This window comes from Carassius carassius, chromosome 45, assembly GCF_963082965.1.
Source record: "Carassius carassius chromosome 45, fCarCar2.1, whole genome shotgun sequence".
Classification (NCBI taxonomy): domain Eukaryota; kingdom Metazoa; phylum Chordata; class Actinopteri; order Cypriniformes; family Cyprinidae; genus Carassius; species Carassius carassius.
The window spans coordinates 26,377,520-26,449,608 of record NC_081799.1 but is presented as its reverse complement, the minus strand read 5'-3'; the positions used below and the strand labels follow the sequence as shown (position 1 = coordinate 26,449,608).

At 37.8% G+C, this 72,089-nt stretch overlaps 4 protein-coding genes across 7 annotated transcripts in view; 3 read left to right on the top strand and 1 right to left on the bottom strand.

Annotated features, from left to right (window-relative positions):
• The window catches only part of LOC132127489 (uncharacterized), a 1,674-nt gene extending 1,632 nt beyond the window's left edge, over nucleotides 1-42 (top strand). The window contains exon 2 of the mRNA XM_059539390.1: nucleotides 1-42. This exon is cut by the window's left edge and continues 782 nt beyond it. Coding sequence (XP_059395373.1) covers nucleotides 1-42 — 42 coding nt within the window.
• Nucleotides 43-13,916: 13,874 nt separating this feature from the next.
• LOC132127765 (neuropeptide FF receptor 1-like) lies at nucleotides 13,917-24,985 on the top strand. Its single transcript, XM_059539845.1, has 4 exons — nucleotides 13,917-14,059; nucleotides 22,856-23,213; nucleotides 23,404-23,503; nucleotides 23,995-24,985. Exons 2-4 carry the CDS (start codon nucleotides 22,871-22,873, stop codon nucleotides 24,914-24,916), a joined length of 1,365 nt encoding a protein of 454 aa, XP_059395828.1. The 5' UTR covers nucleotides 13,917-14,059; nucleotides 22,856-22,870; the 3' UTR covers nucleotides 24,917-24,985.
• On the top strand, nucleotides 23,488-44,105 carry LOC132127763 (mothers against decapentaplegic homolog 4-like). Of its 4 annotated transcripts, none has more exons than XM_059539842.1 (12): nucleotides 23,488-23,503; nucleotides 36,936-37,273; nucleotides 37,658-37,832; nucleotides 37,916-37,945; nucleotides 38,675-38,884; nucleotides 39,252-39,377; nucleotides 39,520-39,627; nucleotides 40,110-40,160; nucleotides 40,234-40,417; nucleotides 40,493-40,661; nucleotides 40,876-41,014; nucleotides 42,181-44,105. In XM_059539842.1, exons 2-12 carry the CDS (start codon nucleotides 37,034-37,036, stop codon nucleotides 42,390-42,392), a joined length of 1,644 nt encoding a protein of 547 aa, XP_059395825.1. In that variant the 5' UTR covers nucleotides 23,488-23,503; nucleotides 36,936-37,033; the 3' UTR covers nucleotides 42,393-44,105. The 4 variants fall into 4 exon arrangements, with proteins under 4 accessions (XP_059395825.1, XP_059395826.1, XP_059395824.1 ...); XM_059539843.1 differs by lacking the exon at nucleotides 23,488-23,503 and adding an exon at nucleotides 36,165-36,471 and having other exon boundaries at nucleotides 40,240-40,417; XM_059539841.1 differs by lacking the exon at nucleotides 23,488-23,503 and adding an exon at nucleotides 36,166-36,471.
• A 26,309-nt stretch (nucleotides 44,106-70,414) lies between these two features.
• LOC132127427 (transcription factor RFX3-like) overlaps nucleotides 70,415-72,089 on the bottom strand; it is a 21,270-nt gene continuing 19,595 nt past the window's right edge. The window contains exon 17 of the mRNA XM_059539288.1: nucleotides 70,415-70,770. Within this exon, the coding sequence (XP_059395271.1) occupies nucleotides 70,526-70,770 (245 nt within the window). The 3' untranslated portion in view covers nucleotides 70,415-70,525. The remainder of the gene's footprint in view (nucleotides 70,771-72,089) is intronic.

Genomic DNA, 72,089 nt, shown 5'->3' with positions numbered 1-72,089 from the left:
GGAGACGCTTGCATACCACAGGTGCTTATAACTACAGGATAGTCTATATTATATTCATCACGTTATTAAGGAATAGTTCACCCAAACAAGAAAATGTGCTCACTCTCAGATCATCAGAGATCAGGATGAGTTTGATTCTCCATCAGGTTTGTAGAAATGTAGCATTGCATCAGTATTTACTCAAAGGATGCTCTGCAGTGAATGGGTGCCGTCAGAATGAGAGTCTAATAAAAACATCACAATAATCCACAGCACTCCAGTCCATCAGTGAACATCTGGAGAAGACAAAAGATGAAACACATCCAGCATTAAGATGATTTTAACTCAAACACATAGAGTCTATAATCCATAATAACACTTCCTCCAGTGAAAAAGTGCATCTGCTGTTGTCTCTCACAGATTTGTTTAGAGCTGTTTAAACGCTGCTTGATCTGTGCAGATTTCTCTCCTGATTCAGACCAGAACACTTCTTCACTGGAGGAAGTGTTATTATGGATTATAGACTCTATGTGTTTGAGTTAAAATCATCTTAATGCTGGATGTGTTTCATCTTTTGTCTTCTCCAGATGTTCACTGATGGACTGGAGTGCTGTGGATTATTGTGATGTTTTATCAGACTCTCGTTCTGACGGCACCCATTCACTGCAGAGCATCCATTGATGAGACACTGATGCAGTGCTACATTTCTACAAACCTGATGAAGACACAAACTCATCCTGATCTCAGATGACCTGAGGGTTTTGGACATTTTCAGCACATTTTAATTTTTAGTTGAACTATTCCTTTGAGAGCAGGTGAATATGTGTCTTGTGTACATGTTCTTTTGTCTGGATAAGAAAGTGTTCTTTGAATATTTTAAAATTTCTGCAGATTTTTTGCCTGTATGTTTCTAAACTGAAGATGTTTATGTCCATGTCTCCTACAGTCTGAATCTAGTCAATTCAAATGAAGACGAGAAGCATCACAAGGGATGAATGTTGAATAGAAGGACCCATTTTTATAAGCTTTATATATGGTTTTATATTAGTCGTACAGTGAACTGACATTTTTTTAGCATTGACATCTGTGTGAATGAATTAAAAAAATATATATATTTCATGTAATTGTAACAAGTGACCACACGATGGCACTGTTACACTGTCACAAATCTTTCACTTTTTCACTCATGTGACCTGAAAACAGACATAATAAATATGAGCATTATTCACATTTGTTGCATCGGTTTAACTTTAATATCATATATATATATATATGTGTGTGTGTGTGTGTGTGTGTGTGTGTGTGTGTCACAAAAAGTATTTGTATGTTTACTTCACTGCAGGAAAACAAAGGTTGTTTTATTTATGGTGAATTATTAAATTAAGTGTTTTACTTTGTTTTTCATGCGTCTGCATCTTACCTATAATATATTTGTTAATTAATTAATCATTAATTTAGATTTTAATATGGTAACATTGAGTAAAAACAGAATACTAGAGACTAAACTAATTAAGTGAAGCTGTTAATCAGGGTTTCAGGACACTGAACGGATTCTTGTTCATGAATTATCCATGATGCACCGCAGAAACTATGTTTTCCAGTCTAGACATCACACAGGAGTTTCTGCATCCTCTTATGAATGAAAATACATGTTAACTCATTTGGACAACCGCTGTGATGCTGATTTGTTTGATGTTTATCAAGGGAAGTCCGTTTTGGTTGCTAAGTAACTCGAACAGCTAAAATGATGATTATCTCCACTATGAGGAATAATGACTTAGATGCATGAACCACTTCAAACTAATTGAGATTTTTTTGCAGAGAATTGTGGGTAACGTAAATATAAAGAGTTTAAATTAAAGCTGATTAATAGTGCAACCCAAGGTCTGTAATGATTGCATCTTCTCACAGGAAGTGGAAAGGCTATTTTAGCTCACAAGTGATAGCTTTAGTGGCCTGTGTTTGTTCAGAGGGATTCTGTTGTAGGGGAATTTACAGCTAAAACCCAAGGACCAGATATGTCGGACACACACACATAATATGTGGACATTAATCTTGAGGAAAAGAAATACAGGGTAGAACAGGATTCTTTAATATCTCATAAGCGCACATAAGGTTACACATTTCACTCTTGCCATAACTTGATTAATAGTCAAACAAGAAATCATGTAATAATATAATTAATGAAGGATATGGCAACTCGGCATCCACTCCTTCAGTCCCCCGTTTTAGATCAATGTGGGTCCACATCTGATCTAATAAATGAGGTCAGGTGTAGTTGTGATGCATGCTAATAATGCAGGCCATTGCAGGTGCATATACTTAACATCTCTGGTACTGTCTGACATTTCTAGTAAGAAACACATTATTTTGTACAAAATATTTCCCTTATACATTCATCTACTTACTTAATCCCACAATATCTGCACTTGCACTAGTCTTTCTTCACATAAAACCACTGTTATTGCATTCCTGACATATGTCAGACCCTCAGTCACCTCACAGATACCAAATACAGACATTGCTTATAACCTAAACCCCAGTAAAGATACCCTTATTTTATGAAAATCTATCATTTTCCCGATCAATGGTGCAATTAGAGGGATTGAATATCCATTATACCCTTTCACTCCAAACTTGGTGTTAAAAACACAAAAATAAACAAACCAAAAATAAGTAAGATCAATATTGAGCCATCTTTCAAAATAAAAATAATCATGATTTCCTTGAAAACCTAGAGCAGTTCCTAGTTTGTTACTTAATAGCCCTTTTATTAAGTTTTACTTGCACCACGAATCCATTTGCAGTCATCATAGTTCACATGCTGTTTAAACACATGACCCATAAACCTAAACTTGTCATTGTTAACAACATTTGGTCAAAATTACATTTTAAGTATCGAAGTGTCTAACTTCAAAAATACAACTAACCTGTCCACTTATTGTCATGCATGTATATGGTACATGCTCGTATAAAGTCAGTTTAGTTCTCAGTGTTTTGTCAGTGAGAAATGCTTACAGGTCAGCTCCCTGATCAATGTCTTAAAAACCCTTCGTCCATGTTTCTCATTTGGCAGTGATATTTATTTACTCAAAATTATTATAAACTGAAAAAGAGCAGACAGATTTCCCAATACTATTACTAAATGAACAATACTATTACTTAGTTCTAAATGGCCAAATATTTATTAAAGAGACATCCTCAGTTTCTGTAAATCTGTATTGAAACAGTACACATTATCAAAAAGCCCTGTCAGTGTTCACAATATTAATTTGATTTGACTTGACAGGTGTTCATAAGCAGCTCCATAGAGCCTATTACAATTGTTTTGTTTAAACATTATTTTTGCTGTGCTATTTCAATTAATTCAAATTATTAAATTATACCCGCTCCGAACTCCCGAACTGACTCAAATGATTCGCGATCCCGCTCCGAACCAGGGGGGCAGGGTTTCATATTTTATTGAAGCACCCCTGGCCATTGGCTAGCGGATAGTGATGGGATTTATGGCTCTTTGAGGGGATCCGGATCTTCGCGATCCGTTCCTTTCAAAGAGCCGTTCAAAAGAACGGCTCTTTTGGCTCTTTTAAATATTTCTAGCGGACCCCCACCTGATGTTAGCATCCCATTGACTCCCATTCATTTTGGCGTCACTTTGACAGCGAATAACTTTACATCCGAGGCGTTTAAAGACTCCATTTGTCCATTAATTATTTCTAAAGAAACACGAAAATGTATAAAAGGCTCCATTACCTTGTATCTTACGTTATGGTCCCGTAGAAGCAGTTTTTGTAAAAAAATAGGCTAACGATTGCGTCATTACCGTAACGATTGCACAGTAATTACCGTACGGACAGGAGGAGAAGCTCGCAGGCAATCTTTTACTGTCTATGAGGCAATCGGGGGGACGTGGAGGTATAAAGTCAAGAGAGATAATTAATCAGAATACTTACCAAAATTTGCTCCTGTTCACGCTCGCCTTCTCTGGAAGATTCGGTGGGTGATTCAGATTTCTCTTGGCACAGCGATTAGAAGACTTAAAGGTTGCTCACGTGACATCTACGTCATCAAGCTCAGTTTGAGTCTGCGCAGTACACCCGACCCCCAGGAAGTGCGTGCTTCTAATTGACTTCATTTTTCTCCGTAGAATCCAATGGGGTCGCTGTGTCCATTTCTTTTAATGTCTATGCTCCGAGCTCCCAAACTGAGGAACGGGCGGCGTTAGGGGTGGGCTAAGGGGGCTGGAGCCCCGAATGTTTTCAGTAAAGCCCCGAATGTTTTTATTACCACCATGCCATCAATGAGTTTTCATGCCCAATAAAATAATTTATATTAGAATTTAAATAAATAAATAAATAAATATCTTTCGACTCTCACGTCTACATTGTCTGTCAATTTACGCGTTGTCACCCGACAAAACCGCCCACTGAGTCTAGTGCTTCTGACTGACATGTAAACTAGCCAACCATCGATGAGCGTCTGTACGATCCAGCCAATGAAATTAGATCTGTTGGAGCCAGGCGGTTTGTTGGCGTGTAGTATTTTACTAGATCAATTTATTTTAAATAAAATTAAAATGGATATTTCAACATTTTTCAAAAAACAAAAAAAACACAAAAGGAAGTAAAACACCCCCAGCCAACACTTGAACACCAAGATACAACAGCTTCAGGTATCTGTAACTTTTAATCATAGTATTATATTTCTTTTTCGGTTTTAAATTGTGTCTGATTTAACGTTACATTTTGAACATCTAACACTTAACGGTTGCGCAGCCCACTTTAGGACACACACACACACACACACACACACACACACACACAGAGCGGTTATAATGTTTGGTTAGCACCTTTTCGTGTCAGGGCAACAATTCAATAAACAAGATAATAAAAAAAGACATGTTTCGCAAAGGAAATGGTTCCAAACAAAGCAGGTTGTTGTGCTCTGCAGCAACACACAACGGTGTTTACTGACCCATTCATAAAAACAGTTGCTTACTTTTTTTCTGAGTGAATCATCGGTTTCAAATGAATCCATTGATTAAATGATGACCGACTCACTCATTAAAACCCTCTGGGCTTCTTCGCCCGAAAACGGGCGAAAACGAAGTGAAGTGACATTCAGCCAAGTATGGTGACCCATACTCAGAATTTGTGCTCTGCATTTAACCCATCCGAAGTGCACACACACAGAGCAGTGAACACACACACACACTGTGAACACACACCCGGAGCAGTGGGCAGCCATTTATGCTGCGGCGCCCGGGGAGCAGTTGGGGGTTCGATGCCTTGCTCAAGGGCACCTAAGTCGTGATATTTTTTCACTTCGTTAAAAAAAAAAAAAAAAAAAAAACTTGAACGTTTTGAAATGTTTAATTTTTTTGCTTCATCGGATGGGGATGAAACTTGGTGACTTTTGTTGTATTACCTATATGAACACACAAAAAAATCAAGGAGATGATTCTGATATGTTAAAGGGTCGTAAAAAAAAGTCACACTTAGCTTCCTCCCGCCCGAAAACGGGCGACATAGGAAATGAATGGGAAATACGAAAAAATAGGAAAACTCAGAGAAACTTTTGGTGGTACAAGCTACAGATCAGCAACTGTGCTGAAAAAAGTGTACAGCAATGAAGGGGTGACACTCTAGAACATCAAGAGTGCAAATAAGATCCCCCCCCCCCACACACACACACCCACGCACACAAACACACACACACATACACAGATAAACTGTGTAGAGACTCTCGCTCAAATGCAACACACACACACACACACACACACACACACACACACACACATTCTCACACACACACACACACACACACATTGTGTTCCCTTTCTAACCAAATGCTATAGTTTGATTGTAATCATAATGCAAAACCTGATACTTATCTAAACATTTTTGTTAAGAAAATAAAGTAATCATCTTTTAGAATATCTAAATGTATATCTAAATAAAAAAAACGAATAAGATAGAGAAATCATGTCTAAAACAACAAAAGGAATCAAATAGCCTTTCTACATAGGATATATAGGAAGCTATAGACAGCCTACAGGCTGGTACAGGACATTACACAAAAGTGGCTATTTTTTAAAGCCACTAGATGAAGTTCTTCTCCTGGAACATTTTTTTTTTAGGCTGGCACTCTATTTTGATGTGAAATGCTGCATTTATTGAATTTAAAAAAATAAATAAATATAAAATAAAAAATGATATATTAATTCTAATGGAAAAAATAGCTCATAAAAATTATATAATTAATGCAAAGTATCATAAAAAAATCTAAAAATTCTAAATAATAATCAGAAAACATTATAGAACAAAAATATATTTGATTGGTTATCCTGGGAAAAAGTAAAGTACAATTTTAAGGCTTCGCCCTTTTCGGGCGGGAGGAAGCTAAGTGTGACTCATTTACGAAGAAGCCCAGAGGGTTAAGGCAGTGACATGCCGCCACCTAGTGGCAAAGTACAATTCTAATTTTTTTAATAATCTCATATTTCTGTATTCCAAATTTTATATTTGATACATTAGCCTCATACGATTATTTATGCAATTTCTAAGTGCTGTGTAAGTGCTCCTTCAAAAATATAAGTGTATAGAGCCCTGCGTTTATAATTCTACTTGGCTTTAAGTGTTTGTATGTGTATTATGTATGTATAAAGTAAGAATAAGGTAGCATATAAAATGTAATATGTGCAGGAAGAATGGGTGAAGTTTTTTTTGTTGTTGTTGTTGTTGTTATAGATTCTTTATTCACCTTTTTTTATCTATTCTCACAAATATCATGCCATTAAGTGAAGACTATTAAAACAATAATAAAGGGATGGGATAAGAAAGGGATGATGAACCCTACAGACAGGCCCAAAACACGCGAAGCTTCAGCAGTATCCCTTTACCCAATTTGGAACACAGCATGTCAGTGAACTGCTTAATATTTGCTTCTTATCGCTGTTCTACCAGGACGAGTGTAGCCAGTCAGGCTTGATTGGAAAAGAAAAGAAAACTGAGAGACAGAGACAAAAAATAAGTGAGATAGAGACACAACATCAGCATATTACATTTACATTTACATTTAATCATTTAGCAGACGCTTTTATCCAAAGCGACTTACAAATGAGAACAATAGAAGCAGTCAGGTCAACAAGAGAACAACAACAGTATACAAGTGACATGACAAGTCTCAGTTAGTCTAGTATAGAACGCATAGGTAGGATTTTTTTTTTTTTTTAATAAATTAAAAAGACAAGAAAAGGAAAAGTGCTAGGTTAAGTGCAGGTGAAAAAGATGAGTCTTTAGCTGTTTCTTGAAAATGAGTAAAGACTCAGCTGTACGAATTGAGATTGGGAGGTCATTCCACCAGCTGGGCACAGTCCAGGAAAAGGTCCGTGAGAGTGATTTTGAACTTCTTTGGGATGGTACCACAAGGCGTCGATCACTTGCAGAGCGCAAACTTCTGGAGGGCACATAAGATTTAACCAGTGAGTTTAGGTATCTTGGTGCCGTGCCAGTGGTCGTCTTGTAGGCTAGCATCAGTACCTTGAATTTTATGCAAGCAACTACTGGTAGCCAGTGTAACCTGATGAGGAGAGGAGTAACGTGAGCTGTTTTTGGCTCATTGAAGACAACCCTCGCTGCTGCATTCTGAACCAGTTGCAGAGGCTTGACAGTACATGCAGGAAGAGCCAGGAGAGCATTACAATAGTCCAGTCTGGAGAGAACAAGAGCTTGTACAAGAAGTTGGGTTGCTTGCTCTGACAGGAAGGGTCTAATCTTCCTAATGTTGTATAAGGCAAACCTGCAGGACCGGGTAGTTGTAGCAATGTGGTCTGTGAAGCTTAACTGATGATCCATCACAACTCCTAGGTTTCTAGCTGTCCTCGAAGGAGTAATGGTTGATGAGCCCAGCTGTATAGAGAAGTTGTGATGAAGCAATGGGTTAACTGGAATCACCAGGAGTTCTGTCTTCGTAAGGTTGAGCTGAAGGTGATGGTCATTCATCCAGCTAGAGATGTCACTCAGACAGGCTGAAATGCGAGCAGCTACCGTCGGGTCATCTGGCTGGAATGAGAAGTAGAGTTGGGTGTCATCAGCGTAGCAGTGATAGGAAAAGCCATGCTTCTGAATGACAGATCCTAATGATGTCATGTAGATGGAGAAAAGAAATGGTCCAAGTACTGAGCCTTGAGGAACCCCAGTAGCAAGACACCCTCCAAGACACACTGAAGGATCTGTCAGAGAGGTAGGACTTAACCCACAGGAGTGCGGTTCCAGAGATCCCCATCTTTCTGAGGGTGGACAGGAGAATCTGGTGATTAACAGTGTCAAAAGCAGCAGAAAGGTCCAGTAAGATGAGTAATGAGGATTTTGAAGCTGCTCTTGCTAGTCGCATGGCTTCAGTAACCGAGAGCAGAGCAGTCTCAGTTGAGTGGCCACTTTGTGATATGTGATATGTGATATGTGTCAGGATACAAGGGATAAACTTTAAATAAAATGTTTTAAATTTGTTTTTTTGTTTTTGTTTATTTTAAACAAGGTAAATCTTTCTTATTTATTAAAATAAAAAGTAACGGATAATGCACCATATGACTGACTCAAATGATTCGCGAACCCGCTCCGAACTCCCAAACTGACTCAAATGATTCGCGATCCCGCTCCGAACTCCCAAACTGACTCAAATGATTCGCGATCCCCAAACTGACTCAAATGATTCACGAACCCGCTCCGAACTCCCGAACTTACTCAAATAATTCGCGATCCCGCTCCGAACTCCCAAACTGACTCAAATGATTCGCGATCCCACTCCGAGCTCCCGAACTGATTAAAATGATTCACCCTCCAAACTCCCGAACTGATTAAAATGATTCACGCTCCGAACTCCCAAACTGACTCAAATGATTCATGCTCCGAACTCCCAAACTGACTCAAATGATTCGCGAACCCGCTCCGAACTCCTGAACTGACTCAAATGATTCGCGATCCCGCTCCGAACTCCCGAAGTGACTCAAATGATTCGCGATCCCGCTCCGAACTGACTCAAATGATTCGCGATCCCGCTCCGAACTCGCAAACTGACTCAAATGATTAACGACCCCAAAAAGACTCAAATGATTCGCAAACCCGCTCTGAACTGATTAAAATGATTCACGCTCTGAGCTCCAGAAGTGACTCAAATGATTCGCGATCCCGCTCCGAACTGATTAAAATGATTCACGCTCCGAACTCCCAAACTGACTCAAATGATTCATGCTCCGAGCTCCCGAACTGACTCAAATGATTCGCGATCCCCAAACTTACTCAAATGATTCGTGAAAAATTTTCCTTTCACAGCTTAAGTATGAAAACTATCAACAATGGACAACATAACACAAAACATTTTGAAATAAATAAATGAAAGCAATCTGAAACTGACTCAAATGATTCACGAACCCCAAACTGGCTAGGCTGCACTTCAGTCAAAATTTATTAATTTTTTTAAAAAGTAACGGACAATGCACCATATGGTAACGGTATCAGAGTTAATTTACTTAATTTAACTTGTAGTTGCTCGTCATTGGAAAAACACAGAAATTCCTAATATTACACAATGATTACAGGAATTGTCTGCTTGTTTGGCTCTGGAGAAACTCACATATATTGTTAAAGGAAAACCTGGAAAATTTTTCCAAGTATGGAACCCCTTTATAGAATCTTTGAAGGAAGTTGAACCAAATAGTTTATTTTCTGTGTAACCAGATATAACATTCACCATGTTATGATTAATGTACCATTGTCTTGACGCTTGTATAGTATAGATGTTGTCGTTTATTTAATTTATTATTTATTTTCTATTATTTTATTATTATTTTTGCTGTAATTATGTATTTTATTTATATATTTTCCTGTGTTTGTTTTTTATGTAAATGCTTCAAAAATCAATAAATACAATGTTAAAAAAAACTAAATTTATTTAAAAAGTAATGCGTTACAGTATTAGTTACTGTCAAAAGTAACTGTGTTACAGTAACGCATTACTTGTCACAGTGTCTGGGTTGTGTCCCTGGGTTTCCACTAGATGTCCCCTTTTCTCACGGTGTCTGTCACCTTATCACTTCCTGTTCCCTTATTTGGTCACCTTCCTCCTTGTTAGTAATTGCTTGTTCCCCACCTGTCTCCTGTTCCCTCATTATCCTTCTGTGTATTTATACCCTGTCTGTCTGAGTCTGTGTGACGGAGTCCTTGTTTAATGTCATATGTTAAAGTTAATCCGTAGTCTTGATCTTTTGCTGTGTGTTCTTGTCTGTTTTCTGGTTTATTTGGATATTCTGGTTTTGACCCTGCCTGGACTGTTTACCCCTTTGGATTACCCTTTGAATAAATAACTTACCTGCAATTGGTTCCCTCTCCTGTGTTATCTGTAACACCCAACGTGACATTACTAATAACCCATTACTGCCCAACACTGGACAAACTGACTCAAATGATTCATGAACCCGCGAATTAAATATATTTAAATGAGATCTTTATATTTCACTGTATGTGGGTGATGGAGAATCACCCACATACAGGTGCTTCATAAGAGTTATTATCTTTGGCTTGAAGGAAAAACAGCTGGTACAATGACATTATGGAGCATAAAGTAACCTTAAGACATGTGTTTTCTCAGAGAATAAAACTGCTGCATTGTGGTCTGAAATTGCTATTTTTGGGTTTAATGCACATCAGATGCAGGGCTTGACATAACATTTATGCATTTAGCAGATGCTTTTATCCAAAGCTACTTATAGTGCATTCAAGCTATACATTTATTTCATTTTTTTAACCAGTAAGTGTGTTCTCTGGGAATTGAACCCATGACCTTTTGTGCTGCTAACACAATGCTCTACCACCAAGCCACAGGAACTACATTACATTAGCTGTTTTGCTTCACCAGCTAATGTAGCTAGTGGTTTTCCCAAAATTTCACTGGCCATAATTTTGTTGCTGGGAAATTATATTTTATATGAATATAAAAGTTCACAACTGCATACTAAAATTTCCTTAAATTGGTTTCCAGATATTTTTTTGCTTATGTCTTCTTACTAACCTTATTAAATGTATTCATCATTTTTCATATTAAATAGTTAGATTTAACTAATAATTACAGTTAATATAATGAGACACTATAGGACTGTTACCAATCAAATGAAATCAGAATCAACAAAACAGATCTTTCCATCAAAAGCAGCTGAAGAGGAATTTAGATGCATTTAGATTACACAGACAAATGTAGTAAAGCTCACATGTAGCCATGAATGCACCTATAGCTGCAAAATTACAGCTGCATGAAAAATGTTTGTTTTTGTTTTAATAAATATACAAATATGAAATAATTTTAATTAAATATAAAAGTAAACCGACAGCAGGTGACAGCAAGTGACTATCTTACTGAGTGAGTCATTGAGTCATTCCTTTAAACGATTTGTTCGACCACTGATTCATTCAGGAACGAACCAAGTGCCTCCTGCAGGTTTACTGAATCATTGATTTGTTCGATACACTGAATCATTTAGTCATGAATGTGTTGCCCAGATTAATGTAATAAACTGAGAAATTAGTCTCCCTCGCAGTAATGTAACTCTAGTACTGTATGTCGACCTAATTATGAATATGTGTGAGTCAATTATAGCTCGAAAAAATTTAATACATGCTCTAATTATATTAGTTTTAGCATTCATAATAAACGCCTTACTTAATTTAATTATTTAGAGTCATTTCTGTTTCAGTGATTATTAATCAGCAGGTCTAATCGTGATTACATTAGATTAATTGCAGCATGTTAAAGAACAAACGGTCGTGACGTGTGAACGCAATTCATTTCAGGGAGTCGGTTCATTTGAGTGGTTCATTTAAATGATTAGATTAGTTCAGGTCAGCCTTCAGAAACGTCCTCTTAATATAAATATATAAAATAGTGCTGGCGAATCATTAATCCCACACAAAATACAAGTTTAATTTATGTGTGTGTTCTGTGTGTATTTAATATGTAGGGGGTGAATTCAGGTTGAGTGGGACACTTAAGCTTTTGGGTACTGTAAAGGGTTAATTTTGTAAGCCAATCACAACAATTATTACTGTGTTGTAGCTGAATGTCTATTGCATATTAAATAAAGGTTGTGATTGGGGTGACATCAGCCATTTCATGAACAAGAAGATAACATTTTAAAGTTATAAGTAATAATAATGTGTCTGAATATAAAATTTGTATAAAATTTTTATTTTTCAATATACACAAGATGGCACCCATACAGAGAGGAGAGGGACAGAGAGAGAGAGAGAAAGGGAGTGACAGGGCAATACAGAAAAGGAAAAGACAGCAAAGTAGGAAAGGAAGAAAACTAAACCAGTGGAGTGAAGAGAGAATGGCAGGGGCTATTGAAGAATATGAGCAGGAGGTGACTGAAGGACACAAACCAAAATTAAGGTTTCTAGCCAGGGCATGGAACATCCCAAAATCAACACTGCAAAGGCGAGTGAAAGGGCTGTTGAGTGGCTACAGCCATGCCTCAGGTAAGAGCCCCCTGCTCTCAGCTCAGGCTGAGAGTGAATTGGCTAGCCTTGTTAAAATGTTAGCTGAAAGGGGGTTCCCCCTGGAATGCAGTGATATATGGCATATTGCGTTCCAGTACGCCAAAATTAATGGCATCCCTGGTTTTTCTGCCGGTCACTACTGGTTTGATGGGTTCATGAAAAGGAATCCAAACCTGAGCCTCCGCAAGCCAGAATCACTCTCAGCTGCAAGGGCCTCTGGGATGAATCTCACAGTAGTTGAGCAATGGTTTGAGACCTACAGGTCACTCCTCCACCGCCTACAGATCCAGGAGATGCCATCTCACCTGTGGAACTGCGATGAATCCGGACTGCAGGACCATTTCATCTCAAAAAAGGTTGTTGGGGTGACTGGCAAGTCCTGCTTCCAGGTAACATCAGAGGAAAAAGGAGAAACGACAACAGTCCTGGGTTCAATGCGGTTGGGACTTATACCCCCACAATGGTAATTTTTAAGGGAAAGAAGCTCAGGGCAGAGTGGCTGGAGGAACTGGTTTTGCATTAATAAGTATTAATTAATTGAAGGTCTCCATTGTTGTATTTTGCGCTTCATAATGCGCCATACATTTTATATGCATGTATTCTGGTTTTATTTACGTTTTACACAATGTCCCAACTTCATTGGAATTGGGGTTGTATTTCTCATGTTCATTTTAACCATAAAATAGTGTCCCACTTTCCCTAACAAAGTATCCCACTCAAACTGATTGCTTCCAATTTGCTGAAGAGGGTGTCAGATGGTGTTTAAAGATGAACAGTTTGTTAATAAATACATAAATTTGGAAAGTTTCACCATAGTGGCCTTCATTACAATCTATTTAAAAAACACATACAATATTAATACATTCTAACTGATTTAGGTTGTTTAAAATACAATTGACCAAAAAGTGTATAAATTATATGAATACAAATATATGTAAACACATGTAAATATTTTTATTAATATATTTATATAAACACATACTTTTAAAAATATTTACATGTGTTTACATATATTTGTATTCATATAATTTATATTATAAATAAATACATTTAATATATATTAAAAAAGAAATCTGAAATATATACATGCATGTGTGTGTGTTTATATATACATGATAAATATACACAGCACACACATAATGTAAACAAAAACTTGTATTTCGGATGTAATTAATCGCGATTAATTGTTTCAAAGCACTAATATAAAATATAATACAAAAACAAAACTGAGATCATTTATATTTTATACTATAATCGATAAATTAATTTTATAAATGCCTGTTGATTTGACTGAAAACAAGATATTTGTGTGAAATATGACTTTTGCATAATAGTCAAGTAATTTATAAACGAGTCGGTTCAAATGAATCAACCGGTTCGTGAATCGAACATCAGTGGCGCGAGACAGGCGCGCGCGCGGGAGTCAGTGCAGAGTTGATCAGAGACGGACACGATTAGAACAGAGCTGTTTTCACTTATTTTATTCAACCACTTCGTTTATTTCACCCTTTGAGCTGAAGGACAGTAAGGTAAGATCTTTGTGACTCGCATTAACCGATAAAACACAAATGTTATTAACTATTTCAGCTGCTTTGATCAGTTTCTGCACCTGAGGTGAAGTTCTCTCAGAATCACCGTTTATACAGAGATCACTGTTAATGTGGAAAAAGGTTCAGATGTAAGGATAATAAACATTTCTTAAACATTCATATTCCTAAACGAACAAAACATGTAAGTGATGTGTTATAAGTCGGTTGGAACGAGCTGGTTTTTCCTCACAGTGCGTATATTTATGTAATTTAAATTACAACATTTCCTGTGTTAACCTTCTTGGCTATTAACGTTTAGTTATTAAACATTTCATATTTGTTGTACATCTACATTCATTGTACAGATTTTGAATGATGTGGGCTAAGTTGTTTATTTATTTTCTTTCTTTTTGTTTTAGCAAATCTAACAGTAAAGCAATTCTGAAATGGAAGAAGGGAAAAATATAACGTAGTATTACATTTTTATTTTTATTTTATTTTTTATCCCAGATAACCCAACAAATATACCCGTTTGATCTTGTTTCAGTTATAATAATAATAATAATGCAATTTAAAAAAATGATACAAATAAAACACAGCCTGTCAGTAAATCGAGTTTTTGGTATTATCATTTTAGTTTTGATGACATGAAACTTCACAAAAGCCACTGTTTTGTGTAATCGCCGAAGCAAACCACTCACGCTGCACAATATGAACGATTTTAAAAGCTGCTGTGAACTGGGTTCAGATGTTTTTAAGAGGGTGTTACGAACCCATCAACATAATTATGGATCAGCATAACATATAAAAGACCACAGAGATTCGATGACAGTGTAAATAAATTATTTTAATTAGGTGATACGCCTTAGCGTACGCAGAGCATGGTGGCAAAAATAAACATAACAAAACAAAAGAAAACCCTGACCCACACTATTCTTCAAAGCGGATGAAACTTGCCTGCCTCCCGTTCAAAACAAAAGACAGAGTTTGTGTGAGTCTTCCGGGTCCTCTTTCTCCTGCTCTCCACTAATCTGTACTAAATACTATGCAAAAAGCCATCACCAGTTACCACCAGCTGTAAATAAATATAATCAACTAAAAATAACAAACAACAATCCCATATCGGGACCGTGCTTGTGAAACCAACATCGAAACAAGCTCTAAACAAATTCAAAGGAAGCAGCATGCCGAGCACGCGTCGGAGCTTGTGCTCCGTCTGCTACCAGGAGCGGATGGGAAGTGAGAGAGAGAGCCCACGTCTTCAGACTGGGCGTCTTTAAAGCAGTTGCCCCGCCCACAATCACAGCCGGCGGGACCTCACGTGATCTGTATAGGAAATTAAAAACAGAAATAACCGCACTCAGCAGCAGGTAACCGTGGCCATTTAGCAACGTAACAGAGGGACTTTCCGTTTTAAATGTGTTTTATTTCAATGTTATTTGATGCTAAATATCAGTAGTATTTATGGAAGCTTGTTGCCACCATGGAATATATATATATATATATATATATATATAACTGTGACTTTTCCCCTCACAATTGTGTTGACTTTTTTTCTTGCAGTTATGAGTTTTCTCTCAGAATTGCAAAAAAACCTCCACACTATTAGATAAAAAATTAAAATTACCTGTTGTTTATTTACCTTTTTTATTTTTTCACCCTGGAGTTGGAAAAGGCTTCCTTGATCGAGCAAATTCCTCTGCCTCGAAGCCTCTTTTATTTTATTTTAAATCTCACGTCAGGTTCTTTCGCAATGATTTTTTTAATGTGACATAACACGTTTACGTCACGCACAAAGCGGAAGGAGACACAAGCGCTGCGTCCGAGACATAGACTGTAAAAAATATGGACAAAGCGTCTGTGACGTCACCCGTAGACTTTCTGAAGAACGGGTTTGAAGCCGTTTATGGGGGGTATGGGCTGCGCCATCTTGGAAAATCTTGGGAAATCCTAACCCCGCCCACCTTCTGACGCAGCGCGCTTCACTCAGCTCGTTCTGCAAATTCGGTTATCTCTGTGTATATTTTAGGCAACGAAATATGTTATAAAACAGTGGTTCCCAAACTTTTCCATTCCACGACCCACCTAGACAAGTGTAATATATTTCACGACCCACCAAAATATTAAAAAAAAAAAAAAAACAACGAGTGAAATTACTTTAAACCTAATCTTACTTAAAATTTTTATGACAGAAATTAAGTATTTAAGAAAAATAACCATTTTATTTTAGAGTACAACTGAAAATTTCACTACAAATTTACAAGTTTTAATTTTTGTTTACTGGCGTTAAAATATGTAGTGTCCATAAAAACGTGAAGCAGGCTCACTCCAGTGAAGTGTGATCTGCGCTGCTGTGTTTTGTTGCATTCATGATCCTTCCGTGTGTGTCGGCGAGAACGGAGCACAATCCAACACTTTTTTAGAAAAGCATAAGAAGCAAAGCAGAACTATCTAAAACAGTTTGGAGATTAAAATAATTGTGAAATAGGTAAAAAAAGACCGATTGAACCTTTTAATGACATTGCTCTGAGACCTTCAAAACACGCAACGCACACGGACTTAATTGCAATTTGAAAATCACACTAAGGATATTGCAGTTCATTATTAATGTTGGTGGGCTATATCGTTGTGATGAGTGGGTTCCCAGTTCCCGCCTCCTTCTTCCTGTGATTGTGAAGATTTTAATGTTTTACACTGGTGCCGAAGCCAGGGAGGAAGGAGGGGCGCGCTGCCGAAGATCCTTCGCCGCTGGGGTGAATCCGCAGTGCCATCGAGCAGGGCGAAGGAGTCTGCCGCCGAGGGTGCTCGATGTGGTGGGCTGGAGTGAGTTGCCGGGGGGGGGGGGGGGGGGGGGCGAACTCACTCCAGCCCACCGCCTCGATGACTCCTTCGTGGAAAGAGGTGGGAACCGGCGGACAATCAAACAAAGTTTTAATAACCAAATAAACACAAAACAGCGCGACAGCCCCTCTCGGATGACTGCCGTGCACAAATAAAAAACAAACACAAAATAAAACCCAGGCCTGGTCCTCTCTCGTCCTTCACTGTCATCGCTCCTCTTTTGTATCTTTCCGATCTCCTCCGTGGTTCTTGAGACCGGTGAGTGTTGCTCATTTCCCAATCACTCCACCGGCCTAGCTCTGTTCCCATGGCACTAGGCCCCGCCCCACTCGTCACATTCGTGCAGCCCTAGACTGAACTGTGTTAGTGTCTGTGTGTCATTGAAACGCAAAATTAGCTGCAGCCAAGTGACTTTGTGCGACCCACCTTGTTCCATTCCGTGACCCACGAGTGGGTCGCGACCCACAGTTTGAAAACCCCTGTTATAAAACACCATACTAACTATTTTCGTTTTCATTAAAAGAAATCTTAAACATTATAGCCACACAAATGTGGTTCAGGCAACGCATATTGATTATATTCAACTACACATAACGTTTGCCTATTTATGAAAAAACAAAATATAAAACACAAACCTGCCTCTTTTCATTTTAAATATAATATAAAAATATTAAACATTTTATGGTCCAGGCAATATGTCCATTTGTACTAAACAACAGATTTTGCAGTAACACAGATCATCTTCGTTGTATTAAAATTTAAAATGACAAAACTCAACCCAGTCTCTTTTGGTTACATTTCAGTTTTATCAATATTAGCCATTATAAAAGTATAAGTAAAAGGTATAAGAAGCTATACAAATAAAGCAAACAATTCAGTTAAACATACAAAGTCAGCGCTCTAGTCTAACCATACATCGGTAAAGTTAAATAGCTTATAAAGTTATGAAACTTCCCCTCAGCCAAAACGATTGCCCAGGGAAAAAATTATAGATTTACGAGACCAAAAATCGCCCATTAGATATACACAAGATGAATTATATCTCATGTTTAACCACTACAGAGACGCCAGAGTCCGCTGCATTGGTGGCAAACTTTAGAAGGTCTAGCCGAGGAAAGACTGCTTCAGGCGGGGTACATGAACGCCGAGCGCCCGGTCATCGCTGGATCAAATTTTCATAAATCTTTAAATAAACCACAGATTTGAGCTTTAAACAACTATATTCTCGCCTGAAAACCTCTTAAAACTACATTTCATGATAAAGAAACAGTAGTATTATATGTCAACTGTATTAAAAAATGGCGCTTCTTGTTGTCATTCTCCGTGGCGCTGCCTTGTCAGCTGTCAATCAAGCTGTCACTCAAAGTTAACCACACCCTTATTGTCATATATTTTATATCTAAATACGATCTAAACTAACGAGTTAGAAAAAAAATTACCCCCTCACAGTTGTCAGACACTCGGAAGCTATCGAAAAATACAATAAAAGTCCATGGGAACAACTTGTAAAAACATGAATTTATGCTGTGAAAACGGACATTTTAACATGGGGGCTATGGACATTTGCTCCCTTTTGGGACCTTCCCCTGGCGGATTTTCGATGTATTGCAGTTTTTCGCACTTCCGGGTAGGCTTCATTTTTCAGATCAGAATGTTGCCGCTTGGTCCGAGATCGCATACTGCAAGGAGTCAGCAGTGTTTTGATTTGAGGGCGCGGGTGTTGTGTAATATTCGAAAAACTGTTCCCGTGGGTGGAGTTCACATGAATATTAATTAGTTCCTTTATTGTGGGCGTGTCCTTGAAACACTGTGCAAACGAACGGAACTGAAAATATCAGTGCACGCTCGTCAAATCACTACTTGTTTAATGGATTATTTTGAACAGGTAACGAAATGTCTATATTAAGCCCTAACGTGCTTAAACCACTTAAGTGTCAAAACAATGCAGTTTGTGCAATATGATAAATCATCTGTAAGCTGATTTGCTTGATTGATTGCAGGCACACAGAAAAACAATAAGCGAATAACCTATGCTAACTTTGGGATATATAGTTTCTTAATCGTATTTTTTGATGTGTTCAGCTTTTTATACATTTCATTTGTGGGGCATTAATTGCTAATTAAAGTATGATTAGCCAAGTTAGGCTACTGGTGACTATTACTGCAATGTATTCACGATAATGCTTGAAACAAATATATCTGCCGCCTAATAAATATAGCTATAGGCTAGCTGTCCTGTGTCGTTTATAAAAAGTTTAGTTTGTATGTAGCCAGTGTTTCTGTTACCCAAATAAGTCACATACATAGGCTACTGAAAACAAATTTCTTGCAGTGAAAATGTTAATATTGTAATCAATCTAATTTGTAATTGGTTATATAAAATGGTGCATCAACCTTAAAGTAGTGTTCTGATGCAGTCTTCTTGGACATAGGTCAGCAGCTACTCCAAGAATATTATTTTTACATTTGGAATAGAAATCATTTGTCTCATCATCACTAATGTTATAATAAGTCTTTGATTTGCTTTTGTGATGTTTCCACATATATTGATCCTCATGTAAAGTCCCTGTCTATTTCAGACTGGATGAGAGAGCTGAGGTCACTGGTCAGTAGCTGATCATTGTATGAACTGGACATACATGGAGGCTGTTCTCAACCAGAGACAATAAATATCTCAGACACTCACCTCATTTTGCATATATATATGCTAATAGTCTTTTCAATTTGAGTTATATTCATATAGCAATTACTTCTGTACTTGTCATAGTAACATTTAATGAATGTAATATTTACGTGATCTACAATATCATTTTTTGAGTATAATTTTAAACAGTAAACATACTTAAAGATAACATGTTATTTGTTAACCTGCATGCCATGTTACTATTAATACACATCAGAGAACTGTCAACATCAAAGAGTGTTGTTAGATTATTGACATATTAACTTTAATGAATCTCAGAGGATATTAATTTCGGTAAGCGACAGGAGAACAGAGTTTGACTGACAAAGAAACATTCGGTTTTCATTTTATGTAATAGTTGTAAAATGTAAAAAACAATTTTGAATAAGATGTTCAAATGTTAAACATTATTTACACAATGGATAACTATTCATAAACATGACATGATGAGGTTGTTTTTAAGTGCCTATGGTCAAAGAACAGACACAATGTATGTTAGACATACAGATACAATGTATGCATATATTCATTATTATTATATTTATTATTAGTAGTTCTTTCTCAGATTGTCTAAACCATTAAGCTCTGTATTTGACTGTTAACTCAATGCAATAAAGAAAAATGTGTCCATTTTAAAAAGACTGTTCATTTAAGTATAATAATTAACTCACATGTTGTTTCAATGTTGCATGACTTTAAAATCTTAGTAATAGGATAAAATATGTGACAGAAGTAAATGTGCATTTATAATAATAAATACACTGATGGGCCAGCCATAAAACTGGTTATTTAAAAAAAATGCTCACACCGATTTTAAGACACAGATACATTTGTAGTGGTTTGTTTCAGGTTTTGTATACAAATTGTACTAGTCTCTCTCCAATGACAACTAGGTAGTCTAATCAAAGCAAACTATTAAAAATAAAGCCCCACAAATGAAATATATAAAAAGTGAAATACACCAAACAGTAAAAACTATATTAGGTAAGATAGGTTAAATTAGCATATTGATTGTTTTTCTGTGTGTCTGTAATCAATCAAGCAATCTATCACATTACACAAACTAGCCATTGTTATGGCACTGTTCCAGTTAATTCTAATTGATGCTTAACATTGACACTTCGTTACCGGTTCAAAATAATCCATTAAACAAGTAGCGATTTGACGAGCGTGCACTGATATTTTCAGTTTCGTTCGTTTGCACAGTGTTTAAAGGTCACGCCCACAATAAGGGAACTAATTAATATTCATGTAAACTCCACCCACGGGAACGGTTTTCACGGGAACCGAATATTACACAACACGGGCAAACGTAAAGAGAACGTCGTGGCGTGCGTCCATTGCAAGATAGAGCTGGCATACCACAACTAGGGCCATGTGATTTCCGTGATGCAGAAAACGCGGAGGGAATCGTGGAATCCAGTCATAAAAACAGAATTTACAGTTTAACGCGGAATGGCACGGAATTTGCCAAATTTTGAATGAATTAATAAAAAAAAAAGTGTCAGGACGGGTGGTGGAGGGATGAACTCAATTGCAGACAGTTATCAAGGCAACACAGTTTAATGAACAAATAACAGGAAAAACAAAACCCACGAGGGGGCAAAACAAGGGCTAGACCGACGAAGGATGACTAAACTAGACTAACACTTGACAAACTAGACTACAACAGAAACAGGAACAAACTATTAACTTGACAAGACTCTCAACAGGCTTACTCACGGACAGCTCAAGGTTAGACAATGTACCGACACAGGACAGAGAACATGAGGAGATTAAATGGGGAGCAAACTAATCAGGAACAGGTGACACAGGTGAAAGCAACAATCAAATGATTACGAGATGATGACAAGGGGGCGGGGTAAGGTGACAAGACAACGTAAGCACATGGCCCAAACAAATGGCCATGTGCTTGCACATAAAACATCGGCCTGTCATGATCCTGCCCCAAGACCAGGAAAATCAGGACACGAAGGCAGAATCATGACAAATAGATCATTGCACTTACATCAAATCACGATATGGACTAATATCTGTAAATATTAAGCCGGAACAGTCTATTTAAATATGAATCCTGCATGTTCTGCGTGTCTCTGTTAATGAATGGAGCAGAAGCGCGTCTTCCTTTATTAACACACACTGAAGCGCGCGTGACGCTCCGGTGATTTCAGCATCTGTCGTTTCTCTAAATAAGACGTGAACACATGAACAGCATCTCCAGAACTGCTCTGACAGTCACTTCATGAGCATTTGACCGTTTGATTTGAATAAAACTAGCTCAACTGTAAAGGTACGTCAACCTGTCAAAATAAAAGTCCGGTTAAAGACTATTGTTCAGCAGAATGTACAGCCTACTACAAAAAAAAAATCAAACATTATATATTTTTTTAAGGTTTAATCACACAACATTTCTTCCATGTTTCATTTTTAATAGTAAATCCCCTTTGTTTACCAAAAAGTTAAGTTAATTTTCAATAATTAAAAGATAAATTAAATTTGTGTTTAATGTTTAATGTGCATCTCAGAAAATGCTTTATTTAAAACCCCAACTGAATGGCACTTAAATGCACTTAATTCATCAACTTTATTGTCATTGTTCACAGTACAAGTAGAGACAGAGAAACAATGGGTAATAAATAAATGTTTATTTTTGATGTATGCATTGCATTCTATGCATTTAAAAAATAAAAATATTTTTTTTCTAAAAAAGGAAACTTAGTTGTTCATTTGTTCGTTTTAAGAGACCAAGGAGTCTTATTTTCTCTTGCATAATTAATATTGCACTTTAATTAAGCAAAAACACATTTTATCCGATTACTCGATTAATCGATGGAATTTTTGGTAGAATACTCGATTACTAAAATATTCGATAGCTACAGCCCTAATATATATATATATATATATATATATATATATATATATATATAAATAGTCAAGTCACCTTTATTTATATAGCGCTTTAAACAAAATACATTGCGTCAAAGCATCTGAACAACATACATTAGGAAAACACTGTGTTAATAATGCAAAAATAATAATATATATAATTATTTTCTTTTTTTATTCAGGGGCAGACACACAAATAAATCTATAGCATGCAGTTCTGATGTTTTTCTGTTTTTGTGTTTTCATAACTGCGAGAAACACAGCCCAAATTGTGAGCTAAAAAAGAAAAAATCACCAAAATGTTTTTATTAACTAGCAGAAACAGGTCTTCAGAGCCGAAACTGAAGAATAGGATTTAGTTTGTTTATTTGTGTGTTGGCTCCCAGTATTGCTTTGTATTCATGGAGGCCTCAGAGGGATTATGGGATGCCTCCTCCATCTACATCATCTCAGATCTGGTCTCCTGCACCAACCAGACCAACAGCACCAACTCCAGCACAGCAGGGGGCGTCGTCCTGTTCCCTTATTACCAGCACTCTCTGCCGACGGCCGCGCTCTTCACGCTGGCGTATCTCTTCATCTTCCTGCTGTGTCTGATGGGAAACGCTCTGGTCTGTGTGATAGTCCTGAGGAACCGGCACATGAGAACCGTCACCAACATCTTCATCCTGAATCTGGCCGTCAGCGACCTGCTGGTCGGGATCTTCTGCATTCCCACGACGCTAGTGGACAACCTCATCACAGGTGTGGAAATCTAGTTTTTGATGCATAACAATATTTACCTGTGCAAAACTCACTGTTGCAGACTCGTGCATGAATCAGTACAAAACAGCGTTCCTGAGCACCTGAGTTGCATACTTTGTGCTTGATAATTCGGTAACGGTAATTATCGCGGTATACCTTTCTTCAATAAAACATTTATTGTCATTGTCAGGTTGGCCTTTCAGCAACACGATATGCAAACTAAGTGGACTTGTGCAAGGGACGTCTGTCTGTGCCTCCGTTTTCACATTGGTTGCCATTGCTGTGGACAGGTAAGTGTTAATCATTTTGAAATGAAACGAAATAAGAATTGAACAAACACATGTTTGTGAAGGAAACAATAGAGCGGTGTTATTTCGTGAGCTGTGGCTCGTATCTGAAGTGTGCAGCTCTGCTGGAAGCACTAATTAACACATTGTTAGAGCAGATTGAGGTTTAGACTCACGAAACGCAGCGGTCATTATTACAGCTACATGATGCTGTTTCTGTTATGTGCTGAAAACACTAGACCAGAACTGTAAAAGCTGAGCTCAGTCAGCAGTGCTTGCAGGTAGATGTGCTGGTATTCGTTAAGAATCCTCAAGATGTGTGAAACATAATAACATATGCTTAAATGTGAGTTAATTTATTTCAGGTCTATTACATGTACGTGTATTTGGCGCACACACACATATATTAGGGGTGAGGGAAAATTAAATTCAGTAGAGAGCAGTAAATCTGGGTTAATGTCCCCGTGTGTGTTTTCTCCTCGTCTGAAACCCAGGTTTCGCTGCATCGTTTACCCGTTCAAGCCCAAACTTACGCTCTTTGTGGCAAAGATGTCTATAGGGATGATATGGGTGCTCGCTCTTATCATAATGTTTCCCTCCGTGTTAATGTTAACCGTCCAGCAAGAGAAAGGGCATGTCATGGTTCACAGTGACAACAGCACATATCCGCTGTACTCCTGCTACGAGACCTGGCCCGACCCAGAGATGAGGAAAGTGTACACCACCGTCCTGTTCCTACACATATACGTCATTCCCCTGGCGCTCATCATGCTCATGTACGGCCGGATCGGAGCAAAGCTGTACGCCACAGCCGTCCTGGCCAGAGCCGAGCAGCCCGATGTCCCCGCGTCTCAAAGAAAGATCCGAGTCATAAAGATGCTGATTGTGGTGGCTCTGCTCTTTATGCTGTCCTGGCTGCCGCTGTGGACGCTCATGCTGCTGACCGATTACGCCCGTCCAGACGAGGACAGTCTAGAGCTCCTCACTAGCTATGTATTCCCTCTCTCTCACTGGCTGGCCTTCTCCAATTCCAGCGTGAACCCTATTATCTACGGCTACTTCAACGAGAACTTCAAGAGAGGCTTCCAGGCCGCGTGTCAGCATCAGGTTTGTTGCTGGAGCCGAGAGAAGACGAGATTCAGCGTCAAACGGCCCAGAGCTGGAAGCCCTTTGAATACGGCTGTTAGCGGCCACCCGCTCAGCTTAGGCTCGAGAACAAACCGGATCTTCACCGAAAGTGACCTGACGGGATGTGTTCGTCTGGAGCTGGAGCACCGCAGGGGCTCGATGGACACCAGGGGCTCTTCAGCCGAAGGGGGAAACAGCAGCACGTCTATGAAAAGAGAAGTTCACTTCAAAGAGATTGAGACGATGTCTTCAGCAGGAGGGAAAATATACAACGCCTGGGAGCTTTGAAACCTCAGTAGACTGATGTATGAGCTATAGACATTTATTGGTGCTTGGTATTTCAGTTCTCAATTTCTTAGTCACTATGTTTCTGTAGCGCTTTATGCAATACAGATTGTTTGGAAACTGCTTCATATACAGCCCTATGATTTCTGCAGTGTGGATGTAATCAGAAAATACAGTCATAAAAACATAATTTACTGTACGACGCGGATTTATCAAACTTCGATGAATTAATCAAAAGTAGGTCATTACACTTAAATCAAATCGCGATATGGACCAGTGTCTGTAAATCTTAAAACTATTTAAATTTTAATATTTAAATTTAAACACATGATAGGTAACAATTGATCGCCTGAATGCACTGTAAGAAGCTTTGGATAAAAGCGTCTGCTAAATGCATAAATTTAATTTAAATTTAATTTATAAATTTAAATTTGATTTTTTATTCTTTCAACCTCTCCAGAACTGTTCTAAAAGAGTCACTTCATGAGCCTTTTGCCGTTTTATTTGAGAGAAACTATATCATGTACATTCAGAAACTTAAAAGGTATTCACAGCAACCTGTCAAAATAAAAGTTGGGTTTAACTTGCAGACATTGTGCCAGAAATATATTAACCTACTATTTTTTAGTGTAATGTACTAATACTAAAATTATTAAAATTTTATTTTTTAAGGAATAATCATGTTTAATTTTTCTGATAACCAGAAATATTTAAATACACTACACATAATTTCCGAGGAAGTTTATTGTAACAATCAATTTGATTTTTGATTTATTTTATTTTTTTATGCATACAAATAATTAGGTATGTTATAACAGAATTTGGTATGGTAAGGAAAAACCATAGGGCCCTAAACATGTGATTAAAAACTTAAATAAAATAATTAAATTAAATAAATTTATGTGAGATTGTATATTTTTTTTTTATGATTTTGATCAATTATACATGTTTTTTGATTAATAACATTTAATTTAACCATTTAGAAAGTAGTCAAGAGAAATTCAAACGGAAAAAACTTAACTGATTTCATAGGGTCATATTCATATTAATAAACAGAAAATTGCATAATTTATGGACACTCAATTATGGAGAAAATATTAATTCTTTTCTGCTCACCAAGGCTGCATTTATTTAATAAAAAATACAGTAAAAATAATGAAATTGTGAAATTTTATTCCAATGTTAAATATCTGTGTTCTGTGTGAATCTGTGTTAAAGTGTAATTTATTTCTGTGATGCTCCGCTGTATTTTCAGCATCATTCCTCCAGTCTTCAGTGTCACATGATCTTCAGAAATCAGAATAATATGAGAAACATTTCTGATTATTATATTATCAGTGTTGAACACAGTTGTGCTGCTCAATATTTTTGTGGAAACTATGATGCATTTAATTTTTTAGGATTCACAGATGAACCCAAAGTTCAAAAGAAACAGCATTTATTTGAAATAGAAATCTACTGTAACATTTTAAATGTCTTTACCGACACGTATGATCACTTAAATGCACACATGCTAATTAAAATGTTATTTAAAAACAAACTTATTTCCACTACACCGTAAATGTGATATCTGACTAATTCATCATAGCTTGCTGTGAAGCATTTAATTTGACATTCATAATCTTATTGCGTGCATACTGTGATTTTCGAAAAATGTAGGTCGTTTTATGAACTAATCATGAATATTAATTAGCGAAGAGTTAAATGCACAAGATGAACGTGATATTCCTCAATATCTAATTTATTGTCTCTGCATCAGATTCTAAGGAACATCTGCCTGGAAACGTTTGTGAGGCATTTTAACATTTAGCCTAATGGAGGAAATGTGTTTGAGCTGACATTTAACGAGTGAAAAGCATAGATCTCGCTCTCTATAGAAAAACAGTAGAGCTATTGACAAACGGAAGCACTTCTGAGAAAATGACAGGAAAACTACATACACCTGCAGCAGATTACAGCACTGTGAGCCTCTCTCACGGCAGAAATCATCATTTCCCATGAGAGATGACCAGCAAGAATACGCTGGAAGATGAAGATTACTCTGTTGTTGTGTCTAGAGTATTGAATGTCCTCCGATGTGTTTAGCTGAAGCTATGTTGCTCTACGTTTACAGCCACCACAAGTTATTAAAGTCAATATGAAATCAACGTTTACTTTCTTAATTAATGTCGCTGGTCTTACTCATGAGGGACATTCTGCTAAAGAACAGATATTTGTCTTTATAAAGTTTCATCAGAATTTAATAGCGTTTCCTTTCCACTGACATCATTTTCATTTGACCCCAAACTTTTAGTAAATAACGGCCACTTTTTCAGTCTAATCAAATCCTGATGGGTAAAATTAAATCCTGCCTGGCTTTTTGTTGTTTTGTTGTGTTTCTGTCCTAAATATATCACATTATAAAACTAAATGAGCTGCTACATACTATTTTCTGTTATGTTCTTTTGCAGAATGAGCTAAAAAAAGTAAGCTCCTGAGTAAGATTGATTTATCTGCAGAGGAATTTCAAATATGAGAATGACTTTGTTTACATTTTCTTTAATATTTATATCACTGTGACTAATGGCACATGGAGTCAGTCATTTATCATGAAACACAATGTGGCATTACTCTGTGTGAAACTGAGGTTTATTAGTGTGAGTCTCTCAGTGCTTGCAGATGTGTAATACTCTGCAGCTCGCTGACGTGAACCACATCACGCTTTTATTTTTAGATGTTGTTTGTCTTGCTGTTGCTGACAGTTTAGATGAGGAATAATCCTGATCCAAGTTCGGGCTTTGATCTTAAAGGAATAGTTCACCCAAAAATGAAAAATTAGCTTAAAATAAGTGTGTTACAAGTTTGTAGAAATGTAGCATTGCATCAGTGTCTCATCAATGGATGCTCTGCAGTGAATGGGTGCCGTCAGAATGAGAGTGATAAAAACATCACAATAATCCACAGCACTCCAGTCCATCAGTGAACATCTGGAGAAGACAAAAGATGAAACACATCCAGCATTAAGATGATTTTAACTCAAACACATAGAGTCTATAATCCATAATAACACTTCCTCCAGTGAAAAAGTGTTCTGGTCTGAATCAGGAGAGAAATCTGCACAGATCAAGCAAGATAATAATAATTCATGAAAAGATTAGACTGTGAAGATGTTGCAAATGAATAAACAAACATTGTTTATAGACACGCTCTTTAACACTGAATTATTTTATGATGGTGGAGGTTCTTTAAATGCACACGCGTAAATCGAAAAATTGTCTGATGCATTGTAAGATGTAATAAATCATTGAAAATGTGTAACCGTTCAGAAACCCGTTTGGTTGTTCAACAATGATTTAGTGTAGTGTCTGGTTTTGTATGGTAATAATCTGTAGGGGATGTTGATGTCCGTGTCATATTTAGTAGATGTGTGTATGAGTGATTGTCATACAGGGGTTAAACATCAGCAAACATCGGCCGACTGTCCCTCATGTAAGTGACTCATTTCCCTGCAGGTGAAGGGAATTATAGTCTGCCTCCATTTACTTCCAACCTTTTCTCTCTGTGTCTCTGCGGCCCACGTCATGTGGAGCATTAGAATAAACCCACGGGGGCCACAACCACGCAAAACAGCCGAGCCTTTAAGATTTAAAACACTGGTAGATGTAATTATGAGTTTTCTTTTATTTCACTGCATCAGTGGGAATTATTTATATGACAGACGTGAGTGTGTGAACCAAATGCACTCTTATTTTCATCCGCTTGATAACAAAAATCAAATACATTTTTTAAAATGTGTAATTTATGCACGAAAACAACATTAGCAACTAGAATTATGGAATGAGAAGAATTTTAATAACCAATAATTTTACTGCCGTTAAGATGACAAAAAAATTAAGAATTCTCAATTAACTCAATTCAATTTCATCCAAGAAATAGTCTCTGAATAAAATTAAGCTGTTTTTTCCCCTCCATATTCTCACAAGCCTGATGCATCAAGCATTATTCTCAACATGTAAAGGTTTTTGTCTTCGAGGTTCAGTGAACATGTCTGTCTCAAGGAACTAGATTTTCTAAAAAAAAAAATATTTCGTAGCTCATCTACTGTAATCATATGATTGCACAAATCAAATCTAATGATTGTATCTTACAGCAGTTGAAGAACGGTCAGTTTGGCTCGGGTCCTGAAAGAGTGTCCCGTAGTTTATGGGTTTTAATTTTATTTATATCAGAGGAGAGGTCACTAAAGTGGTCAAGAGTCAGAAAAACACAATCATCAGCAAATACACTTCAGGATTTCTTCAGTGGTTTGCTCACAATCAAACCTGTCTGCACAGGAGATGTAAAAAAGTTCAATTATGCTTTAAGTCTTCTGAAATCATACCATGTGAACTAAAATCGAATATATTATTCCCTCGTAATCTTTACCTTCTACATTAAATAAATATATAAAATAATTAATAATGTGATTTGGGTACTTGAAATCGCATTTGCAAATTACACAGTAAAAAAAATAATAAAAACTTAAATTCAGTTGCTTCCTTAATTTTTTTTTTTTTTTTTTTTTTTTTTTTTTGAAGTATAATCAACTTGGTCATGCAAATCAAGTTCAACCTAAATTATATTAAACTGATTTTAAAATAGTGTTGAAACTTGTAACTTACATAAAATTGTTATTTGTACGTTATTACACATATCTACTAATATTTGAAATAATATTTTCACCAACTTGCTAATCACGTACTTCTCTGTCATGCAGAATTGAAACAGGTCAGATTTCTGTAATAGTACTAAAATCTGAGCAGAAATCCATAAAGTCATTGCATTAAAAATGTTGCACGCCCTTCCTCAGTATTTGTCTTGTTTTCCAGTGCAAATTTCTGTGAAATTGAACAAAATACAGTGTATTTGATTAAAACAAAAACAAATCTCTGTCAATTTCTTTTTCTCATGAAATGAAGTGCCTTGTGTGCATAGATGAGTCTCTTCAAAGCAAAAAAAGAACGAAAGTGCAGAAGGTCCGGAGTGACATCAGTGCAAATCACTTCAAAAAATGTAATTTTTAGGTGAAATATTTCTACATTTGTTCCCAGCGGTGCTGTCTATCTATAGCCTGATGTTGGTGAATCTGAACAGCACAGCTGGAGTCTGAATGAAGACTTGACTTCACCCTCCCATCACTGTTCGTCGTGATCTTCATGTTGTACATGTGTCACTGGTGCTCTATGTATAGAAAGAATCACAATAAATGCTGCCATCAGCCACCTGCAGGGAAGCTTAATCAAGCATTCAAATCAAGCATCAGGAAAACTGTAGTAATGTTTGAGCCGCTTATGATTTCCCAATCACAGCAATCCAGCCCTTAATTAGCCCTGTTTCAGAGTGATGCTGAACACACATCATCTCATCAAACGAATAATGCTGTTACATTCCTCCTGAATGACTTTACACTGCCACCTAGTGGATGTTCAGTAATACAGCTGCGGTGGTAGTTTGTGAATTGCATGTAAAATTTCCATTCATTTGGATTTGGACACCGTTTTAACTTAAACTAATATTTGTATATAGTATTAAATGTACTAATAATATTTTAATGCATTTATGCATATTTGTCAGTCATATATAGATTTCTGTAATAAAACTAATAAAATGAATGTGTTTTAAATGCACAATAAACAGACTCATATATTTATCAAAATCTAAAAGAACAAGCGAATAAGAAATTAATTTGTGAATATTTAGTATGTTATTAATATCCTTTTTGAATTCGTTTTTATTTTCTGTTTTTATTTTAATTTAAGGTAATAATACCAAAAAAAAAAAAACATGTCTGTATGGTGTTTATTAATTTATTTTTCAGTTTCAGTCTTAGATAAAAGACCAACTAAATGGAAATGAGAAATGTCGGTAATGCAGTTAACTGAAATAAAACATGTTTTTTAATATTAAATTACATTTTAAAATAAATAAAACTAATTTCAAATAACAACATCATCGGGAGCTTCAAGAACGAAGGCGAGGACGCACTGTTTGATTGGTTTGTTTGTGCTGAATATTAATTTAAAAAAAACAAAGGAATCCATTGAAATACCTTTTTTTACTTTTATTTGGTTCATCTTTGGTCAGACAGAAAGTAGCAATAACGTAAATATAGTAACATTATATAAATAATATGATATACACACATCTACATAACATATGAGTCCCTGGAGCACAAAACAGTCATTAGGGTCAATTTTTGGAAATTGAGATTTATACTTTATCTAAAAGCTGAATAAATAATCTTTCCATTGATGTATGGTTTGTTAGGAGGACAATAACTTCGTTCTTCGCAGATTTGTAGTAATTAGAAAAATTTATGAAATTACTATTACAAATAAATTCATATTTTGAATTATTATTATTATTTTAAGAAATTTGATATTACGTGTTTTTTTAGTATTACTATAATTATTTAAATAAAAATACACATTGTTGTTATTTTACTAAATAATATGATTATTATTACTTTTTATATGATATTTAACATATCTTTTTTATAATAATTAAATAGTAAAATAATTGAAATATTATTATTACTACTAAATTATTAAATATGATATGTATTATTATTATTTGAATTATTGAACAGTTCTTTAAAATACTTCAAATTATTATTTTAAATTAAATATTCAATATAATAATAACTAGTTTCTGAATTATTAGAATTATTCAAGAATTCTTGAAATAAAAATAAAATCCAGGATTTCGGCGCCTCTAACAGCAGTTTAATATTTAAGCCTCAAGTATGTTTTAGTGCGGTCTGATGATTTATCCCATCCCAAATAGAAGTTTTAGTTTACATTATATATGTATGTGTACTGTGACCAAAACATAGTATACAAAATAATTTGTAGTAATAGACAACAATACACTCTAAAAAGAAAAGGTGCTAAATAGCACTAAAGGTGGTTCTTTGGCTCGTAATCATAGGGGAACCACTTTAAGTGTCAAATGGTGCTATGTAGAACCATAAAAGGTGCTATAAAGCACCTTGATTTTTTACAATTTCTTCAACAAAAATGGTGCTCAACAGTGGTTCTTTTGCTCGTTATAGGGGAACCTCTTTTGGCATTAATGGCACTTATGCTTCATGACACATTTGGCAAATGGTGCTTTATAGAACCTTTTTTTAGCTAGTAGGCCATTATCATGCCATTTACTACAATGTTTGAGTCAATATGCTTCTAAATGACGCTTTTATACCAAATCGTGGATTGAAAGATTCAAAATCCTGTACTAAAAGCTTACTGATAAACAAAATACATTACACTTTTAAAATAGTTTAATTTATTTATTTTAGTTTCAAATATAATCAGTGCTTTTTAACATTAACACTGACTAAAGGAGTTAGAATAAATAGAAGGAAAAAAAAGAAATTGGAATAGGCCCCAGAAAGAAAAAGAGAGAGAGAGAGAGAGAGAGAGAGAGAGAGACTCTATGCACAGACTGAGTTGTACACTCTTTTAATTGTGACAGGAAGTCCGGCTGCATCCTTCATTTTTAAGACATTGCACTCCAGGAAGGTCAGTGTCTTCTTCAGTCCTTTAAGATATTGGATCCCAAACAGAAAATATATACAAAGGATGAGGCCAAGTGTCATTGAGATGTCCTCACTCTCCTCAGTAATGGACTGGTCATCCAACATGACGACAATGTGGTCGTATTGCATGGGATGACCCTCCCTGCAGCCTTTGAGCACCTTTTTAGTTGTTGGTGTGTCAGGAGGGCAGTTCTGAGCATGGCCCTGGGGGAAAGAGGGGATAATAGCATTAACCATCTTCTCATTTATTTGAAAGGCAAACCTTAAATAGTTGAATAAAACAATAAGCCCATTGAAGCTGTTTTACAGTGAATTTAAAAGGGTTAGTTCACCCAATAATCAAAATTATGTTATTAATAACTCACCCTCATGTCATTCCAAACCCGTGAGATCTCCGTTTATCTTCAGAACACAGTTTAAGATATTTTAGATGTAGTCCGAGAGCTCTCAGTCCCTCCATTGAAGCTGTGTGTACGGTCTACTGTCCATGTCCAGAAAGGGAAGAACAACATCATCAAAGTAGTCCATGTGACATCAGAGGGTCAGGTAGAATATTTTGAAGCATCGAAAATACATTTTGGTCCAAAAATAGCAAAAACTATGACTTTATTCAGCATTGTCTTCTCTTCCGTGTCTGTTGTGAGAGAGAGTTCAAAACAAAGCAGTTTGTGATATCTGGTTCATGAACGAATCATTCGATGTAACCGGATCTTCTTGAACCAGTTCACCAAATCGAACTGAATCGTTTTAAACGGTTCGCATCTCTAATACGCATTAATCCACAAATGGCTTAAGCTGTTAACTTGTTTAATGTGTCTGACACTCCCTCTGAGTTCAAACAAACCAATATCCCGGAGTAATGCATTTACTCAAACAGTACACTGACTGAACTGCTGTGAAGAGAGAACTGAAGATGAACACCGAGCCGAGCCAGATAATCTATAATCAGATAATATTATAATAAAAAATAATATAATAAATATAATAAAAAAATGATATATATATATGTCATGTTTTTTAATTTCTTTTATTGAACTTAATTTTTTTTTGACACATTTTCACATTTTGTCAGTAGAAATTGAAACACGTTTTTAAACATAACTTCTCTCCTCACTCATTTTAGGCTAATTATTTGGGGCCTATATACCTACACAAATAACAAAGAGCAATTGATGAATATGAATATACGTTTTTATTGAAGTTTGTGACATAATTTCGGTATATATCTAAAAATTTCTGTGGTCAAAAAGTCTTGTGTGGAGGCCTTGATTGGATATGTGCCTTTTGTTCAGGAAAATCACAGTAGCCTATTTTAATGTCATTTTTCTAATCCTATCTATTACCAACTAAAGCTAAGACACTTAGGATATTAGAGAACTAATATCACTAAGAATTAGGGGCTTAACAGGTTATTTGCATGGCAGTGGTGCCATATAGCACCATATCCACCACAAAGAACCCCTGAAGAACCGCTGAAGAACCATTATTTTTTAGTGTGTACATTGAATGGGCAAAATTATAGATTTCTCTTTGATGCCAAAAATCATTAGGATATTAAATAAAGATCATGTTCCATGAAGATATTTAGTAAATCTCCTACCGTAAATATATCAAAACTTAATTTTTTATTAGTAATATGCATTGCTATGTAGTAGTAAGTAACAGATCCGCACACCGAATAAGCTCCCATTCAAAAATGTTTTTTTATTAGTAGTGACGTTTCGGGCCTCACATGGCCCTTCCTCAGACTAACAGGAAGTGTACAAACAGTTACCCTTTTAAAGTCTGTATCACGTGACCCCACCATCACACAAATTAGATATATCCATCAACATACATTGATATTTACATATTTATACATCGTGTCCTGCAAGGATTAATATGCATTGCTAAGAACTTCATTTGAACAACTTTAAACATGATTCCTTAATATTTAGATTTATTTTGCTCCCTCAGATTACAGATTTTCAAATAGTCATGATTTTCATGTAGTCAAACATTTAAAAATGTGATGAAGCTTTTTCTGCTACACCCTTGAAAATAAAGTTTCTTCTTTGGCATTGATTCCAATGAAGTCAATGCAGAGTCTTTAGATTATTCACATATTCTTCTCGTTAAGAAAAATGTCATTGAAAGTGGCAAAACTAAATATTTTCAAATAAAATACTTTTAAATATTTTTCAGAATGTACAAAAAAAAAAAAAAATATATATATATATATATATATATATATATATATATATAGTTAATATATTTATTTATTAGCAAATATCTATATAAATCTATATTTTTAAAGCATTTAAAATCATTTCAATCCCAGAAAAGCTTTATTCACTGTCAAACAATTCTACTTACCTAAAGTACTGGCACAAAATTGCAATACATTGTTCAATTTTTCTATGTTATATATATTTTTTCTTGCAGTGTTGAATCTGTCAGGAAATGTATTCATTCTTGATCGACGAGCTTCGCAGAGTTTGTGTGTGATGTGAATAAACCTGTTGATGCTCACTTAAGCAAATGTTCTCTCATGCATGCGTCTAATAAATTAAAATTAATTTTTATAAGCAAATAGTAGGTAACATAGTTAAAAAAATTGATTCTAAGAAATAAAAGTAGCATTAAATAAGAAAAATAAATAAATAAAAAAATTGCACCAAATAAATTAAATTAAAAATGTTCTAATAATTTTTTTTTTGTTAAATTGCCTTATATTTTCAATTTTTGTTTTGCAAAGGACACATTCTAAATCACTTTGAATGAAACTTTTTTTTAATATATATATAAATTTAATTTAAAGCAATGAATAATGAATGATAAATTTATACATGTGAATGAAATAAATATAATAAAAAAGATTTGATTCAAATGCATATTATATAGCCTAAGTAAAATATTGGATTAAATGATTAAATAATATATCTTTATTATCAATGAAATAAAATAAAAATAAACAAATGATTTTAAAAAGCTAAGTGATTTTTTTATATATATATTTTATTGATATTGAGGGGAAAACCATGCGACGCAAAATGACTCACAGTTTCGAAGTCCTCGCTTCAGAGCGCGTGTGGTGAATCATTTGATTCAGATCCGAACATTCGAGCAGGGTCGTGAATCATGATTCAGATCTGGTCATTGAAGCGTGTGTTGTGAATCATTTGATCCAAATCGGAAATCAGGAGCGGATTTGTGAATCTTTTGATTCAGATCGGCAATTTAAAGCGAGTATCGCGAATCATTTGATTCAGTTGGGAACTTCGGAGCGAGTTCGCGAATCTTTTGATTCAGAACTGAAAACAGGTTCGCGAATCAGATCGGAACTTCAAATCTTTTTATTTGGGGAAGGGTTTGTGAATCCTTTGATTCGGATCGGGTCTTCGGAGTGTGTGCGTATGTAATACATTTATTACACTATATATGTTATAAATGTACACATTAGGAGGACACATAGAATGAATATAGAGATGATGTTTTCACTGATTACCAGAATTATGGGTAGTTTCCATACTTGTCTAGATCAACTTTAAATAAAGAAAAGAGAGGTTTAGAGTCAGTACATTTTTGTATATTAATTTTTTTAATTAATTTATATTTTCCTAAATTCTATATTGAGTAATAGACCAATCTAAAGAAAACATATTTTTATTTATTTATTTATTTCTCGGTTTGTCTTGTTTTGATTGAGAGCAGTGCGCATGCGCAGCTCGCCATATTGCGCAGCAGGGCGTGAGGTGCGTCGAGACTCTCGCGGCTAACATTGTTTATTTTTGTTGAGCCCAGTGACCGCTTCTGCCCTCCTTTTAACATATATATTGCGCTAAACTACGTCTAACAGAGGTCTCGCTCAAATGAAGAGCTCTTGACGTCTGTCGTCGGTTTAAATTGTTGTAGAGTCCGGCTCAAGTGTGTTACGCGCGGTTAGCCGCTAACAAGATTCACTTCAAAACCACCGAAGCTGGACTGATAAACACAGACTCGTTTACAGGACACAGAACAGGTATGTCATTTCAATACACATTTTTACATTTAAATGTGTTTAATTTGTTTACATCATAAGTTAAAATCTAAATCAACAGCCGCTTGTGTGCTAGCATTAGCATGTTATGCTCACGTTGTTTACATGCGCCTCAGCTCATTTATACATCACTCTTCACATTCACGAGTTCACGGCTCTTCTACACCTCTATAAGTCTTCACAGCTTATCTGAAATCACTTATCGTGGTGTGAGACGCTTGTTAAACTCTTAGTTTGTGCTGTCAGAGGATTTACCAGATTCACTTCCGCTCTAGAGATTTACTAAAAAAAACTAATTGAGAGATATAAAGTTGCAATTATTATTATTTTTTTCATTGGTTGCACAAACATGTTTCCTTAATATCAACTAAACTCAGATAGTTTTTTTTCTTATAAAAGAATGCAGTATGATTGAGGGAACATTATCAATCTCAATTCTTCCGCAGGTACAGTTTGGATGGACTCTTCACTGGTGGCAGTGTTTTGCTGAAGCGAGTCTGAAGCAGCACACAGGAGTCTCTCTGAGACCTATAACCAGCGCAGGATGTCCATCACAAACCCCCCCACCAGTAACGACGCCTGTCTGAGCATCGTGCACAGTCTGATGTGTCACAGACAGGGCGGCGAGAGCGAGACCTTCGCCAAACGGGCCATTGAGAGTCTGGTGAAGAAACTGAAGGAGAAGAAAGACGAGTTGGATTCGCTCATCACCGCCATCACCACCAACGGTGCTCATCCCAGCAAATGTGTGACCATACAGAGAACACTAGACGGCCGTCTGCAGGTGTATATCAAGTGTATAAAAAAAAAAAAACACTTCTCTGAAATGATTCAGTTAAATTGCAATTAATTAATTTCAAGTATCAGTATTCAGCATTTAATGGTTAATATATCAAACCGTTATTAATGCATTTGTAACTGCAGGTTAAATGCATTCACGTCCTGCATTAAATGGTGTGTAAATGCATCTAAAAGCCTCTTCAGATGCAGCTTCTGTGTTTCCTCTGCAATGCAAAGATGAATTTTGTTGATACTGATTTAATTTGCTTGGTAACAACCCAAATGTCTTATTATTCTAATTGACTGATCAAACGCAAGAACTTCATATGAAGGATATCATGGTATGTCATTGTAAATGGCTGTTTCTGTCATGCTCTTCTGCCTTTAGGTGGCTGGTCGTAAAGGATTCCCACATGTCATCTATGCACGGTTGTGGCGATGGCCAGACCTTCATAAGAACGAGTTGAAACACGTCAAGTACTGCCAGTTTGCCTTTGACCTGAAGTGTGACAGCGTGTGTGTGAACCCTTACCATTACGAGAGAGTCGTGTCTCCAGGAATAGGTACGTTTAATGTTTGTTTAAATAGCTTAAAGCTTGTTCATGATGGCCTTGATTTAATTCAACTATCCTGTGTTTTCTTCTAGATTTATCTGGACTTACACTCTCAGGCTCTGGTCAGTGATACTCTATGAAAAAAAAAAAAGTTTCTCTCTTGTGTGAAACGAAGTTATTTTGAAGAATATTGGTAACTAACAGGTGATGGTCACAATTGACCTCCAAAGTAGTTTTTTCCATACTATGGGAGTCAGTGGGGACAAACAACGGTATCTATGAATATCTATAAAGTCATTCATTCAGGTTTGGAGGGAGAGAAAAAGGTTTCAGATATTTTTATTTTTGGGTGAACTGTCCCTTTAAGGACACATGCTTCAGCAAAGGTATTAGACTGCTGTCACTTTAAGACACAATATTATAAATGATTGTTATAAAACACATGTTGTGTATATATAATACGTATCTATTATGTATTTAAAAGTATTTTTAATTTAAATACAAATACATGTGCACACACGACACAAAACAGCATCGTGTATATATTAAGAATTATCGGTTATCGGTATCAGCCAAAATTTTCATATCGGTTCACCCCTGTTTTTTTATTCAATTGGTTTTGTTTATTGTCTTGCTTTTGTCTCAGAAAAATGTTTTTGTTGAAAACTATGAAATTAATACTGTTGTGAATTCTCAAAAAGGTATAATAACTTGCTTCACCTCTGAAATGACCATCAGCAACCTATTTTTAGCATCCAGTCAAACATGATGCATCATGGAAGTAAACTGTTTTTCAGATGCAGTTTCATGTTGGCATGAAGTAATGTGTGTGTCTATATAACTGTTTTTAGGTCCATCAGGTCTGATGGTGAAGGACGAGTATGATTATGAAGCCCAGCAGTCTCTGCCCAGCACTGAGGGACACATGCAGACGATTCAACACCCTCCCTCTCGCCCGGTGGTCCCGGAGCCCTTCAACACGCCCTCCATGCTCCCGCCAGCAGAGGGCAGCAGCTCGGCCTCCACCTCCGCCTTCTCCAGCATCGCAGTGGGATCCACAAGTACGATATGCATCACAGTCGCTCGCTCATATCCTTAAACGCATAGGCCATGCTGAAAAGCTTTCTCGTTTGTGGAGGTGTCTCATTCTTCATTGGTGTGCAACAGGGCTCGGTGCTGTGACCGTAGAAGTTTTGCCATAGCCTTTAAACTGCTTTGTTGTTTGCACATGAGAACTGCATAGAAACATAAACTAATGCGAAAATACAGAGTGGGACATGTTGAGCACCTCTATATATTAAGATTTGTATTGATGCCATTATATGGAATGGCTCGTACAGTGATGCACGCTTGCGGTCACGCCGTCCAGTCCTGGTGTTTCATTGTTTGTGTGTGTGTTGACGTGTGCATGCCGCCCTCTCTCCCCAGCTCAGCCCAATAGTGTTCTCTCAGGAAGCCACAGCAGCGATGGTCTGCTGCAGATTGCCTCTGGGACGGGGCAGGGCTCACAGCAGAATGGTTTCCCCCCCGGCCAGCCCTCTACGTACCACCACAGTAAGCCCTCAGTGAACCTCCACCCAGCAGCTCCTCCTAGAGTCCGAAAGCTTTTCAGCATCTCCTGCATTCAGTATTCAGAGCATATGAGTAGATCTGATGTCCGGAGTCAGACGTGTGCTCTCTGCTGTTCTGTCCACAGACGCTAGCTCCAGCTGGACGAGGAACAGTAACTTCCCCCCCACCGTGCCTCACCATCAGAACGGTCATCTCCAGCATCATCCGCCCATGGCCCATACAGCACACTTCTGTGAGTGTCTCGCCTCAGATTTTGAAATGTAAAAAACAATTTTGTACTGAAGTATTGTTTCTCATGACATCCCTAGTCTGGAGTTTTTTTTCTCAACAATAACATACAGAAGATTTGGGAAAAGAAACAATAAACATTACTAAATTCTTTGACATTTGTGACCAACTGAAAAAAACGACACAATGTATCGAGTAGCATGACTGCAAAAGCATGGTTACAATGTAACATTTGCCTATTAAATCCATTATTTCTCTTATAAACAAAGCTTTGTACCTCACTTGTGTCTCAACACACTTGTTTCTGAGGAAGGGTTTCATAAAACCAGGAAATCATCAGAAGGGACTGAGCAGAGTAGAATAAAGGTGTAACACATGTTAGACTACACCTCATAAATACAATCAGTCAGCCACCTCTTTAAAGTCTTTGATTTATGACTCCAAAAGATAACCGTCTATGACAAAATCTGTGTTTTTTCTCCTCAGGGCCCGTTCACAACGAAATCGCGTTCCAGCCACCGATATCCAACCACCCTGGTAAGAGTTTGATTCTGTCTCGATCTCATCTCGCTCGTGTTCGGGTGTCTTATGGTCTCCTGCTCTCGGGCAGCTCCAGAGTACTGGTGCTCCATCGCTTACTTCGAGATGGACGTTCAGGTGGGCGAGACCTTTAAAGTTCCCTCGTCCTGTCCCATCGTGACCGTGGACGGGTATGTGGACCCCTCCGGAGGAGACCGCTTCTGTCTCGGTCAGCTCAGCAACGTCCACAGAACGGAGGCCATCGAGAGAGCGAGGTAGAGCTGACGCCGTGCCCCTGGTGAAGCTGATGATTCCTGGGCTTGATCTGCTGTGTTGTGTCCTGTTTTCAGACTGCACATCGGGAAGGGCGTCCAGCTGGAGTGTAAAGGGGAAGGGGACGTTTGGGTTCGCTGTCTGAGCGATCACGCCGTCTTCGTCCAGAGCTACTACTTGGATCGTGAAGCCGGTCGAGCTCCTGGAGACGCTGTGCACAAGATCTACCCCAGCGCTTACATCAAGGTCAGAATGAGAGGGACGTCTGATTACACTATACACAGTATTACACTTATTGTTTTTATTCTTAAACCCTTTTCTAATACTAACTGAATTGGAATGGTCACTTCAAATATAATCGTAACACTACACAAGGCTCAAACATGTAGAATAATGCATATGCAGCCTGTGAGTGGAGCTTGACGCTGTGCTTGATCTGAAGCGGTGTTGTGTCCCGCAGGTGTTTGATCTGCGTCAGTGTCACAGACAGATGCAGCAGCAGGCCGCGACAGCACAAGCAGCAGCAGCCGCTCAAGCAGCAGCGGTGGCCGGAAACATCCCCGGCCCTGGATCTGTGGGAGGAATCGCTCCTGCTATCAGTAAGAGCTGCACTTCGACCTAATTCCAGATAGGACAATCATATGAACTGTGCACAAACTAGAGATCGCAGATTTGAATAGCATAGACATTAGAGTTGTTTCAAAATAAAGTGTAGTTCTGTTGTAATGCATGATTTCTGATGAAGTAGTGTTATGTATGGAAGCTGGTTTCTATCACGGAGAAAAAAAAAGAGGGAATTCTGACTTTAAATGTAAAGTTTATATCTAGCAATTGCTAATTATTCATTTGAATTGAGTTTTTAGCTTGCAATTTTTGCTGTTGTTCAGAATTGTGAACACTTTTTTTTCTCTGAGTTCTAAGTTTTTCTCTCCCAGTTTTTTTTCTATTTACCCTTTGAATTCTGAGTTAACAGCTTGGAATTTTTACTTTTTTCCTGGGAATTTTTATTTTTTATCTAAATATATTTATCAGAATTCTGAGTTAATTCAACATTGAGTTTATATCTTGGAATTTAAAAATGTATTTTTTTATTTTATTTTGATCTTACATCTTGCAGTTGTTGTTTTTTTCTGACACAGAATATAGTTACTGAGCAAAAACATTCTCATTTGTTTAATTGTGAATTTATCTATCAATTATAACTTTTTTTGCTGATAAAAGGGTTTTATTAAAATTTACATCCTGCAATTTTTACTTTATTCTTAGAATTCACAGTTTACATCTAACAATTCTGACTTTTTCTCTCAGAATCATAGAAAAAAAAAAAGTCAGAATTGTAAGACGACACAGGAAAAAAAAAATCAACAATTGTGCAGTTAAAAAGCCGGGATTAGTTTTTACTTTTTTTTATTGCATGCCAGAGAAAAGCTTGCATAGTTCTGAATCCATTTTGGTGTAAAGTGCATCATGTGGTCACTGGGACTGTCAAAATAGAGGAAAAAACAAATGAGAAATTTGTACTTAAATATTATCAATATTTTAATTATAATCGAATTTAAAAGGCATAATTTCAGTCAGGCCACAAGAGGGTGCATCGAGCAAAACCACATCATGCATGTATGCATAGTTTAATACAGTGGACCGAAAACCAACCACAAAGAGTACTTTTTCATTTAAAAACATGAGATACAGTGGTTTGTGGGAAAACCCCGTCATAATGTCTCGAGACCGTTTTTTTAAAGTTGAACTTGCATCGCTCCTGCAGGTTTGTCTGCGGCCGCTGGAATCGGTGTGGATGACCTCCGCCGGCTCTGCATCCTGCGCATGAGCTTCGTCAAGGGCTGGGGTCCGGATTACCCCCGACAGAGCATCAAAGAGACGCCCTGCTGGATCGAGATCCACCTGCACCGCGCGCTGCAGCTGCTGGACGAGGTTCTGCACACCATGCCCATCGCTGACCCCACGCCGCTGGACTGAGACAGAGACCGAGTCAACACCAATCAGATCTACAGCTGCATTTACTCAATTTGATCATTTTGTTTTTACCTGTGTTGCTTTTGTTCTTGAAACATTCAGACCTTTAAGTGCACAGGATTTATTGATTTATATCTATATGCAAAAGTGTTTTTCATGATGATGATGATGCACAGCGGCCAGCTCTGCAGAGGTGCATGCTGGGATTCGGTTTAGTCTGTTTAAATGAATTTGTTCCCAGACATTTGCTTCGTGCGGTTGCTTCACTAGCCAGTAGAGTCTGCCATTATGATGCCATTTTCAGGTCGTCTTATCTTATTTGATCATCATCATCTCTGTAATGCGGTCCAGAGTCTCTCAGGCCAGACGTCTGTGGTCTGGAAGTGCGTTGGGAATCTTGTAGCAGTGCAGTGTTTGGGTTAAAGAGGTTTGGACTCGCAGTCGTATAAACAAGTGTTGCATGTACCGAAGACATGCGGCGGTTTCTTTCATGCTTCTCACTAGCAGCTAATTGGCGCTTTTTTTTTTTTTTGCAAGTTTCTCACTGCATGCTTCTGATGTAATCATAGCTAGACGTATTAGTCTAGACTCATACATGCACAAGCAGTATCAACCGGCTTTTTCTTTTCTTTCAGCCATGTACTACTTCTAGCACTTTATGCATGTGTGTTTTTCTTTCCATTTTTCAGTTTCTCTTCTCTGCAGCCTGTGAATAAAAATGTTCTGCAGCTCTTTTACAGAAAACAAATTGTTTGTGTCTCCATCAGGTTTGTAGAAATGTAGCACTGCATCAGTGTCTCATCAATGGATGCTCTGCAGTGAATGGGTGCCGTCAGAATGAGAGTCTGATAAAAACATCACAATAATCCACAGCACTCCAGTCCATCAGTGAACATCTGGACAAGACAAAACCTGAAACAAATCCAGCATTAAGATGATTTTAACTCAAACACATAGAGTCTATAATCCATGATAACACTTCCTCCAGTGAAAAAGTGTTCTGGTCTGAATCAGGAGAGAAATCTGCACAGATCAAGCAGCGTTTAAACAGATCTAAACTAATCTGTGAGAGACAACAGCAGATGCTCTTTTTACTGACTCTCGTTCTGACGGCACCCATTCACTGCAGAGCATCCATTGATGAGACACTGATGCAGTGCTACATTTCTACAAATCTGATGAAGACACAGACTCATGCTGATCTTGGGTAAACTGAGGAAATTAAAATTTTCAGGTGAACTGCATTACTGGCTTCACTGGTGAAAGGTCACAAGGGCTCCATTTGATCTGTGTCTAAAGGAAACTAATGAAATAATACTTTTATACCACTAATCTCTCTGTTTTTAAGAGCGCCCACACCATCTCCTCTGATGCCGGAGAATATCAGTTATAAATGATGCTCATGTATGGATTTGAGATGAACTGGAACGGTGTGTGTGTTGATGTGAACATTGAAAGCCATACGACATGAACATGATGGAAAATAAGATGTCAGTATTATTCAGAGCTTGTGTTTTCTCTGTGAAATGACAGACTCACTCTTTTAGTAAGTCTTGCATGTCTGGGAGTGAGTTTAGATGACAGATCAATACTTCTGTTAACCCTGATTTCATATTCTGTTCAAAAAGAATTAGTAAAGTTCTGAATGAGGAGAGCGTTTCCTCATATAGTGCATACTTTTAGCAATTTATTAAATACCGTATAATATCACGTTGATTTTGAAGTCTTGTGTGTTTCATATTTATTCATCTTCACTGAAATGTTTTTGCACTTGTGCTTTTCATGTTATGGCAAAATCTAAATTAACAATCATAAAGTAGTAAAACAGGATATGTGTAGGCCAGGAACAAACTAAGAAAATATTTACTAAAATTAGGATTCCATAGATTTTTGATAACAGTTTAGACATTCTTTGGATAATGTTAGACAGTTTATGTAATTAGTAATTCAGTGTGATGATTTGCTTATTCAGTCTGTGCGTAAGTACGTACGCCTAATTAATATTCATGAGGTGGGTGTGGTCTGTTATTTCATCTGGTCGCTCATTAAGAAACGCTTCTCCGCTGAACTACAAACACCGAGGCCTCATTAATTAAGGTAAAACTATACGCATATATGTGTGAATGGCTGTTTTTATACAAAATATTGCAGCAACTGTTTGCGTTGGAGTATTTTGAATTCAAAAGTTGTTTGTGTGTGTATGCATATACATTATTTAATAATAGCAATATTGTGTTGGTTTTATCAACAAATAATTGCATTCAACTTGCATATTTTAAACTGCATTTGACCAATTAGACAAGTTGTCAACAATTCTCTATGTTAACCTAATATATAAATTAATTTAAAGAACTTTATAGCAATAGCTTTTAGTCTCTAATCACCAAAACCCAGATATAATTCAACACTGAAAGAACATGAACATGAAATAAAGATGAACAAACCTCTTTAAATTCGTCTCGCTCAAAAACATTTCGAATGTTCTCGGTAACTTCCCATTCAAAGCATGCTTTTTCAATTTGTATATGTATGTATGTTTCTCGAAATTGATTCTGAATAATTCAGATTGCTTTCATTTATTTATTTCAAAATGTTCTGTGTTATGTTGTCCATTGTTGATAGTTTTCATACTTAAGCTGTGAAAGGAACATTTTTAAGAGCTCAACACAACAGCTTTTATGATGCAGAAGCCACTTTAGTTTTTGATTCTGAATATATTATTCAGGTGTTTTGTTATTTATTTCAGAAATCCTTGTGATATACAATATTCAGTTTGTGCTGGTCTGACTTAATCAAAATAGTTTAAAAATTACTTTCTGTTTTACTTTGTGTTTGTATAGACCATAACGCATAAAAGCGCATTAATGGGAACATTAAAGAAAGTTACTTTTTGAATTAAGTAACTAGTAACTGTAACTAGTTACTATTTCTTAGTAACTAGCACAACACTGGTGTTGTCATAACGTTCACCATGGAGATTGAAAAGGTTTCTTTTTTGAGACCCCAGGAGCCCAAATTCAGAGCCAGAACAATAAAACCCACAGAAGAGGTGGGAGTTCAAAGGAGGAATCTTTATATTACCAAACTGCAGGGAAAGGAAGAGTAAATATAAGTCATAATCTGCAAGATTAACCACAATCTGATGTGATCCAACCACCTCAGAGAAAACCAGTGTTGAGCTGCTGCAAGAGCGTTTGAAGCAGTTTGGAAGATTGAGCAGGTTCGCGAATCATTTGAGTCAGTTTGGGGATCGCGAATCATTTGAATCAGTTCGGGAGTTCAGAGCAGAATCGCGAATCATTTGAATCAGTTCGGGAGTTCAGAGCGGAATCGCGAATCATTTGAGTCAGTTCGAGAGTCCAAAGCGGGTTCGCGGATCATTTGAATCAGTTCGGGAGTTCAGAGCGGAATCGCGAATCATTTGAGTCTGTTCGAGAGTCCAAAGCGGGTTCGCGGATCATTTGAATCAGTTCGGGAGTTCAGAGCGGAATCGCGAATCATTTGAGTCAGTTCGGGAGTTCAGAGCGGAATCGCGAATCATTTGAGTCAGTTTGGGGATCGCGAATCATTTGAATCAGTTCGGGAGTTCAGAGCGGAATCGCGGATCATTTGAGTCAGTTCGGGAGTTTAAAGCGGGTTCGCGGATCATTTGAATCAGTTCGGGAGTTCAGAGCGGAATCGCGAATCATTTAAGTCAGTTCGGGAGTTCAGAGCGGAATCGCGAATCATTTGAGTCAGTTCGGGAGTTCAAAGCAGGTTCACGGATCATTTGAATCAGTTTGGGAGTTCAGAGCGGAATCGCGAATCATTTGAGTCAGATCGAGAGTCCAAAGCGGGTTCGCGGATCATTTGAATCATTTCGGGAGTTGCGAAATCGCGAATCATTTGAGTCAGTTCGGGAGTTCAGAGCGGAATCGCGAATCATTTGATCAGTTCGGGAGTTCAAAGCGGGTTCGCGAATCATTTGAGTCAGTTTGAGAGTCCAAAGCGGGTTCGTGGATCATTTGAATCAGTTCGGGAGTTCAGAGCGGAATCGCGTATCATTTAAGTCAGTTCGGGAGTTTAGAGCGGAATCGCGAATCATTTGAGTCAGTTCGGGAGTTCAGAGCGGAATCGCGAATCATTTAAGTCAGTTCGGGAGTTTAGAGCGGAATCGCGAATCATTTGAGTCAGTTCGGGAGTTCAAAGCAGGTTCACGGATCATTTGAATCAGTTTGGGAGTTCAGAGCGGAATCGCGAATCATTTGAGTCAGATCGAGAGTCCAAAGCGGGTTCGCGGATCATTTGAATCATTTCGGGAGTTGCGAAATCGCGAATCATTTGAGTCAGTTCGGGAGTTCAGAGCGGAATCGCGAATCATTTGATCAGTTCGGGAGTTCAAAGCGGGTTCGCGAATCATTTGAGTCAGTTTGAGAGTCCAAAGCGGGTTCGTGGATCATTTGAATCAATTCGGGAGTTCAGAGCGGAATCGCGAATCATTTGATCAGTTCGGGAGTTCAAAGCGGGTTCGCGAATCATTTGAGTCAGTTTGAGAGTCCAAAGCGGGTTCGTGGATCATTTGAATCAGTTCGGGAGTTCAGAGCGGGTTCGCGGATCATTTGAGTCAGTTCGGGAGTTCAAAGCGGAATCGCGAATCATTTGAGTCAGTTTGAGAGTCCAAAGCGGGTTCGCAGATCATTTGAGTCAGTTCGATAGTGCAAAGCGGGTTCGCGGATCATTTGAGTCAGTTCGGGAGTTCAAAGCGGAATCGCGAATCATTTGAGTCAGTTCGGGAGTTCAAAGCGGGTTCGCGGATCATTTGAGTTTTGTTTCCATAAGAAAGATTTTATTTTCAAGAGGAAATAAAACCGAGAAAGCTCTGCAGAACAGTCTGTCGAGTCTGTGTCGGTTCTCTATTTTATACAGTGCTTCTGAAGACGTACCCATGTTCAATACATTTCATGCCAGAGATGGGACCAAGTCAGAATCAGAATCAGAATGAGCTTTATTGCCAGGTATGTTCACACATACGAGGAATTTGTTTTCGTGACAGAGCTCCGCAGTGCAACATAACAGCGACAGAACAAAAAACACAATAAGGAATAAAAAATACAAAAAAATACAAATAGGTGGGTAAGGATTGACAATATACAAATTGACAATGTATGGCAGGTATATTAAAAAGAGCATTTATGTATGTACATGTATATTATGTGGAAAAATTGTAACTGTACGCTAAGTATGTGTGTTTGGATAAATAAGTGTATGTGTATATAAATATAAGTAGTATAGTGTGTTCCATGTATGTACATGTATATTATGTGCAAAAGATTTACGTGTACGCTAAGTATGTGTGTTGGATAAAAAGTGTAGTGTATATAAATATAAATAGTGTAGTGTGTCCCACAGTTATTATCAGCTGTTCATAAGATGGATTGCCTGAGGGAAGAAACTGTTCCTGTGTTTGGTCGTTCTGGTGCTCAGTGCTCTGTAGCGTCGACCAGATGGCAACAGTTCAAAGAGGGAGTGTGCTGGATGTGAGGGGTCCAGAGTGATTTTAACAGCCCTTTTGCTCACTCTGGATAAGTACAGTTCTTGAATAGATGGGAGGGTTGTACCGATAATTCGCTCAGCAGTCCGGACTACCCTCTGTAGTCTTCTGAGGTCCGATTTAGAAGCTGAGCTGAACCAGACAGTTACTGAAGTGCAGAGGATGGATTCGATGATGGTGGAGTAGAACTGTTTCAGCAGATCCTGTGGCAGGTTAAACTTCCTCAGCTGGCGAAGGAAGTACAACCTCTGCTGGGCCTTTTTCACAATGGAGTCAATGTGAATGTCCCACTTCAGGTCCTGAGAGATGGTGGTGCCCAGGAACCTGAATGACTCCACTGCAGTCACAGTGCTGTTCATGATGGTGAGTGGGGGGAGTGCAGGGGGGTTTCTCCTGAAGTCCACAGTCATCTCCACTGTTTTGAGCGTGTTAAGCTCCAGGTTGTTGAGACTGCACCAGACAGCCAGCTCTTTAACCTCCTGTCTGTAAGCAGACTCGTCACCGTCCTGAATGAGGCCGATGAGTGTGGTGTCATCTGCAAACTTCAGGAGCTTGACAGAGGGGTCCTTAGATGTGCAGTCATTAGTGTACAGGGAGAAGAGCAGTGGGGAGAGAACACAGCCCTGGGGAGCTCCGGTGCTGATTGTACGGGTGCTGGATGTGTATTTTCCCAGCCTCACTAGCTGCTGCCTGTCTGTCAGGAAGCTGTTGATCCACTGACAGACGGAGGTGGGCACGGAGAGCTGAGTTAGTTTGGGCAGGAGGAGGTTTGGGATGATTGTGTTGAAGGCAGAGCTGAAGTCCACAAACAGGATCCTCACATAGGTCCCCGGTCTGTCTAGGTGTTGCAGAACATAATGCAGTCCGATGTTTACTGCATCGTCCACAGACCTGTTAGCTCTGTAGGCAAACTGAAGAGGATCTAGCAAGGGTCCAGTGATGTCCTTCAGGTGGGCCAGCACCAGTTTTTCAAATGACTTCATGACTACAGACGTTAGAGCCACAGGCCTGTAGTCATTTAGTCCTGTAATTTTGGATTTCTTTGGGATGGGGATGATGGTGGAGCGTTTGAAGCATGAAGGGACTTCGCACAGCTCCAGCGATCTGTTGAAGATCTTTGTGAAGATGGGGGCCAGCTGGTCAGCACAGGATTTCAGACAGGCTGGTGTAACACAATCTGGGCCTGGTGCTTTTTTCCTTTTCTGCTTCCTGAAGACCTGGCGCACCGCATCCTCGCTGATCTGTATTGCAGGTGTGGGGGAGAGGGGGGATGCAGGAGGTGTGAATGGTGAGAGCGCTTGATTGGAGAGGTGTTCAGGGTGGGTTGCAGGAGTTGTGAATGGTGTGAACGGTTGTTTGGAGAGGCATTCAGGGTTGGTTGCAGGAGTTGTGAATGGTGTGAACGTTTGTTTGGAGAGGCATTCAGGGTGGGTTGCAGGAGTTGTTATTGGTGTGAACGGTTGTTTGGAGAGGCATTCAGGGTTGGTTGCAGGAGTTGTTATTGGTGTGAACGGTTGATTGGAGAGGTGTTCAGGGCAGGTGATGGGTGTTCTTTCAAACCTGCAGTAAAACTCGTTCAGATCGTCTGCCAGTCGTTGATTTTCCACAGTGCTGGGGGGTGGTGTCTTGTAATTGGTGATCTTCTTTAGGCTTTTCCACACTGATGCGGAGTCGTTCGAAGTGAACTGAGTCCTTATTTTTTCAGAATAATTCCTCTTTGCCACTTTGATCTCCTTTTCCAGTGTGTATTTAGCCTGTTTATACAAGACATTGTCCCCCTTCCTGTAAGCATCTTCTTTGGCCTGACGGAGCTGTCTGAGTTTTGCAGTGAACCACGGTTTGTCATTGTTGTAATTTAGTTGAGTCTTGGTAGGAATACACATATCCTCACAGAAACTGATATATGATGTTACGGTCTCTGTGAGTTCATCCAGATCGGTGGCAGCAGCTTCAAAAACACTCCAATCAGTGAGGTCAAAACAAGATTGTAAATCCTGCTCTGCTTCATTAGTCCATCTTTTTACAGTCCTTAATACAGGTTTAGCTGATTTTAGTTTCTGCCTGTAGGTCGGTATAAGATGAACCAGAAGGTGATCAGAATGTCCCAAAGCTGCTCGTGGAACAGAGTGAAATGCATCCTTTATTGTTGTGTAACAGTGATCCAATATATTACAGTCTCTGGTGGGACAAGTAACATGCTGTCTGTATTTTGGCAGTTCACGGGAGAGATTGGCTTTATTAAAGTCCCCAAGAATGATTAAAACAGAGTCTGGGTGTTGTTGTTCTGTCTCTGTGATCTGCTCAGCGAGTTTCTGTAAAGCTGAGCTCACGTGCGCTTGAGGAGGAATGTAAACACTAACCAGAATGAGCGAGTGAAACTCCCGCGGCGAATAGAACGGCTTGCAGTTAATGAAGAGCGTTTCGAGATTTGAGCAGCACGTCTTCTTTAACACAGTTACATCTGTACACCACCGTTCATTGATGTAAAAGCATGTCCTGCCGCCGCGCGATTTCCCCGTTGATTCTGCGTCGCGATCCGCTCTAAACAGCTGAAAGTCCGGCAGATGGAGCGCGCTGTCCGGTATGGTGTCATTCAGCCAAGTTTCCGTGAAACACAGAGCAGCAGAGTGAGAGAAATCTTTATTTGTCCGAGAGAGCAGAAGCAGTTCGTCCGTTTTGTTGGGTAGAGAGCGGAGATTTGCCAGATGGATGCTAGGCAACGGCGTTCGAAATCCGCGTTTTCTGAGTCTCACGAGCGCGCCCGCTCGCTTTCCCCGTCTGCGCGTCCTCTTGAAGCGTGTGATCAGGGCAGCCGCTCCGCCGACAAGAATGTCCAGCAAAACATCAGAATAGTCGAAAACCGGTGAAATATCGGGAGATGTGTGTTGCCGAATATCCAGCAATTCGTCCCTGGTGAAACTGATTGCAGGAATATAACTAAAGACAGGACAAACTAACAATAACACAAAAACAACTGCAGAGCACGTCACGGAGGCAGCCATCCTGTATCGGCGCCACTGTGACAACCTTGCACACATGTGCAAGTCTCAAGTAAGTCTCAAGTATTTTTTTCTTGGGCAAGTCAAGTCAAGTCACAAGTTATGTCAAGTCAAGTCAAGTCCTGTAGTAAGTCAAGTCAAGTCCAAGTCAAGTCACCTTATTATTGTAATTTTACCTGCAGAATCTGATCTTAATAAAGTTAAAAGACAAGATATAAGTAACAGTAAATTAAAATAATTTGGATTTGCATTGTAAATACTCATGTTCAGTAAAATACATCATGGAATCAAACAAAATTGTAACTTCATAAAATTATTTATTTTTCACTTCTGCCAACAGAAATGTTTTACATTTTCAACATTGAGTCCATAAAACAAATAACAGCTAAACATCCAACAGACTCCTCTCTGAACACCCCCCCCCCTCACTCACTCACTCACTCAAACGACGTGACGTGACATGACATTCGGCCAAGTATGGTGACCCATACTCAGAATTCGTGCTCTGCATTTAACCCATCCGAAGTGCACACACACAGAGCAGTGAACACACACACACTGTGAACACACACCCGGAGCAGTGTTCATCATTTATGCTGCGGCGCCCGGGGAGCAGTTGGGGGTTCGATGCCTTGCTCAAGGGCTCCTCAGTCGTGGTATTGAAGGTGGAGAGAGAACTGTACATGCACTCCCCCCACCCACAATTCCTGCCGGCCCGGGACTCGAACTCACAACCTTTCGATTGGGAGTCTGACTCTCTAACCATTAGGCCACAACTTCCCCTCAAACACAGTTTACATACAACATTAAACTTTCTTACATCTCTCTCTCTCTCTCTCTCAAGTTCAAGTTCAAGTTGCTTTATTGGCATGACATTTGAGTTACAGTATTGCCAAATTTAGCATTTAGATACAGAATAAAATATGATTACAATAAAATACAATAAAAATAGCAGCAGCAGATAATATTTCTAATATTAATAATAGTAATTATATAGAATTAAGAATATAAAATAAAACAGTTGAATACAATAAATTATCCCTTTCGTATGGTGTGTATGGTGTATAAATATTTAGCAGCTATTGTGACTGCCGTCTCATTCTCTCCAAGTATATAGAGTAGTTTCTCTGAGTCATTTAGAGACAAGAATGAAGGATTCAAAGCTTCAAACTGTGAGAAGAATGTTTCTCTTGTAGTGCTGTATTTGGGACAGACAAGAAGGAAGTGTTTCTCATCCTCTGATTCAGCTCACAGTGTTTGCTGCCTCTCTTCTCTCGGTAGCCAGGATCTTTTATGTCTACCAATCTCTATTTCCAAATCATGATCACTGAGTCCATATTTTGAAAGGATTTGTCTTTCTTTTAATTGCTTGAGTGATAAGTAATTTGCCAGTTTTGTGGTTCTGTTTAGGGCCGAATAACACTGGAGTTTGGTTTGGAGCTCAAATTCATTTTTTTCATTTTTCATCATAATTATACTTCAGATTTTTGTCAATTAGTTTCTGAATGTTGGGGTTGTGATTGGAGTCAGACTCAGTTTGGGTTTCCTTCATCAGGTGAAGCACGAGTGTGTTTCTCTCTCACTCACACTCTCTCTCTCTCTCTCTCTCTCTCTCACACACACACATACACACACACACACTCACAATCTCTCTCTCAGATTACATCCGTAAGTCATTACCTCTATTACAAGGTATTGCACTTGCAAAGTATAAGATTCGAGAGTCTTGTCTGCAAGCCGAGCACGATGTGGCCTATCCCACCATGTATGCGCCACCGGTATGCGAGCTCATAATGGAAGCAACGCGGTCGCGACGCGCTCGACGCCTCAGGGGCGCAACTGCCCGAGCGCTTTGGAAACAATGAGAAAGCGGCGCGACTAGCGATTTCCACGCGTTTTTAGGCGCGAATTATTGACGACAAAAGCGATGACCCTCAGTACCCCTCAAGCTGAGATGTTGATGTGGTGTGATATCTGATCTAAGTGGGCGTGGTCTGCGTAAGGTAGAGAGGGCATGACTGATGATGTCATGACATGACAACGCGATTCTCAGCCTGCGCTCCAGCTGAGTAATCAATTTTATTTTTTAAAAATAATTTATATATCTTATATTCAAACTGAAAACATAATGTGATTAACACTCAAGTCATTCAAGTCATCCTGTCTCAAGTCAAGTCAAGTCCCGAGTCTTTAACTTCCAAGTCCGAGTCAAGTCTCAAGTATTTTATTTTTTGTCAAGTCAAGTCACAAGTCTTAAAAATAGCGACTCGAGTCCAAGTCACCAAGTCACAAGTCCCCATGTCTGTTTCATGCATATGGTTCTGTTTATCAACTCTTTTACCTTTTTATGGCGGTCTCTCCAGCTTGCTTTTAGGATGTAGAATTTATTTTAAGTGAAACGAGGAGGCCTAATCATATATTTTGTCTTATGTCAAAATAGGGTGTCCAACTTTACTATATGCTGTATTTTGGTAAAGTCTGCACCAAGGAGGTCTGATCATATATTTTGTCATATGTCCAATTAGGGTGTGCAGCTGCACCATATACTATACCCCTGCACTCTCTGCACATTCCTTTCTCACGCAGGCCTCTACATACAGTCAAATGCATGATTATAACAGTAGAATAACTTGATACATAAATGGGTAGATTCACATTGATTATGCCTGATTAGTTTAAATATTGACCAATAAAAATCTTCCACATCAGTTCGGGAGTTCAAAGCGGAATCGCGAATCATTTGAGTCAGTTTGTCCAGTGTTGGGCAGTAACGGGTTATTAGTAACGCATTACTGTAATGCAGTTACTTTTTACAGTAACTGATACTGTAATGCATTACTTTTTAAATAAATTAACTCCGTTACCATATGGTGCATTGTCCGTTACTTTTTTAAAAATTAATTAATTTTGACTGAAGTGCAGCCTTACCTGTTTGCAGCAGCGACGCATTGTAGGATTGGTGAATGCCAACCACTGTAAACATGAAGACGCACTGTTTCCGTTTATTCAAGAATGGCGAGTTTCTCAAAGTGGAAATATGCTCATTATTTCACTTTATTTGAGCATAAAGACAAAAACCTTTTAGTCAAATGTTAGCTGTGTCTTTCTGGTTCGAATGTCCTATCCTAGTCCACGAATTTCCAATCCATGCACTCAGATTTTGTAAACCGTACCCTCGGTTTTTGAATCTGTACCCACGAATTCATAATCTGTGCGCACACTTTCGCAATTCAATTCAATTCAAGTTTATTTGTATAGCGCTTTTTACAATACAAATCGTTACAAAGCAACTTTACAGAAAATTATGTTTCTACAATATTTAGTAGTAGCTAGTAGTTTGTGCACGTTTGACAGGATTTTAGAAAAAAAAAATTAATAATAATAATACAAGACGTAGTCAGCTAGACGATGAACTATCAATATTATTAATTAATAGTAATTATATGATGCAGTCACACATGTAGCAATAATTGTTAGTTCTGTTGTTGATTCAGGGTCAGCATCATCTGGGGTCCTCTGAGGGTCAGCATCATCTCTTCTCAGGTGTTCTGGATCCAGACTGGAGCTTGTGTAAATCCTAGTTACCACCGGATGAAGATCCCAGCAGAAACAGAGAAACAAATAGAGACATCATTAGCATAGCTGCTGATCCAACAAAGTAAAATTAATTAGTTTAACCCAAGCTAAAGAATAAAAATGCAGATGCAACTACAGTCACAATTTAAGAGATACATTATTCGAATACTTGGCGAAAGAGATGCGTTTTTAATCTAGATTTAAACAGAGAGAGTGTGTCTGAACCCCGAACATTATCAGGAAGGCTATTCCAGAGTTTGGGAGCCAAATGTGAAAAAGCTCTACCTCCTTTAGTGGACTTTGCTATCCTAGGAACTACCAAAAGTCCAGCGTTTTGTGACCTTAGGGTGCGTGATGGGTTGTAGCGTGGTAGAAGGCTAGTTAGGTACGCAGGAGCTAAACCATTTAGGGCCTTATAGGTAAGTAATGATAATTTGTAACTGATACAGAACTTAATAGATAGCCAGTGCAGAGACTGTAAAATTGGGGTAATATGATCATATTTTCTTGACCTCGTAAGGACTCTAGCTGCTGCATTTTGGACGACCTGTAGCTTGTTTATTGAAGTCAAAGTCAAAGTCACCTTTATTTATATAGCACTTTAAACTAAATACATTGGGTCAAAGCAACTGAACAACATTCATTAGGAAAACAGTGTCAATAATGCAAAAATGATAGTTAAAGGCAGTTCATCATGGATTCAGTTATGTCATCTCTGTTCAGTTAAATAGTGTCTGTGCAATTATTTGCAATCAGGTCAACGATATCGCTGTAGATGAAGTGAAGAAGCAGGACAACCACCTAGAAGTGCATTACAATAGTCCAGTCTAGAGGTCATGAAAGCATGAACTAGCTTTTCTGCATCAGAAACAGATAACATGTTTCGTAGCTTGGCAATGTTTCTAAGATGGAAGAATGCTGTTTTTGTAACATTGGAAATATGATTTTCAAAAGACAAATTGCTGTCTAATATAACACCCAGATTTCTGACTGTAGAGGAAGTAACAGTACATCCGTCTAGTTGCAGATTGTAATCTACAAGATTCTGTGTGGTGTTTTTTGGTCCAATAATTAATATCTCTGTCTTATCCGAATTTAATTGGAGAAAATTATTTGTCATCCAATTTTTTACATTTTTAACACACTCTGTTAGCTTAGATAATTGGGAAGTTTCATCTGGTCTCGTTGAGATATATAGCTGAGTATCATAAGCATAACAGTGGAAACTAATTCCGTATTTTCTAATAATATTACCAAGGGGCAACATGTATATTGAAAATAGAAGGGGACCTAGGACGGATCCTTGTGGCACTCCATATTTTACTGATGATAAATGAGATGACACCCCATTTAAGTAAACAAAATGGTAGCGATCGGACAGGTAGGATCTAAACCATCTTAGAGCCTGCCCTTGAATACCTGTATAGTTTTGTAATCGATCTATGAGTATGTCATGATCTATGGTGTCGAACGCAGCACTAAGATCAAGTAAGACTAGAAATGAGATGCAGCCTTGATCTGACGCAAGAAGCAGGTCATTTGTAATTTTAACAAGTGCAGTTTCTGTGCTATGGTGGGGCCTAAAACCTGACTGAAATTCTTCATACAGATCATTTTTATGCAGGAAGGTGCTCAATTGAGCAGACACAACTTTTTCTAAAATTTTAGACACAAATGGAAGATTTGAAATAGGCCTATAATTTGCCAGTACACTAGGATCTAGTTTTGGTTTCTTAATAAGAGGCTTGATAACCGCCAGCTTGAATGGTTTTGGGACGTGACCTAAAGATAACGACGAGTTAATGATATTGAGAAGCGGTTCTTCGGCTACAGGTAACAGCTCTTTTAGTAATTTAGTGGGTACAGGATCTAATAAACATGTTGTTGGTTTAGATACAGTGATAAGTTTATTTAGCTCTTCCTGTCCTATATTTGTAAAGCACTGCAGTTTATTTTTGGGTGCGATGGATGAAACTGAAGTGTTAGACGCTGTAGAATCTACATTCGCTATTGTATTTCTAATGTTATCTATTTTATCAGTGAAGAAATTCATAAAGTCATTACTATTTAACGTTGGTGGAATATTTGAATCAGGTGGCGTCTGGTAATTTGTTAATTTAGCCACTGTGCTAAATAAAAACCTTGGATTGTTTTGGTTATTTTCAATGAGTTTGTGTATGTGCTCTGCCCTAGCAGTTTTTAGAGCCTGTCTATACCTGGACATACTGTTTTTCCATGCAATTTTAAAAACTTCCAAGTTAGTTTTTCTCCATTTGCGTTCAAGACTACGAGTTACTTTCTTGAGAGAGTGAGTATTACTGTTATACCATGGCACAGTACGTTTTTCTCTAACCTTTTTCAATTTGATGGGGGCAACAGCTTCTAATGTATTAGAGAAAATAGTGCCCATGTTGTCAGTAATTTCGTCTAATTCATGTGTATTTTTGGGTACAAATAGCAGTTGAGATAGATCAGGGAGGTTATTTGCGAATCTGTCTTTGGTGGCTGGAACAATAGTTCTGCCCAGACGGTAACGCTGAGACATATAGTTAATATCAGTTATACGCAGCATGCACGATACAAGGAAATGGTCTGTAATATCATCACTTTGGGGTACAATACAATCCGTTCCCATGGATTTGTAAACTGTAGCCTACTCACGGATTCATGCAGCAAGCTCCTACGTGTTAACATACAGTTTTAATGAATATTTTTATGTGGAATGGGTCTACAGCAAAGTGTCTTAAGTGATTCTCTGTATGTTTTTCTCATACAGGTGAAACATTGTTGTAAACATGCAGCCTGTCTCTACTGTGGAGTCACCGGCTTTCAGTCAGCTCCTTAGCATGATAACATAGATTTCATTTTTAAACAGCATTTATATATATATATATATATATATATATATATTAGGGCTGTAGCTATCGAGTATTTTAGTAATCGAGTATTCTACCAAAAATTCCATCGATTAATTGAGTATTCGGATAAAATGTGTTTTTGTTTAAAGTGCAATATTAATTATGCAAGAGAAAATAAGACTCCTGGGTCTCTTAAAATGAACAACTAAGTTTCCTTTTTTAGAAAAAAAATATTTTTATTTTTTAAATGCATAGAATGCAATGCATACATCAAAAATAAACATTTAATTATTACCCATTGTTTCTCTGTCTCTACTTGTACTGTGAACAATGACAATAAAGTTGATGAATTAAGTGCATTTAAGTGCCATTCAGTTGGGGTTTTAAATAAAGCATTTTCTGAGATGCACATTAAACATTAAACACATAAAACATTAATTTAATTTACCTTTTAATTATTGAAAATTAAGTTTTTGGTAAACAAATGGGATTTAGTATTACAAATAAAACATGGAAGAAATGTTGTGTGATTAAACCTTAAAAAATATATAATGTTTGATTTTTTTTTTGTAGTAGGCTATGTACATTCTGCTGAACAATAGTCTTTAACCGGACTTTTATTTTGACAGGTTGACGTACCTTTACAGTTGAGCTAGTTTTACTCAAATCAAACGGTCAAATGCTCATGAAGTGACTGTCAGAGCAGTTCTGGAGATGCTGTTCATGTGTTCACGTCTTATTTAGAGAAACGACAGATGCTGAAATCACCGGAGCGTCACGCGCGCTTCAGTGTGTGTTAATAAAGGAAGACGCGCTTCTGCTCCATTCATTAACACAGACACGCAGAACAGGCAGGATTCATATTTAAATAGACTGTTCCGGCTTAATATTTACAGATATTAGTCCATATCATGATTTGATGTAAGTGCAATGATCTATTTTTGATTAATTCATTAAAAATTTGGCAAATTCTGTGCCATTCCGCGTTAAACTGTAAATTCCGTTTTTATGACTGGATTCCGCGATTCCCTCCGCGTTTTCTGCATCACGGAAATCACATGGCCCTAGTTGTGGTATGCCAGCTCTATCTTGCAATGGACGCACGCCACGACGCTCTCTTTACGTTTGCCCGCGCCCTCAAATCAAACACTGCTGACTCCTTGCAGTATGCGATCTCGGATGCAGCGCTTGTGTCTCCTTGCGCTTTGTGGGTGACGTAAACGCGTTGTGTCACATTAAAAAAATCATTGCGAAACAGGGGCGCCCCCAAGGGGTGGCCACGGCCACCACTGAATAAACTCTGGCCACCCCTAGGATGATTTTCAGTGTGTAACCTACTATAAATTTAAATGCAGAATGTAAATTCGTAATAGTTTAAGAAGTGGGGGAAAAAATCAATAAAAATGCAGCACATGCTGCAGCCACCAAAAAAGATCGCAGATTGGCAGCACCGGAGTAGTCCTCCCCCCGTCGCCCTCCCCCGTCCAAACAAATCACAGAGTGTGCACACACGTCTAGATGGTCTAGACTGGTTCGCATTCGCATTTGTAGTGCGTTCTTTCACTGGAAATTTTGAATTATCACATTTTTCAAGATATGGGGCAGAAAATGTATAGATCTATATAGTTTATATAATTTCATATAGTTATTATCACACGAAGAGTTACATTTTCTCTAAAAGTCAGCATAATTACAAGTGTGACATTGCTTTTATACAACAGTTCAAACAAAAATCATTCCAAACACAGCCACAGTTTTGCGTCTCTGAGCAACATGACAGTGATTCGTTCCTGAATAAATCACCCGTTTAAATGATTCGGTTCAATCGCAATGACTCACTTATTAACAGTGACTCACTGCCACCTACTGCTGGTTTTAATTTCATATTTACGGTACCTTCTTATTTTTTAAATAATTTCGAACATCAGTTTTCAATGTTTTATTTTTAAAATATCAGAACATTATTTATTAATTTATAACTGCAGGCTAAAGTTACCATGTCCCACAGAGCTGCATTAAACAGTGTGTAAAAACATCTCAATGGCACTTCATGCAGCTTCTGTTTTCTCTGCATTGCAGAGATCATTTTTGTTGATACTGATTGCATTTGCTTGGTAACAGCCCAAATGCAAGTATTTGACCTAAAAGATGGTGCACACTTCTAGAAAAAATTGCGTAAAGGTAAAAATAAAAAATTCAGGAGTCATCTGTCAGCACAGTTAGAAATAAGATCAGCACAATTAAAGTGACATTATTGTCTATTTATCGTTATCGATAAAATCCCAGAAATACCAGGGATACCATTTTTGTCAATATTGGAAACCCTTAATTATTTTATCTTTATTTTGGTGTGCCACCCCAAGATTTACTGTGGCCTCATCTGGCCACCCCTGTTAAAATTTTCTGGGGGCGCCACTGTTGCGAAAGAACCTGACGTGAGATTTAAAATAAATTAAAAGAGGCTTCGAGGCAGAGGAATTTGCCTCGATGATTTTTTGTAATCGAGTTATTCGAGGAATCGTTTCAGCCCTAATATATATATATATATATATATACAGTTTTCGAATTTAGGGGGGCCCGGGACCCCCCATAAGCATCAAGGGACCCCCCATAATGCCCAAAAAAAATGACCTTGGGGTTCCCCTGGTTTTTCATTAAAACTAAAATAGAAAGTATTTGACATAGCCTTATCTATTTTTTTTATCAAAGTATTGCGCTGCCGCTCCCATAAAAAGCTACTTCAAATTAGATGTGCATCTGAAAATATGCTCAAGTGCGCCACACGCTGTTTTCTGAAGGAATTTACAGACTGCGGGCGCGACGTCGCTGTGTGATTGGCTGACAGAGTGATCCTTCTTCATTATTTTACCTCACGATGACGGTAAGATAAAATTTATTTGTTTTATGATTGTTTGGTACACCTAATTTACTGCTACTGAATAAGTGTTTATCCTAGAATCGGACAGTCACTTTTATTATAATCTTGGTCTGTCAATAGTTGTTTTTTCTATCTTATAATGCAAGCTCACTATCGGATCGTTAGTTGTAAATTAGCCATCTAACGTAATTCTGAGGAAAAAAAGCTAGCATTGGACCCATTCTGAATTAAACAAATAATTTTAAATCTAGTAACCTTAAGGCCGCGTCCACCAAAGCGTTTTCCCCGCAGCTAGCGTATTTTTTCAGTTGTTCTCAATGGGAGCGCCGCGTTTTTTAAAACGCCAGGAGCGTGCCAAGCGCTGAGCGTCTTATTCGCGCAGAGCGCTGGCCTTTTTTTTCTCGCACCGAGAGTTGAAGAATGTTACACTTTAGATAAAAGCAGGGGGGCAGGGTTTCATATTTTTTGAAGCACCCCTGTGCGCCGCCATTGGCTAGCGGACCCCCACCTGCTGTTAGCATTCCGTTGACTCCCGTTCATTTTGGCGTCACTTTGACAGCGAATAACTTTACATCCAAGGCGTTTAAAGACTCCATTTGTCCATTAATTATTTCTAAAGAAACATGAAAATGTATTAAAGGCTCCATTACCTTGTATCTTACGTTATGGTCCCGTAGAAGCAGTTTATGTAAAAAAAATAGGCTAACGATTGCGTCATAACCAGCGACTCTCTGTCGCACAGTAGAGAAATTACCGTACAGACAGGAGGAGAAGCTCGCAGGTAATCTTTTACTGTCTATGAGGCAATCGGGGGGACGTGGAGGTATAAAGTCAAGGGAGATAATTAATCAGAATACTTACCAAAATTTGCTCCTGTTCACGCTCGCCTTCTCTGGAAGATTCGGTGGGTGGGTGATTCAGATTTCTCTTGGCACAGCGATTAGAAGACTTAAAGGTTGCTCACGTGACATATACGTCATCAAGCTCAGTTTGAGTCTGCGCAGTACACCCGACCCCCAGGAAGTGCGTGCTTCTAATTGACTTCACTTGTCTCCGTTGAATCCAATGGGGTCGCTGTGTCCTTTTCTTTTAATGTCTAATACATAGGTAATAGCCTAATACAATTAGTGTAGTATTTAAGGTTAAATGAAGAAAAGGGTTTTAAATTCCATGAGAAGAGGCATGTTAATTAATGCAAGAAAATACTGAATTTAACCCAAGAAAAGTAAGTACAGTAGGCCTATACATGTGAATTGATAGTGAATCAAGAGATTGAAATTGATTAATGGTCATCAGCATCGTAATCGTATCAAATTCTTTCTATTTTTTACACAGCAAAAATATGTTGTGAGATTTGTCACCATGGGTGTTAAAATTATCACTTTCCGGGTGAACATACAGGTCCATCTTTGCTAGTGTTAAAACAACACTAACGAAAGTGTTTATTATTGAAACACTGCATTAGTGTATCATTTAACACTCAAGGTGTTGAGAAATTATCACTCTTAAGAATACAAATATAACACTTCATGGTGTTTAATCACACAACACCAGTATATATGATATTGTCAACACTATTATGGTGTTAAAATTTAACACTAAATAACAACACTGTAATAAGTGTTTTAAACTCAACAACAAAAACATATATATAGAGAGAGAGAGAGAGAGAGAAAGAGAAATTAATCCACAAAACAATGCATGTTTACACTTTTTTTTATTTCCCTGCACCAAAATGTCTTAACATTCAGTGTTTTCAATACATGTAAAGAACATACTTTACAACAATTAAAACAATTTCAAAGCAAATCAGTGCAAAGGCTCAAAAAACTTATTTTGTCCATATGTATTCTCAATTTAATCAGGTTTATAGTGCTTACATTTATCTGCTTAAACCACGGCATCTCATTCATTACCATCAACCATGAATGCAGGTCCATACTTAGCTGATTTGGGACCCGGTGCGAAGTAGGAAGCGTTCCCGGAGGGTGGGGGGGTCTCTCATTCAGTCCGTTTACCCCTCAAGTGTGGAGTCCGGTTGGACCTCCTTGGAGAAAGTAGTCTCTTTCTTTTTTTCAGGATAAGACGACGTGGTTCTCTGCAGTTTCCAGCTAAGCAAGAAATCCACTCCGACTTGCAGCATCACAAAAGTACTCCTGTAAAATTGGGGGGGGGGGGGGCAGAATAATTTCACATCCATTTATCAAAAATATTATTTAATATTTAATGAAAACTCATTAAATTAATGCTTAGTATAATCACAAAATTTGGTCACGAGACAGAGAAACAGTTAACGTTAATGATATTGCTATTGCCGTTTGGTTTGATTTGACATCCGATTTAATCAGTGAGAAACGTTTCAGATCGTCTAGGCACGCACAGCATACAAATGTTATTATTAAATAATATTATTTTACGAAATACATATAGTAAATGAAGTAAAATACTTACTTTCGGTGTTTTCCTTGTTAAAACAAACTTCCCCGTCTGCTCCGCTTCGAGTGAAAGAAAATATCTCTCTGAGGAGAGTGTAGGAGCGCATATTAGTGTCGCTATAAATTAATATGATGTTATAAAATAGATATTTTAAATGAGGTAAAACCATAAACGCTTACTTCTGGTCTTTCCTGTTTCTAATTAACCCGCGTCTGCACATCAGTTCAAATCTGTGAGGAACCGTTAGGCGCGAGCACAGCATTTAAATATCATCGTAAAATAAAATCATCTTATAAAATACATGTAAACGAGGTAAAACACTTACTTATGGTGTTTTCCTTTGATAAAACCAAATTCACCATCTTCTCCCCATCGTGAGTGAAAGAAAATATCTCGGATTTGGAGAGAAAAGAACATAAATATATATCGTCTGTGAAAAGTATTTCAGATGGGTCAGGCGCGTGCACACGAGCAAATGTCCCGGATGTGACTATTAACACTCAACAGTGTTAATAAAGGTAACTGCGTATTTACACCGCCAGAGGGGACGGTTAACACTAGCTAGTGTTAATCCTCTAAAATTCAACACCACAACTTTAACACTTTACTCTAAAAGTCCCCAACACTAGGATTTCAACACTAGATAATTTGCTGTGAACCCACTTGTAGAAACACAATTGTGACAAAACATATTTAATGTAGTCTCTCATTCACCACTATAGAAGTTTACCCAACTATGACAACTTCCGCTAGAAAATATGAAAGGGTTATGTAACTACTTTCAAGATAAAAAAATTTTTTTCAATTAAATAAAATGCATACATGTGCACTGTTCAAAGTATATAGATTTTTATTTAATTTTACATATAGTAAATGCTCAGCTGCAAAAACATGTTCTGAGACACACAAAGTAAATTCAATTCACAAGTAAAGTAAATGAAATTATATTATTATATGAAATAAATACAAATATATATTATTAGTTTTTGTTGTTGTTGTTTTTTTGGGTGGGGTGGGGGGGGGGGCAAGAGCTTTGACACAATTCGAACACTGTATATATGTATGTATGATTCTCAGATTGCTTTCATTTATTTATTTCAAAATGTTCTGTATTATGTTGTCCATTGTTGATAGTTTTCATCCTTAAGCTGTGAAAGGAACATTATTAAGAGCTCAACACAACAGCTTTTATGATGCAGAAGCCACTTTAGTTTTTGATTCTGAATATATTATTCAGGTGTTTTGTTATTTATTTCAGAAATCCTTGTGATATACAATATTCAGTTTGAAAGTGTGAAAGTGAAGTGACATTCAGCCAAGTATGGTAACCCATACTCAGAATTCGTGCTCTGCTTTTAACCCATCCGAAGTGCACACACACAGAGCAGTGAACACACACACACACTGTGAGCACACACCCGGAGCAGTGGGCAGCCATTTATGCTGCGGCGCCCGGGGAGCAGTTGGGGGTTCAATGCCTTGCTCAAGGGCACCTAAGTCGTGATATTGAAGGTGGAGAGAGAACTGTACATGCACTCCCCCCACCCACAATTCCTGCCGGCCTGAGACTCGAACTCATAACCTTTCGATTGGGAGTCCGACTCTCTAACCATTAGGCCACGACTTCCCCAACGTTTGTGCTGGTCTGACTAAAAGCGCATTAATGGGAACATTAAAGAAAGTTCTTTAAAAAAATAACTAAAAAGTTACTTTTAACAGTAATGCATATTTCTTAGTAACTAGCACAACACTGGTTTTGTCATAACATTCACCATGGAGATTGAAAAGGTTTCTTTTTTGAGACCCCAGGAGCCCAAATTCAGACCCAGAACAATAAAACCCACAGAAGAGGTGGGAGTTCAAAGGAGGAATCTTTATATTACCAAACTGCAGGGAGAGGAAGAGTAGATATAAGTCATGATCTGCAAGATTAACCACAATCTGATGTGATCCGACCACCTCAGAGAAAACCAGTGTTGAGCTGCTGCAAGAGCGTTTGAAGCACAGCAGCTGTGGTCAAAGAGTTCTCGTGTGTTCGGAGTGGGTTCGCGAATTATTTAAGCAGGGGGGCAGGGTTTCATATTTTATTGAAGCACCCCTGGGCGCCGCCATTGGCTAGCTTACCCCCACCTGCTGTTAGCATTCCGTTGACTCCCATTCATTTTGGCGAAACACGAAAATGGCTCCATTAACTTGTATCTTACGTTATGGTCCCGTAGAAGCAGTTTTTGTAAAAAAAATAGGCTAACGATTGCGTCATAACCAGCGACTCTCTGTCGCACAGTAGAGAAATTACCATACGGACAGGAGGAGAAGCTCGCAGGCAATCTTTTACTGTCTATGAGGCAATCGGGGGGACGTGGAGGTATAAAGTCAAGGGAGATAATTAATCAGAATACTTACCAAAATTTGCTCCTGTTCACGCTCGCCTTCTCTGGAAGATTCGGTGGGTGATTCAGATTTCTCTTGGCACAGCGATTAGAAGACTTACAGGTTGCTCACGTGACATCTACGTCATCAAGCTCAGTTTGAGTCTGCGCAGTACACCCCACCCCCAGGAAGTGCGTGCTTCTAATTGACTTCACTTGTCTCCGTTGAATCCAATGGGGTCGCTGTGTCCTTTTCTTTTACTGTCTATGCATTTAAGTCAGCATTTAAGTCGGAGCGTGGATCATTTGAATCAGTTTGGGAGTTCAAAGTGTGTTCGCGAATCATTTGAGTCAGTTTGGGAGATCGGAGCGGCTTCGCGGATCATTTGAGACAGTTCGTGGATCGCAAATCATTTGAGACAGTTCGGGAGTTCGCAGCGGGATCGCGAATCATTTGAGTCAGTTTGTGGATCGCGAATCATTTGAGTCAGTTTGGGGATCGCAAATCATTTGAGTCAGTTTGGGAGTTCGGAGCAGCTTTGCGGATCATTTGAATCAGTTCGAGAGTTTGGAGCGGGATCGCGAAACATTTGAGACAGTTCGGGAGTTCGCAGCGGGATCGCGAATCATTTGAGTCAGTTTGTGGATCGCGAATCATTTGAGTCAGTTTGGGGATCGCAGATCATTTGAGTCAGTTTGGGAGTTCGGAGCAGCTTTGCGGATCATTTGAATCAGTTCGAGAGTTTGGAGCGGGATCGCGAAACATTTGAATCAGTTCGGGAGTTCGTAGCGCATTCGCGAATCATTTGAGTCAGCTCGAGAGTACGTAGCGGGTTCACGGATCATTTGAGTCAGTTCGGGAGTTCGTAGCGGGTTCGCGGATCATTTGAATCAGTTCGAGAGTTCGGAGTGGGATCGCGAATCATTTGAATCAGTTCGGGAGTTCGTAGCGCGTTCGCGAATCATTTGAGTCAGCTCGGGAGTTCAAAGCGGGTTCGCGAATCATTTGAGTCAGTTTGTCCAGTGTTGGGCAGTAACGGGTTATTAGTAACGCGTTACTGAAACGCAGTTACTTTTTACAGTAACTAATACTGTAACGCATTACTTTTTAAATAAATTAACTCCGTTACCGTTACCATATGGTGCATTGTCCGTTTCTTTTTTTTTAAATTAATTAAATTTGAAGTGCAGCCTTACCTGTTTGCAGACGCATTGTAGGATTGGTGGATGCCAACCACTGTGAACACTGTTTCCGTTTATTCAAGTATGGCGAGTTTCTCAAAGTGGAAATATGCTAATAAGATAAGAATGTTTAAGAAGCAAAATCCCTTGAGTGCAGTCAAGCCAACAAATGGAGATTTCACCTGCTGTTCTGCTGCAGTTTTCTGTAGAATTTCCAACAGATCAGTCATTTGGCGAGAGTGAACACAAGTTCTCGTTTCAACAAGAAAAGGTTTATTAATTGAAAGACAAGCCACAGATTTAAGAAAACGACACTAATAAGCTAGCCTGAGCTCAAGTCTGAAATATTCAGAAAAGACAAACTACATGTGTCCTGGATAATTCCTATATATTCCTCAATTCGACACACTAAATGTTAATATATCGTTTTATAAATATAAAAGTTCCCCGGTTTTGTTATCCTTCATGTAAAATACACAATACAAATCACTCTACACTTATTAGTAAGCTTTAACCAATGCTCAAATGATTTAATTTACTAAGAGGTAAATTGGAACAACACACAAAAAAGAAAAATTGTACTGTATATGTAAGTTACATCATCCAAAACGATAAAGAGAGAGCGAGAGATGGGGGGAAATATCACAATTTACACTTTCAAAGCATATCTGTTATTAAACTGCTTGATGTAAGGGACTGTAAATAAATATCCTTCCATTTTATCTGAATATTTACATCTAGGATTTCAGTTCTGAGTACCACGATGCTTGTGCTTGCATTTGAACGCGCTACAGCAGGCCACGACTCACTACGTAAACAGTCAAATGGCACTTAAATATATTCTGAAAAACCCCTAAAATAAGACGACGTAGAAACCAAGCATGTCACTCTACGTACAATAGAAATAAACCAAAACCCCTCGTGATGACACTGATAGTGCAGAGTTCTGTTCATGTCATCGTTTCATCAGAAGTTGAATCAGTTTGGGTGCCTTTAAACTGCATATGTGTCAAAGGTGAGTGGTGTTTTTGGGAGACGTCCAGCCGTGCGTTGGCTTGTACTGGTTCTGGAGGTCTTGGAGAAGTCAAAGGCACTGAAGTCTCTAGTCTTGTCTTCACGCTGCTCAGCGCTTGATATGTTGATATCAGAAGCGTCTTTGCATTGATATCCAGAGTAAGGTTGCAAACATCCATTGAGGATTTCCATTTAAATATTAGTGTCTTGTTCAGAAAAGAACTAAAAAAAAAAAAAAACCAATGCAACAAAGAGTAGACTTTCTGAATCAAAAGTATGTGAACCCCCCGTTTTGGCAAAGTCGAAACAGGCATGTGGTTTGAAATCAATGCATTGAACTGTTCTATACTTTCTGACGTGCTGTCCGAAAGCGAACTCATGATATTCTAGCAGCACGAGAAAAGGCATGCAAGACCAAAAGCACTTTGAGTCGAGTCATCGCACACGATCAACACATCTATCCAATAGAGTCCAGGCACGAGGACAGAAGGAACACAAACCAAAGCTCTTCTCTAGGAACGAAAACGCAAATCAACTTGCAAAAACCATACATAATCCCAGAAATAATTCTTCAGCTGTAGAAAATCTTTAGTAGCTGGTCGTTATGCTTAAAAAGGTGACTTTTTCACAAATTGCACACGTAAATATAAATCAACATCACGATTATCAAAAAACTGGACGCGTCAGACGCACGGAAACGATCATCCCACTTTAAAAATAAAATAAGATTCATAATACATTGCTATAAAAAAAAAAATGCATAAAATAACATGAAACGGCTTCTGCGCACAGTCGCTCGCTTAAAATAATGTCAAGTAGTGAAGAAAATAACGCAGTTTCCAGTTCCCGACTACAATTTTCCAGTGTTTTCCACAATAGCACAGCGATTTACGACAGGTCAAGTATAAAAGTTATCGGAAAGGTAGCTGTACCTCCTGAAACCAAACAGATGACTTCTTCCTTAACTTTACTAACGGATGCTGTGATAACATTTCACACTAAATAAACAACAAACAAAACAGAGATCAATTACTAAATAAAACGCCATCGTCTATTCATGCAGATTAAAACAAAATAGTGCTATCAAATGATTAAATCGCCATTAGATCGCATGCAAAATAAGTTTTTGTTTACATAATGTGTGCATACTAAAATATATATATATATATATATATATATATATATATATAAAAAGTTTAATTGCAAAAACAAGAATTTTTTTTTTGTAATTTTTTTTAAACTTTAAAATGTTAACTTTTTTTTATTATTGTGTAAGTTAGCTGTTTTTTTTGTTGTTGTTGTTCTTTTTACTTTATATCAAACTAACCCAACTGTAGTTGGATTGAGATCAATTAGAATGTACAATAAAAAATCAAATAAAAAAAACTTATTTTTGAAAATTATATTTTTTCCAAATAAACCCTTCATATATATTATGCATGTGTACATTTTAAGGAAAATGTGATGTTTACATAAATATTTATATATATTGTAAATTATATTAGTATTTGTGTGTGTGTGTGTGTGTGTGTGTGTGTGTGTGTGTGTGTGTGTGTGTGTGTGTGTGTGTGTGTATACACACACACACACACATATATTATATATAAAAATATACACCGTACACATACATATATTATGTAAACAAAAACTTATTTTGGATGCAATTATTAATTTGACAGCACAAAAAAAAAAAATGTATACAACATCTCATTCATCAAATTATTCAGTAGCACAATTTACGTAAATGTTTTGATAGTGAAATCCGCTCATTTGTGAGCGAGACACAACTTATAAACTCTTTATCTACACTGATACTCATCAGCGTTTGGTGCACGAGTCGTGTTTTAAGAGGGCAGCTGATGACGACCCATGGGTCAGCAATTAAGAGACACGACCCCGTCAGGATGTGTTTAAGTGAGGTAGAGCCACAAGATACACACGACGGCAAACACCTCGGCCAGATCCACGCGGTCTCCAGTTACTGATCACAAACACAGCCACGTGATGAATCGGCCGACAGATGCTCCCTAGGAATATTCTCTGGCGTGTGGTTTTCACTACAGACCGAATGGAAAGCTGTTGTTTGGGTTAAGGCACTAAGATGAACCCGAGGTACACAAAATCCCTGACATTCGCTCTGTTCTGCACGAGAAGCACCCAAGCTTCAAAACGCCCCTGTTGTCTCTCACACTTGTGTTTTTGGTCCAATTAGTAAAAAGAAAAAGACCCACAATGCAGTTCACACATGCAGCATATCTGACCAAAAAAACCTAATTTTCAAGCTAGCAGACGACTAAATCCACAAACAGAAGGCAATTGGAAACACAAGCAGAGAAGGTGAGAAGGCAAGCTCATTACGTCTGGTACAAGATGTCTAGCCTGCTTCGATTCTAGCAGCCGAGTCTTTCCACTGCTTAACCAAAGAGAAGCAACGTTTGGCCAATACCACGATCTAAACATGACTGTGAACGATGAGCAGTACAGTGACAGAGCAGTGATACTGGGCTTGGACTGGAGATCTGGGTCATCCAGAAGTGTTTCCTGTTAACTAAAAACAAAAGTGCACCGTTTTCACCCACTAATTTTGTTCTTAATATACAAAACATTACTCTTTATTACTTCGTGTTATTTTGGGACACAGTGAATACAAACTAAAATGTGCTTTTTGCATACTATTTCTGCATTTAAAAATGTATTTAGTCACCGCTTGAGTGTACAAAAGTGTGAACTGAACACATTTTTTAAATACAGAGATCATACGCTGCAAAAAAATACTCTCTTGGTATTTATATCTAAATATCAAAAAATTCTTGAATCGAGATTATTTTACTGTACAAGTAAAATTATTTTAAATGATTGTTTTCTGGAAAAAAAAAATATATATATTTATATTTTTCCCTAAAATATCAGCAAATGCGGCAAGAAAAATAATCTTGTTTAGCCTCTGAATTAAGATTATTTTTGCTTGTTTTTAGAAAACAAGACTTAATATCTCAAACCATTTTACTTGTACAGTAAATGCATCTTGATTAAAAAATGTTAAGATATATAAACTAGAAAACAAGACTAAAACACCAAGTAAGAGAATCGTTTTTTTTGCAGACTCTCAGACGATCTTAAAGAAGTACTAAAGAATAATTTTCAGTATATTAAGCACAAAATCAGAGTGCACTTTTTTCAGCATCTCGTCACATCCTGAAGTTGGTTTGCTAGAGCTTGATGATCTCAGCGAGAGTCTGTGTTTCTGCTAAGGATGAGAACAGATGTTTTGGAGACAGATGTACTGAAAGGCTTTCAGACCGAGGCGTATGTGTTTCCCAGACTGCTGCAGTGGCGGATGGTGCTGGTTCCGCTCGAGCTAAGGATGTGTTCACTCGAGGGTGAAGCGCTGAGCATGCTGGACTGAACCACGCTCAGCACCGCGCTGCTGCCGTCCTCCACCTGCATGACCTCGGTCTCCGCTTTCTCCCGCTTGGCCAGAGGCTCGTCAGACTCCTCCATCTCCTCGTCCAGATCACTGTCCATCTCGCTCACCTCGTCTACAGACATCAGAGAGAAGCAGGATGTCATTCACAACCCATTTCACTCCAACACTGCAAAAAACGATCCTCTTACTCAGTATTTTAGTCTTGTTTTCTAGTATAAATGTCTAAACGTTCTTGAATCAAGATGCATTTACTGTACAAGTACAATGATTTAAGATTCGTGACCCTGGAGCACAAAACCAGTCATAAGAGTAAATGTTGTCAAATTGAGATTTATGCATCATCTCTCCAGTGATGTGTGGTTTGTTCGGAGGACAATATTTGTCTGAGATACAACTATTAGAAAATCTGGAATCTGAGGGAGCAAAAAAATCTAAATATTGAGAAAATCATCTTTAAAGTTGTTCAGATGAAGTTCTTAGCAATGCATATTATTAATCAAAAATTAAGTTTTTATGTATTTATGGTAGGAGTTTTACAAAATATCTTCATAGAACATGATCTTTGCTCTATCCTTTTTTGGCACAAAAGAAAAATGTATAATTTGTGCTCCAGGGTCAAATATGAAGTCTTGTTTTCTAAAAAAAAAAAAATTGTTAGTTTTTCCTTAAAACAAACAAAAATATCTGCCAATGGCATAAGAAAAATAGTCTTAATCCAAAGGCTAAACAAGATTATTTTCTTGACCCACTGGCAGATATTTTTGTTTGTTTTAAGCAAAAACTAAGAACATTTAGATTTTTTTTTTTATATCTTAAATCATTTCACTTGTACAGTAAACGCATCTTGATTCAAGAATGTTTAGAGATGTATACTAGAAAACAAGACTAAAATACAATGTTTTTGCAGTGTAAAGTGGGACTTTAAAGGGATGGCTCACCCAAACATGAAGATCAAGTCGTGCTTTTGTTGTATACTACAGAAGGAAATGTTTAAATAATGTCACGTGTGCACTAGTGATATAATGGTAGCGTGTGGTGAACATCAAGCTTCTAAAGGGATAGTTAACCCAAAAATGTACATTTTGTTTTTAATTACTCACTCTCATGTTGTTTCAAACCCTTCAGACCTTTGTTTATCTTCAGAACACAAATTAAGATATTTCTGATGAAATCCGAGAGCTCTCTGACCCTCCATAAAAAGTCCCAGAAACGTTGTACGAACATCGTTAAAATAGTCTGTGTGTTATCAGTGGTTCAGAAGAATTGTTGAACAACCTTGTTTTCTTAGCGCACAACAAGTATTCTAGTAGCTTCGTTAAATTACAGTTGAACCCCTGATGTCACATGGACTGTTTAACCAATGTCCTCGCTACGTTTCTGCATAATTAATGAAAGAAGTTTTATTTTTGTGTAAACTATCCCTTTAAAAAG

Excerpts from the sequence above, each read along its gene's own strand:
- LOC132127765 (XM_059539845.1), top strand. The coding sequence starts at position 22,871 with ATGGAGGCCTCAGAGGGATTATGGGATGCCTCCTCCATCTACATCATC. Across the intron at positions 23,214-23,403 it reads AGTGGACAACCTCATCACAG|GTTGGCCTTTCAGCAACACG; the intron begins GTGTGGAAATCT and ends TGTCATTGTCAG. Across the intron at positions 23,504-23,994 it reads GTTGCCATTGCTGTGGACAG|GTTTCGCTGCATCGTTTACC; the intron begins GTAAGTGTTAAT and ends TCTGAAACCCAG.
- LOC132127763 (XM_059539842.1), top strand. The coding sequence starts at position 37,034 with ATGTCCATCACAAACCCCCCCACCAGTAACGACGCCTGTCTGAGCATC. Across the intron at positions 39,378-39,519 it reads GCCCTCTACGTACCACCACA|ACGCTAGCTCCAGCTGGACG; the intron begins GTAAGCCCTCAG and ends TTCTGTCCACAG. Across the intron at positions 40,161-40,233 it reads ACCGATATCCAACCACCCTG|CTCCAGAGTACTGGTGCTCC; the intron begins GTAAGAGTTTGA and ends GCTCTCGGGCAG.